Source organism: Solanum dulcamara, chromosome 10 (assembly GCF_947179165.1).
Source record: "Solanum dulcamara chromosome 10, daSolDulc1.2, whole genome shotgun sequence".
NCBI lineage: Eukaryota > Viridiplantae > Streptophyta > Magnoliopsida > Solanales > Solanaceae > Solanum > Solanum dulcamara.
In genome coordinates this window covers 5,423,651-5,495,739 of record NC_077246.1, presented here as the reverse complement: position 1 = coordinate 5,495,739, position 72,089 = coordinate 5,423,651, and the positions used below count along the sequence as shown (strand labels likewise).

Genomic DNA, 72,089 nt, shown 5'->3' with positions numbered 1-72,089 from the left:
TCTCATCACCCCTTTAATGGGTGACACTTTTAGAAATACTTGTTCACCAGCCTCGAATGTCATATCTCTCACCTTTCGGTCAGCATACTCCTTCTAACAACTTTGAGCTGCTAGAAGCTTAGCTTGGAGGCTCCTTTCCTTATCTTGAGCATCCCTCACTAAGTCAACCCCCAATGGCTCCACTTCCCCAGCTTTAAACCACCCTATAGGAGACCTGCATCCTCTCCCATACAGGGCTTCGAATGGTGCCATATCAATACTAGAGTGGTAGCTATTTTTGTAGGAGAACTCACACAAGGGAAAAAACTTGTCCCAATGTCCCCCGAAGTCTGTCACACATGCTCTCAATATATCTTCCAGCACTTGGATAGTTCTTTCTGACTTCCCATCTGTATGTGGGTGGAAAGTTGTGCTGAAAGTGAGTTAAGTACCTAACTCTTCATGCAACTTACCCCAAAACTTAGAAGTGAACTGTGTACCACGGTGTGAAATGGTAGAAAGGGGAACCCCGTGCAGCCTTCTATCTCCTTCACAAAAATCCTGGCCAGCTGTTGTGCATTGTAGTTCACTCTAATCGGAATAAAGTGTGCTGACTTTGTTTACCTATCAACCACCACCCAAATGGAATTATACTTTCCCAAGGTCTTGGGGAGTCCCACCATGAAATCCATGGCTATTCTCTCCCACTTCCATTCAGGAATGGACATCTTTCAAAGCAAATTTGTAGGTCTTTGGTGCTTATATTTCACCTGTTGGCAGTTCTGCCACTTGGATACATAGTTGGCTATGTCTTTCTTCATACCAGGACACCAATACAACCATTTCAAGTCTTGATATATCTTAGTCACTCCTGGGTGAATAGAGTGTCGTGAACCGTGAGATTCAGAAAAAATCTTTTGAATTAGCCCATCTACCCGGGGAACGCAAATCCTTCTCCTGAAGTGAAGCACCCCACCTGCATCAAGTGTTGAGTCTTGAGCCTTGCCCATCAACACTTTTCCTATAATTTCATTTATGTTCACATTCTCAAACTGCTTGGTCTTAATCTCTTCTATAAAAGTGGGCCTTATATTAACTTCGGCCATTATCCCACCTTTTTCTAAGATGCCCTAGTTTCATGAACCTGGCCTCCAAGGACTGAATCTCCTTAGACAGAGGCTGCTTAAGAGCACCAAAGAAGCTAAACTGTCCATGCACACTGGTTTCCGACCTAATGCGTCTTCTACCACATTAGCCTTACCTGGATGGTACTGGATAGTGATGTCATAGTCTTTAATCTACTTCATCCACCTTCGATATCTCAAATTCAAGTCTTTTTGGATGAACACGTGCTATAAGCTGCGGTGATCAGTAAACACCTCACATTTGGTACCGTATAAATAATGTCTCTAGATTTTCAGTGCAAACACTATCGCTGCCAACTCCAAATCATGAGTTGGATAGTTCCTCTATGCACCTTCAATTTTTGCGAGGCATATGCTACAATATTCTTATCCTACATCAATACAATACAACCCTACCCTAAGGCTATTTTCTACCATAGGTTTTCAGTTTAAACCCTCCTCCAATGATTACCAACCATACTTTCTAGGTTCTAGGAATCAAAGTATGAATTTAGGGAGTAAATTCCTTACCTTAAGCCTGGAAATTCGTGGAAACTTGATAAAATTTGCCCTAGGTCGTCTTTCAAAGTCTAAGAAACTGATATTTACAGAAAAAGGACATTTTTGGACTTTGTCACGAATTAAGTTGCGACTGTCTCGCTCTGGCGGGATAGGAGGAGATAGAGAGCTCGTAAAGAGTCTCTAAGTCTCCCCTTTTACAACATACCCTCTTTCCAAGACGTATTAAAATATACCTTTCACACTAACTCCAATTTCGAGTGTTTTACTTGCCCGAATGTGATTTCGCGAAGCCGTAAATGCTCTATATCATCCTGGCTATCAACTTATCCAACCAAATTAGAGGTTTTACCTCCCATCATTCACATGATCATCTTAGACTTCACCTGACTCAGAATTCGTCTAAGTCTGGCCTAGACAATATTTTTTCGAAGTTACTACCCGAAGTTTTCTGGCCCGAAATCCTTCTCCATTGGCCTATACCTAACGACGGGGATCGGTCGTTACATAAATGAAGCACAATAACTTCTAATTCTCTACATGGGGTTGGCCTCTGGAAATACATTAGCAAGTTGTGGAGTGAATTTTCTCTAGAGGTATGGTTCAAAGCAGGGGATGGCTCACATATTAAATTCTGGAGTGACAGTTGGCTAAGTAACACTCCACTCATGGCTATTTACCCAAACCTGTACCAAATTGCTCTCGACGAAAATTCCACAATTGCATAGAATAGATGTGGCAACAGATGAAATGTAATGCTCAGAAGAAATGTGCAGGATTGGGAGATTTGAAGCCTGCTTAAACTACTTGCTAGTGTGGAAAAATATAATATGAATGAGAATTGTGCTGACAGATTGCTTTGGGGAAGGAACAACACCTTCACTGTGAAAGATTGTTATCATCAAATGTGTTGTCAGAACCAGATCACTGAACATTGGCCTTGGAAACTTATTTGGAAGAACAAAATGCCTACCAAGATCATCTGTTTTTGCTGGATTTCTCTCCAGGAAGCATGTTCAACACAAGATAATCTCAACAAAAGAGGCCTCGATTTGGCTAATAAGTGTTATATGTGTCAGAACAACACAAAAACAGTCAATCACCTGCTCCTTCACTGTGCTGTGGCCAAGGTCCTATGGAATATTTTCTGCTGCATTTTTGGCTTACAATGGGTCATGCCATATAATGTGAAAGAAGCCTACGCAAGCTAGAATACATGGAGAGTTGATAAGTCCATCAAGAAATTTTGGGTGATGATCCCTGGAGTTATTTTTTTGGTGTTTATGGATTGAAAGGAACCGTAGATGTTTTGATGGGATCTCAACTCCAAACCACTCTCTTAAAGCTAGATGTTTACTTATGTTGTTCAGTTGGGTCAATTTAACCCTTGTATTTAGCACTGAACAATTTCTAGACTTTGTTAGCTCTCTAGTACTAGTTTTAAGATTGTAAAGGAGCTAACAACTTCTGCTTGCGCTCTCTGTGTCCCTTTGGCCTATTCTGTAATTTTGCATCTACTTGATGCTTCCTAATGGATTATACCTTACTTCATCAAAAAAAACATACTATCCACCTTGCAAAGAAAGAAATAAGGAATACGTACTATGTACACACGATACATCTAACTTTCCTAAGACCTTACAGAAGTATACTTGTTATGTTTTTTTTTTCCAATCTAAAGCTAAACCTAAACTTTTACTCTACTTAAATTGCAAATTATATCATGTAATTTATAGCTTCTTGACAAAATACAGAATTTAAGTTTTGTGCACTGATCAAATAAACTTGACTCACAACACTAGAAAACTTAAATAAAGTGAGAACCTACTATAACCAATAATCTTATATATATATAAGAGGATCTTAATCCCGCCTACATGGCGCCCTTCACCATTCAGTAATTAAATATTAAATTATTTTTTCAAAAAAATTTGCAATATCCAGCTCGTAGACATTGGAAGATTATAAAAGAAAAACCTTTCCATAAACCACCGCTTCAATACCAAACATTTCCTCTCTCATTATGTATTCCTTCTCCATCCCAGAAACCCGGGACATTTAATTAAGGGTGATAATAATGTGTTGAAATTTAATAAGAGTGACAAGAATTTTAAAAATTGAGAGTTGGTGACAATTTTATGATTAATAATTAATGAGCTTTGACCCAAGACCTCAAGTTTATTTTTTACACTTTGACCCATTCTCATAAAATCCTAACCTAAAAAAAAGGGCCCAACCTTTTCTCTTTCTCATTCGTGCATTTTTTTCTCTTCTTCTTCTTCTTCTTCTTTCTCCTAGTATTAGTATTACTGTGCCTGCAAGAAGAGAGAGAGAGAAGAACACCTCTTTTCTTTTTCTTTTTTAAATTTAAAAATTATTTTAAAATTTCTTCAATTTGGGACTAAATTGCGTTGATGTGGCATTGAACATTGCTTGAGAGGTGATTTTCGACCATTTTGGTAAGTAAATATTGTTGGTTTGTGTCTATTGCTCATTTGGTTTTTTTCATTCATGGCTGAATTCGTTTCAGCAACTGTTGGATATGTTTCAGCAATTGCTTCATCATCAGTTGAATCAAATGTAGCAAATGATGAAACAAATGCAACTATTGTATATGTTACAACAATTGTTGCATCTATTTAGCAGTTGTTACACTAATTGTTGCTTATATTTTTTATCAGTTGTTAAAACACATTCAACAATTGTTGCTATAGGTTCTGCAGCAGTTGCTAAATATATTTAAGCAATTGCTGCATCAAATTGAAACAAGTTTGACAAATACTGCAAACTGAAACAAGTTCGATAACTGCTGTTTTAGATGCTTCAGGTGCTATAGCAATTAATGAAGCAATTGCTGAAACTTTTTTAACAATTATTACATCGATTACTAAACAGATATAACAATTGCTGAAATTTTTTAGTAGTTGCTGAATAAACTGCGGACAAAATCAGAAGAAAATTATGATCATTTTTTTCTTAATCATAATACAGGTACCTACATTTAACTCCATCAATGGAGAACAAAATATAAATTAGAATGGATTGCAATGGTAAATGGATTGAGTCCAACAATCGTTATATTTGGCATTGGAAAAAAACAAATGATAAAGATGATGGAGATGATTGTGGATCGAGATGTCACATATGATGATTTTTCAAACAAAATCATTTCCTACTGTGATCTGAATTGCGAATTGAAAGATCTTGTTATCACTTATATGCATTATAGTGGTGAAAAGCAAAATATAGCTTTTTTAGGATAAAAGATCAATTTAGTTTGCGTACTTATTTAGATTATGAAGGTAGACCCGTTTTAAGGGTATATGTGCGTGAAACATTGATTGAGAATCGTCAAGATCAAGAAATGTTAAATGATCTTCGAGAAAAAGAAAGTTTCGATGGGCATACTCTTTATATTCAGATTTCTACTCCTACTCCTGCTCATGCTCCTAAATTTGACCATAATACTCTGGGAACTGCACAACCATCCACGTTCAATTTGATGAAACTGCTTTTTACATCAATTTTTCATTCAAGAATAAGCAAGAGCTAGATACTACCTTGAAAATTTCTTGTGTAAAAAAAGATTTTAGAATGAAAAAGGTGATCAACTCATGTACCGTGTATTGTGTCAAATGTGTACATCCCGAATGCAAGTGGTGGCAGAGAGATATAAAGCTTGAGAGTTCTAATAGATTTTATATCAAAAAGTATGAAAAATGCATACATATGGTTCTCAACATCTCACGAGTCATAACCCATATGCCATAGCAAAAGTCGTTGGTGAATACTTCAAGGATAGGTTTTCCAAAGGTAAAGGCCCTTTTACACAGGATATTCAAAATTCAATCCGTACTGAATTGGGTTGCAAAGTTAGTTATTGGAAGGTTTGGAAGGGAACTGAGATTACAAAGGCTTTGGTAAGGGGGGGATATGAGAACGGTTATGCAGTGCTCGATGCTTATCGTTATATTCTTACAACGTTAATTCTGAAAATTAAGACAGATTTGAAGCTCGATGAAAATGAAAGGTTCGATTATTTTTTTATTGCCTATGGAGCTTCGATTCATGGTTTTTAACATATTTGAAAAGTCATCACTGTGGATGGGACATTCTTGAATAGTAAGTACAGAGGAGTGTTATTTTCTGCCGTAGCACAAGATGTCGAGGATCATATTTTTTCGGTGGCATTTTGTGTAGCGGACCTGAGTGTGATGCCTCCTACTAATACTTTTTCGAGCAAATGAGCAGCTTTGTGGATGATACCCTAGAATTGAGCATAATTTCTGACAGACATCCAAGTATTAAAAAGATGGTAGAAATTATGTTTCATTTGGCTCATTATGGTTGTTGCATGAGGCACCTCGAAGAAAACATTCAAAATAACTTTCACAATGAAAAAGTCGTCTACCACTTTTATAAAGAGGCAAAAGCGTATAGCGTAGATGAATTCAATGATCAGTTTAATCAAATAAGGAATATGGTTATGGGAGGCGCTACACATTTGGAACATGTTGGATTTCAAAGATGGAGTAGAGCATTTTTTTTGGGAAATAGGTAAACTACTGAACTTGATGAAATTGTGTAAACCACTGTGTATTGAATAATAATTGAAGCAACTTCTACATATGCTCTAGCAGCTGCTACATCAGATGCATGAAACAAGTGCAACAATTGTGAAATAAATACAACAACTCCTGAAACTATTTTTTATGTATATATATATATATCAGTAATTTTAATTTATTAACAATTTTGATTGTTAATTTCATAGGTACAAAATTATGACGTCAAACATTGTTGAGTCGATTAACGTAATGTTTCTTAATGAAAGAGAATATTCCATTATTGCTTTTTTTGATGAAATAAATTGGAGATACGGAGAAAAATTATATCAGAGGCGCAACATATTCATCAATGCATCAACCATTTTTGTTCCTAAGATAGAACGAAAAATTGTAAAAAATGCTGATTTGGAGAACAAGCTATTGATTTATCAAACTGCCAACTACAAGTACATTTTCACCGGTCACAATACAGTTGCAATGCAAATCTTGCACTTGTAGAATTTTTGATCTTGACAAAATACCGTATCCACATGCTATGATAGTGCTTCGATGTCAATATGGTGATGATTATGGAAGACGCATTTATATCTCCATATTACAAGGTGGAAACATACCTTTTTGCATACTTGGAGAAAATTAAACCCGTGCCACTAGAAGCTACTTGGAAAATTCCTATTGAATTTTTAGAGAGGGAAATACTTCCTCCGCATGTTGACCCAGGCAAGGTGGGAAGAAGGGCCAAGAAGAGACGAAAAGGAATCAGAGAGTCATTTCCAATTAAAAAAATAATGTTCCATATGCAAAAGGGTTGGGCATAAAAGAACAACATGCTCAGAGCAAAATGCTCTACATGAATAGATTTGATATCGAAACTTCTTTTTTTTGTTAGTGAACTTTTTTAAATTTATATGTAATGTTGGTATTGAACAATCTTCTTAACGAATGCTTCAATTCTCAAAATATTGCATGTGAGATTGTTGAATCCTAAACAAGTAGGTAGTCTGCTTCAGCAACTATAGTACATGCTGTGGATTTTCTCAGCAAGTAGGCAATTTGCTTCAGCAATTGCTGTACTTGCTGAGAAATATCTCAGCAAATAGACAATTTGGCTCAGCATTTACTTCAGTTGCTAAATAAAATCTCAGCAAGTAGGACTTCTTCTTCAGCAACTACTGTACTTGTTGAGATTTTTCTCAGCAAGTTACTGAATTTGCTGTAATAATTAGAATATTTTCTTTTATTTTATGAATAAATTACTATATAATTGTATAAGATCGTCACCAAAATCAAGTCTAAGTATTATAATATATAAAAATCACTCTATTTATCATTTAATATGATTGATATAATCAATTAATAATCAAATTACTCAATTAAGATTGACAACATGTGTAATTACTCGATTTATCGCATGTTATGAATAAATTACTATGTAATTGTATAAGATCTTCAAGATATCTTTTATTTTTTTGTATAATTCACTTTTTGCATGCTTTTAGATATTCACAAGTTGCCGCTCGATTATTCAAACTAGTGATAATGGCAAATTCTTTCATGCCAAAACGAGCTGGCATGCCATAAAAAATTATCCAGACTTCTGTTGATTGCTGGAAATTAATTTGGCGTCGGAGAAGTTGATACACCAACTTCATTTGAAACTGATGAGTCATTTTCTCAGGTAGGTCCAGATAGCTGCCAAATATGGAAGACCTAAAGAATTTTTTCAATTTTTGTTGCTTCAATTTTTTTCTAAAATCACTAAAAGACTTCACTAAACCGGACTTAACAGTAACAGAACAAGACAAATTTGAATATTCATCTATCTTGGTCACAAATTTGCAATCTGAATATCGGACAAGCTTGATATGTGAGGTGTCATCACCTGAAGATTTGATTGGAGAGAATTCGGCAGTATCTGGTGTTCCTCTTTTCTCTGAAACAGGTATATCATGCCAGAACTTTGTTCTCTCTTCATATCTAGCTCTTTCATCCTTCTCACCATCTTCTACATCTTGACAACCTTCAACATCTACATTCTTAGAATAAGCATCCCTTTCACCTTCTTCATCTTATATATATTTTTCCTGATCTTAATGTATCTTCTTGTGACATGAATTTTTCTTTTTCTTGAGATTTTGGAGTTACCCACTCTCAGCAAGGACATGAGCCTGTTCAGCAAGTGCGGAAAATCTATTGGTGCTATTTTTGGAGGCTTCTTCTGCTTTTTTTTACCCTTGTGTCATAAGTCTTCACCTTCTAGTATATCTATTAGGAGTAGTAGAAGCAATAACATCATCTGTCGTCTTTCTTTTTTTGTGGCAACTGTTGAAACAATAATTGAAGTTTCACACAACAATTGCTGAAGTTGCTTCTTCTCAACTTCAGCAACTTCAGCAGTTGCTTCAATAACTCAACAAAAATTTCAACCATCTTTAAATTGTGAAAATGGTGATTTAGGATTAAATAGAAGAATAAGAACCTGAATCTCATATATTTGGTTGTTGAATGCCCTAATAAATAGTGTATTTGTTGTTATATTTGTGGATTTCACATATTTTTGTTATTGCTTGGTGGGTTGCTTGGTTGTTGTCCTTAAAAAATACGTTATTGTTGCAGCAACTTAAGAACTTGTGTGATTAAAACACACAGTTGCTAAGATTGTTGTAACAAGTCTATGAACAGCTGAAGTTTTTTGCAGCAACTACTGAAGCAACAATTGCTACTTTAAAAAATGTGAGATTTAGGCTCTTATTCTTCTATTTAGTCCTAAATCACTATTTTCACAATTTAAAGATGGTTGAAATTTTGGTTGAGTTACTGAAGCAATTGCTGAAGTTGAGAAGCAGCAACTTCAGCAATTGTTGTGTGAAACTTCATTTGTTACTTCAACAGTTGCTGCAATAGTTCAGCAGTTTCTTCAAAAAACTTCAGCTGTTCATAGACTTGTTACAGCAACCTCAACAACTTGTATTTTAATCACACAAGTTCTTAAGTTGCTACAACAACAATATTTTTTAAGCACACAAATTCTTAAGTTGCTGCAACAACAACATTTTTTAAGTACAACAACCAAGCAACCCACCAAACAACAACAAAAATATGTAAAATCACAATAATAACAACAAAAATATTTGAAATTCAAGCTTTTCTTCTTCTATTTAAACCTAAATAACCATTTTTACTTTAAAAATAAAAAGCCCTAACAATGAAGAAAAAAGAAGATACCTTTAAAAATCAAAACCCTAACAGTGACAAGAGAAGACAATGACGGAGACAAGGTTGATAGAGATGAAAGGAGAAGAAAAACTAGAAAGAAACACAGATTAAGAAGAGAAAATAGTTTTGGGAGAGATTTGAGAAAGTGCGGAGATGAAGAAGATCGAAGAAGTTGGAGAAGAGAAGTTGAAAAGTCCATCTAACAAGAGTTTGAATATATTTGAAAAAAGAGTTTGGAACTTTATTATATTTTAAAAAAGATTAACAAGTTTTAAAAATTATATTTTACCCCCATTTAACCTAATCACCTGATTAAAAATATTTTGACTTGGACTTGATCAATTCATCACCTTTTTTTTTAATTAGAGACTTATTTGTCACCTACAACTCAATTTTCTGCACAAACTCCTGTATCCTTCTGTTACTTCCGCCATATTTCCCTTCACCTCCTCTGTTTCCGTTGCGGCTTCGTTATTTCCCCTTCACCCTCTGTTAGTGAAGGCCTCTTTGTGTGACCTTGCAATTTCAAGGTACGTTCTCTCCTCTCTTTTCTCTTATATATTCAACTTTTTACATAATTTAATGTTTTGAGAATGTTCCGTTCCTATTTTGATGCCCAAAACATTCCATAAATATTTTAGACAAATCGATCCGAAAAAGTCTCTTCTCTAAAGTTGGCAATTTTTCCTTGGATTTCACTTCCATAATTTACTGTTATGGTTTTGATGTAGTTAGTTTCTTTTCAGTATTTCATTGCGTCAGAGTTGTAATTAATTGTTGTCAACATTGTAATTACAACACAGAATAATATGCAAATAGACAATTTTTGTGAACATTGTAATTACAACATAGGATAATATCTCTTAACGTGTTGATCCAACTCCTATGCTATACCCAACAATTGTTATTCCAATGTACATCTATTTTATTGTGCCGACGTAAAACTACTTATCCAAATTGTCATTAGAGAGAAGCAAAACTTTAGATAACCTTTTGTCTTATTATTTTGTTTTATTTCTCTTTTGATGTATCGGTTTGTTGCCTGACTTCCTCAACAACACACCAAAGTAGTTGTCATTTGCTTAACCAGTTCTTGATGCTAATTAAGATGTTTATCTATTGGGCTTTTAAACATATGAAATATGCGATGAATTATACAATTTTTGAACTAATATTAGTTGCATATTTATGCAATCTCTCACATATAAGGAATTACAAACATTTCGAATTTTGCTTCTTGCGTCATTGAAATTCTAGCAATGATTGGAATTTTATTTATCAAAAATGTCGATAATAAGGAAGTTAGCACCTGCGCCTCCCCCTTTTTCTAGGTGAAGGGATAATGTTTTTTTTCCTATCTGGTTGATTCAATTTTTTTGAATTTGATTGTTTATTCGATATGCATTTTCATACTCATTTTTTTTTCTATTTTGACATAAACTTTCAAGATTTCATAGTTATATGTTAACCACTATAGGAAGAAGGTTGGCCACTTCTTTGGTGAGTGCGATGTCAATGACCAAGCTTCAATTGATGGGTTTACAGTCATAATTAACAAAGCTAGAAATGAGAAGAAGTCTGGTGGCAAGTCAGACTCGCCACTGAAGAGTATCTACAGCCGTACAACAATTCTTTGGAAGCCTTAATCCGTAAGTTTTGGCCGACTCTATAGCTACCAATTTATGTTATCCATGCCACAACCTGTGATGGTTCGAGGAAATCATTTCATGAACTTGCATCTACATTAAAGGCATTGTGTTCTCAATCTAGGCCCATAACCGACAAAGGAAAATATGTTGGAAAAATCCAGCACCTACATGACGAAAGAAGAGAAGAACGCAGTTGTGAAGGAGAAGAAGAAGAGAAGAAGAAATGAGGAAAGAAGAAGGAAGTGAAAGAGAAGAAGAAGAGGAAAGAAGAAGGCAAACTGAAGAGTTAAACTCTTCAGTTTCTCACTTTACAATACACACGTGGACTAATTCCATCCATACAATACATTTAAACATTGCAGATTTAAATATGACTGCCCATATGATTATGCGCAAATAGAATAAAATTTTGTACAAATTTGAATAGGACAAATGTAATCCATTCCCTCTTGTCTCTGTTACAAGTATTGTATAATTCTATATAAGTAGATGTACACACTATGAATAATACACAACAAAATTCCTTTTCTCAGCTTCTTCTTCTCCAATTTTAACATGGTATCAGAGCTCTTCTAAGCTCGATCCAAATCTGTGTCAAAAATATCAAAATCATCTTCACATATGAAAACAGCCATCCTTATTACTTAAACAATTTAGATTCACCTGGTATGACTCTGGTCAATACTGTTTTTGATGGAAGAGGATACCCAGGTTGGAGGAGATCTATCCTCTTATCTCTATCAGCCAAAAGGAAACTTGGCTTTATAAATGGAACCTGCAAGGCTCCAGATCTGAAATCTGCAGACTTTGAGCAATGGAGTTGTGTCAATGATATGATCATATGTTGGATATCAAATGCTCTATCTAAGGATATTGCAGATAGTGTGATGAGTTCCAAATCTGTAAAAGAACTTTGGGACAGTCTAGAACAGAGATTTGGCAAATCAAATGGTGCCAAACTCTACCACCTGCAAAAGGAATTAACAGGTCTAATGCAAGGGAATAGTGACATTGAAGGTTACTTCACCAAACTTAAGAGATTATGGGATGAATTAGATGAGATAAATGTGATTGTCTGTTGTCATGTGAATGCACTTGTGATGGGAAAGCAAAATTAGCAAAATCACTGGAAGATCAAAGGTTGATTCAATTCCTAATGGAACTAAATGATGTATATGCTCAGGCAAGGGGAAATATACTTATAATGAATCCCTTACCTGGAATAGATGTTGCATATTCCTTACTTTTGCAGGATGAGAACCAAAGGGAAGTGTATGCAAACACAAATTTCACCTCTGATTCTAGATCATTCATGGCAATAGGTCAAGCAAAATAGCCAAACAACAAATTAATTGCCGAGTTTGCACCATTCATGGCTAATGGACAGGAAAGAAATGCACAGAGATTTAAACACCAAGCAATAAGAGGAACAAACACATATTAGAGGTATACTAATCCAAACCAGAACTAGAGATCTGACAAGCCACAGAACAAGTAAAAGGGTAAGAAAAAATATGATCCAAATCTATCATGCACTTATTATGGGAAAACAGGACATGTGCATGATGATTGCTACAGACTGCATGGATTTCCTGTAGATTTTGAGTTCACTAACTCCAGGAACTATCAACCACAGATTAAGGCAAATGCAAGTTTAACTCAGCAGGCAGATGAACACATTGGGAAGACAGATTTTGGAATCAATGATGGAATTTTGAGGAACAGTTTAGCAAGCAACAAATTGCAGAAATGATGCAAATGTACAAGCAAAGCAAATTGACACAAACAGGAAAAGTAGGAATCAATGCAAATATAGTGGCTGGTACCATTCTTAAATACTCAAATTCTGTACTCACTAATCTTAAACAAAATACTTGGATAATTGATTCAGGAGCTTCAGAACACATGTGTTTTGATCCCAATTCCTTATCCTCTCCCTATGCCTTAGCATCTCCATTTTACCAGGACATGTCATAACTGATGTGCTACTTGTGCGATATTTTAAGTATAATTTACTGTCAATTCATAAGTTTTGTGTCCAGTTTCAGTATGATGTCCTATTCACTGCTATTGGATGTTTCTTGCAGGACCTTTCAATGAAGAGTCCTCAAGTTTTTGGTGAAGTTAGAGAGGGACTCTATTTATTGGATTCCAATAGTGACAAGTCTAGAAATGTTTTCAATTCAAATAATGTATCTTCATTTCCAAAAGGAAGAAATCCCATCTCACAATCAGTTTCAGTTTTTAATTCAGTACATGTTAATGTTGCTCTTAATGTAAAGCTTTGGGTATGTCAGGTTGGGACACCTCCCATTTTCAGTAATGAACCATTTAAGTTTTCTTCCTTATGAATCCAATTCTGATTTTATTTGTGACATTTGTCCTAGAGCTAAACAAACTAGACAACCTTTTCCTACTAGCAACATAAAATCCACACACATTTTTGATCTCATTCATAAAGATACTTGGGGACCCTACAAGTGTAGTACTTACAATGGTTTCAGGTTCTTTCTCACCATAGTAGATGATTACAGTAGAGGGACATGTACATTCTTACTAAGTACTAAAAGTAATGCTTTTCCTGTCCTAAAGAGTTCTCTATCTATGGTAGAAAGACAATTCAATGTAAGGGTTAAAATGATCAGGTCTGACAATGATCTGGAATTGGGGAAAGGCACATAAGAATCAACATTTCTTGCTTCTTAGGGGATTTTGCATCAATTGTCTTATGTAGCTACACCTCAACAAAATGGAACTGTTGAGAGAAAACATAGACACCTCTTAGAAATTGCCAGAGGGTTGATGTTTCAATCCAAATTTCCTATGTGCTACTAGGGAGAATCTGTTTTAACTGCTACTCATATCATTAATAGATTTCCATCTAGTGTTCTAAAGGGATAGACACCTTATGAAGTACTTTTTAGACAAAAACCTACCTATGATCATTTGAGGAATTTTGGGTGTTTGTGTTATGCTTCCACCCTAGCACAAGGAAGAAACAAGTTTGATGAAAAGGCTACTACTTGTGTTTTACTAGGATATCCTTTACAACAGAAAGGATATAAACTGTTGTCTCTTGATACAAAGAAAGTGTTTGTATTCAGGGATGTCAGATTCCATGAATCACATTTTCCTTTCAACTCATCTGATACCTCAGACACACCTATTTTTGTCAACTCCCCTTCTTCCTCAGATCATCATTTTGATTTCTCCCTCCACAGTTACTCAGCCCCACCTGTTAATAATCCTTTTTACCCAGCTACACCCTCAGAACCTCCACCTAATACTTTTGATTATCGTCCACAATCTGAATCTACACTTTCTTAACAAATAACCCCTACAACCCAACCTACACTACCACACCTTGACCATGCTTATCCAAGTTCTACTACACTATATACTTCTACCTCTATTCCTATAACAGATCTACCAAGAAGGTATAGCAGGATATCTCATGAACCTGGCTATCTAAGAGACTACATTTGCAATAGTGTGATGTTCACTAATCTATGGAAAACTTGTTTTGGTCACCCTCATAAGGCTAAAAGATATGATTATCCTCCTTATCCCTCAACAATCAGCAACTCTTCATTCCCTTTCTAATATTACTGAGCCTAGCTGCTATAGCTAGGCTTCTCAATATCCAGCATGGAGAGAGGCCATGAACTCAGAGATTCAGGCTTTGAAAACCAATCGAACTTGGGATGTTGTCTTGTTGCCTAAAGGGAAAAGAGCTTTACCTTGCAAATGGGTATACAAAATAAAGCATCTCTCCAATGGTAGCATTGAAAGACTAAAGGCCTGACTAGTCGTGAGGGGGGATATACAAAGAGAAGGTATAGATTATGGAGAGACTTTTTCACCTGTTGTGAAAATGACCACTATCCGGTGCTTACTTACCATTGCAGCTAAGAAGAAGTGGTCTGTTTCACAACTAAATGTCAACAATGCATTCTTGCATGGTGACCTCCAAGAAGAGGTCTTTATGAGATTTCCCGCAGGACTGACACCTCCTAGTCCTAATCATGTCTGTCTCCTGAAAAAGTCTTTATATGGTTTAAAGCAAGCTTTACGGCAGTGGTATGCTTTGCTTGCAGGATCTTTAGCCTTCAAAGGTTATTCCTCTTCTTTAAACGATTATTCTCTCTTTTTTAAACATAATAGGACACTTATTTCCATCTTAGCAGTCTATGTCGACGATATTCTCCTCACAGGAAATGATTTGAATGAACTCGAGAATATCAAATGTTTTCTCAATACAGAGTTCAAAGTTAAGAACCTGGGAGAAATTCACCATTTTCTTGGCATTGAAATTTTGCGATAAGACCATGGATTTATTGTAAATCAACACAAATTTACAATGGATCTTCTTCATGAGTTCAATGTATCTCATCTGCCTGTAGTTAATTCTCCACTGGATCCCTCCTTCAAGCTTCGAGCAGATGATAGTCCTCGCTTGGATAACCCCACTCTTTATCGTAATTTGATAGGCAAGTTGAATTATTTGACCAACACTCGCCCAGATCTGTCATTTGCTGTTCTTGCTCTGAGTCAATACATGCAACGACCCTGTTTGTCACATTTCTCGGCTGCTTTACGAGTTTTACTATATCTGAGCTCAGATCTGGGTCAAGGCATACTACTATCTTCCAATCCATTCTTTTCTTTACTGGGTTTTTGCGATGCGGACTGGGCATCATATAAAGATTCTTGTAAATCGGTTAGTGGAATTTTTTATTACCCTCGGAGGCACTCCGATCTCTTGGAAATTGAAGAAATAAATCTCGATCTCCTTTTCCTCCGCAGAAGCAAAATATCGGTCCATGCATCGTGTTACTGCTGAACTTACTTGGTTAGTTCGCCTTCTTGAGGATCTTTCTGCTCCAATTTCACTCCCAATTCTGCTCCACTTAGATAGTCAAGATACCATCCATTTAGCTTACAATCCGGTCTTCCACGAGCGCACCAAACATGTTGAATTAGACTGTTATTTTGTACGCGAACAATTTTAATCCGGTCGGATTACCCTTTCATTTGTTCTCTCTAAAGACCAACTTGCCGATCTCTTCACTAAGCCTCTTTCTGGGGTTTCTCACTGAGCGATTCTATACACGTTTGGAGTCATGACTCTTCTGTCACGCCCCGAGAGGGTACCCTAGATGTGACCGGCACTCGAAGACCATTTCTGGTCCCCAAGCGAACCACTTAGTCCAATCACACATCCGTTCATATCAATCAATCAGTGGAAAGTTTAAAATAAAGAAATAATTTAGTGGGCAATCCAAATCAACGATTCTAACTCAACAAAGAAAGGCCAGGGGCCAACAAATCAACTCCAATCTTTGTCATTTAAATTAGTTTGATAAGAATAATTCAAGGAAAGAAAATACTCAATCGACCCATCACCGTCTAGTCTATGAAGCCTCTATCACTACTATTTAATTAGTGCCAATGACATTTTTATGGCTACCTCAAATCAAAATGAAAAGGGATAACTCAACGCAAGAATAACATAAGCGATATTCTCTGAATGTAGGGGAGGAATCACCAATACGCTGAGTGTGTATAGATCCTCAATGGTGCTCCTATTGACGATCTCTTATACCTGTCTCTGCATCATGAAATGATGCAGGTCCAAATGGATGTCAGTACGTGGAATGTACGAGTATGTAATATGGCAGAATGAAACATACCTCAAGGAAGAATAACATCGGTTCAAATATCTCAAATCAAAAAGATAAGAGAGACTCAATCAAAGTGTCATATACGATCCGATCCAATCCAATCATACACAATCCAATCACAATTTCATCTAACCCAATCCGATTATATACAATCAACTCAACAATCAACTCAAAGGACTCAATCAACAAATATGCAAATTAAATTATGCAATGTTTTCCAATTCAACTCAATTATCTACAATCACAATCAAACCAATCATATCATGCACAATCCACTCAATTTGGGAGTTTCTCTAATCGACAACTATCACCATATGAGCGAGTGATAGTACAACAAGCCGACATTTTTGCCACATCCGTTCATACTTTGCCAGGGTATGAACGAATCAACCAATCATGGATCCAATCCAACCAAGTCCTATCATGTCAAGACAGTAATTTAGGAAGCATCCGACTTTAACGGTTCAATCCTTTCCTATGGTTGGCGACGTAGTTTATTGGTTTGAGTATGGACTATACTCTTACCCAATTCGGTGCTCGATACTCCTCCCAAGACTCAATATGCTCATATCTATCAAGTGAGTAAAATACTCATTTAGTCTCATTGGACTCTTTTCAAAACTCAAATCAAATCTAGCCTTATTGGACCTTCTTTCAAATCGACTCATCTCAAATCATCAAATTCTTCTCTTTAAAATTTATACAATCTCAACTCAATCTCAAAAATCGACATTTTAAAGTAAAAATGCTCAACTCATTTATACTCAAAATGCTCATGTTCAAAAATAATTAAAAGACTTCTCAAACTCAACTCATGCTTAAACTCTTTTTAAATCATAGATGAAAATAATCATTTTTAAACTCAAAAATAGTTTATAAATAGTTTATGCAAAAATATTCACAAATCATTTATTTAAAACTCCTTCTCAAAAGATTATTTATTTTCAAAATGTTCATAAGACTCCAATCAAATCGAATTATGCAAATCACATATCACATAATCACATTAGACTCCAATCCACTTCATCACACAACCTCCTCATCAACATAATATTTTCACCAATCATTCTACATATGTTAAATAACCACCATTCACATCATCACTCACACCATCATCAAAACATCATCATTCACATCATTATCAAACATCATCATTCACATCATTATCAAACATCATCATCCACATCATTATCAAACATCATCATTCACATCATTATCAACATCATCATTCATATAATTATCAACATCATCATTCACACCATCATCAAACATCTTGCTCCAAAATCCTTATTTAATTCTATATTCCATTTATAGAAACAAAAGTGACATTCTAGCTCTACCAATATTTCATTTCTTTTTATGCCTTTCATATTCATAACTATCCCAATTCTCATCTAACTCATAATCAATTTCATCAAACTCAAGTAAAAGAATACCTCATTTCACTATAAAAATAATATTTTTTTTATTATACATAAAAATCATCAATCTCATTCTCAAGATAAATTATGACCAAAAAGAAATCTCATCTTGGGTTCATGTGAATGAACACATGAATCCATACTCTCAACAAAGTCAACTTAAGAACATCATTAACACATTTTAGTAATATTTTATAGTTTAGGAAATTTCAAGAAAAACTTTCACAGAAGGTTCAAATCTTTCACAACTTCTATCCAACACATCTAAGAGCATATGGAAGAACTCAATCCATATTTTAGGTTAGCCTTACATACCTAGAAATGAAGAACATCCCACAGAAAACCATAGACATGACTTGAAGATCTTGAATCCTTGAGCTTTTGGGAGGATTTCTTGTTGGAGATGTTTGGAAGAGAAGAGGGGATGAAGATTAGGGTTTTTGGGAGGTGAGGGGATTGAAAAATGATCCCAAAACATTCCAAGTGAGGGTATATATAATTAGGGAAAAAGTCCAAGTTGCCCCTCTTCAAAAATCTGGAAAATTGTGCAAAATTCTTGCTGGCGCTATAGTGGCGCGTCGCACCACTACAGTGCCAAGCCAAAATAGGCTTAAAACCCTGCACATCTAATAGTGGTGCATCGCACCAAGGACCAAACTACTGAGGCTATTTTATGGCGCTATAGTGGCACCGGGCGCCACTGGAGCGCCAAGCCTAAATTCCTGCAGTGGTCGCCCAGGCCCGATATTCCTGCAGTACTAGTCTGTAGTAAAATAGTCATAACTTTTGACTTTGAACTCTAAAAATTGCAATCTTAGTGGCATTGGAAAGAAGACTCAAAGGCCTTTAATTTGGTAGTCGTAGGACACCCATTTCATTATATTCAAAGAGATATGGTCATTTGAAGTTGACCTTTATACTAACTCATCCGAAAACTTAATGGATTGGAGTTCTTTGGACTCGACTTGGGGATAGAGATCCCTTATGACCCCTAAACACATCTAACACACTTCAAATACTTAGGAATTAATCCTAACTCATATATAAAATTACAAGTCATACGGTTTGAGTCTACACACACGTGAAGAAATGTTCGAGTCTTTGCGAAAACATTTCTGGGGTGTTACATCTCCCCTCCAACTTGAGGGGGGATGTTGAAAAAGTCCAGTTCCTACATGACGAAAGAAGAGAAGAACGCAGCTGTGAAAGAGAAGAAGAAGAGAAGAAGAAATGAGGAAAGAAGAAGGAAGTGAAAGAGAAGAAGAAGTGGGGAAATAAGAAGGCAACTGAAGAGTTAAACTCTTCAGTTTCTCACTTTGCAATACACACGTGGACTAATCCCATCCATACAATACATTTAAACACTGTAGATTTAAATATGACTATGCCCATATGATTATGGGCAAATAGAATAAGATTTTATACAAATTTGAATAGGACAAATGTAATCCATTCCCTCTTGTCTCTGTTACAAGTATTGTATAATTCTATATAAGTAGATGTACAAACTATGAATAATACACAACAAAATTCCTTTTCTCAGCTTCTTCTTCTCCAATTTTAACAAAATATCAAACCAGTTTTCCTTGAAATTATGTTGGCAATTCGTCATTTAGTGTCATTTTAAAGGGAAAAAAATTTGTCAAGAGGATGTCTCAAAATCCTTACCAACTAATTTAAAAATATTAATTCAAGTTTCTATTTCAGATGTTAATTGAAATTTAATTTCCAGTTAATAACTACTGAAAGTATAATAATTTGTGAGACTAATTGATACGGAGGATAAGTGATTTTACAGGCTTAGTTTTAGGCTTTATGTCACGCCCCGAGAGGGTACCCTAGACGTGACCGACACTCAAGAACCATTTCTGGCTCCCAAGCGAACCACATAGCCTGATCACACATCCGTTCATTCATTCAATCAGCGGAAGACTTATAATAAAGAGAATATTTGGTGGGCAAATCCCAAATCAATAATCTAACTCAAGAAAAAAAGTCCATGGGCCAACAAATCAAACTTAAATCTTTGTCATTAAAATAGTTTGACAAGAATAATTTCAAGGAAATAAAATATTCAATCGACCATCACTATCTAGTCTATGAAGCCTCTATCACTACTATCTAATTAGTGCCAATGACATGTTCATGGCTATCTCAAATCAAAATGAAAAGGGCTAACTCAACGCAAGAATGACATAAGCAGTGTCCTCCGGATGTAGGGAAGGACTCATCAATACGCTGAGTGTGTGTAGATCCTCAATGGTGCTCCTATTGACGATCATCTTAAACTTGTCTCTGCATCATGAAATGATTCATGTCCAATTAGATGCCAGTACATAAAATGTACGAGTATGTAATATGGCAGAATGAAACGTACCTCAAGGAAGAATAATGTCGGTTCAAATATCTCAAATTAGAAAGATAAGAGAGACTCAATCAAAGTATCATAAGTCTAAAGTAAGAATACATTTTAGACAAAGACCAATCATAGACCATCCAATCCAGTCTGATCATGTATGATACAATTCAATTAAATCATTCAATCCAATCCAATTATATATCATTCTATTCAACCCAATCACATATCACCTAATCCAATCCATCACACATCATCTAACCCGATCCAATAGTACACAATCCAATCATATATCATCTAATTCAATCCGATCATATACAATCCACTCAACAATCAACTCAAAGAACTCAAACATCATCATCACATCATCATCAAACATCTACTCCAAAATCCTTATTTAATTCTACATTCTATTTATAGAAACAAAAGTGACATTCTAGCTCTACCAATGTTTCAATTCTTTTTATTCCATTCACATTCATAACTATTCCAATTCATTTTTTTCATTCCAATCAACACATATACACAAACCATCCATTTCAAACTCAAGACAAATTATGACCAAAAAGAAATCTCATCTTAGGTTCATGTGAATGAATACATGAATCCATACTCTCAACAAAACTCAACTCAAGAACACCATCAATACATATGAATTTATATACAAAAATTCATTCATAATCAATAGTATGAAATATAACTATTCTAGAATTTAAGTCATGAAAATCGCCAATCAATTTCTAGTACATAAAAATATTCTAGAGTTTAGGAAAATTTCAAGAAAAATCTTCATAAAAGGTTCAAATTTTTCACAACTTCTACCTAACACATCTATGGGCATATGGAAGAACTCAATCCATATTTTAGGTTAGCCTTACATACCTTGCTTGAAGATCATCTCACCAGAAACCAAGACTTGACTTGAAGATCTTGAATCCTTGAGCTCTTGAGGACAAATCTTGTTGGAGATATTTGGGAGATAAGAGAATGGAGGTTAGGGTTTTTAGAGAGAGGAAAGGGGCTGAAATAATGGTCCAAAACATGACCAAATTTGTGTATATATAATTTGGGAAAATACCCAAATTGCCCTTTCCCCAAAAATCTCGAAAACAGACTAAAACGCTCCTGGCGTGATAGTGGCGCATCGCGCCACTGCGGCACCAAGTCAAATTTAGGCTTAAAACCTGCACATCTGATAGTGGCGCATCGCGCCAAGGACCAAACTACTGAGGCTATTTTATGGTGCGATAGTGGTGCATCGCGCCCTTACAGCGCCAAGCTTATATTTTTTGGGTTCTGGGAAATAGGCTTAAAACCCTGCATATCTCCTAGTGGCGCACCGCACCAGGGACCAAACTATTGAGGCTTATTCCTGGCGCGATAGTGGCGCATCGCGCCACTGCGGCGCCAAGCCCAGGCTTCCTGCAGTCACACTCCAGGCCTGAAATTCTGGCAGTACTAGTCCGTCTTAGGATAGTCATAACTTTTGACTCCGAACTCCAAAATTTACCATCTTGGTGGCGTTAGAAATAAGACTCAAAGAAATTTAATTTAGTAGGTCGTGGGGAACCCAATTCATTATATTCTAGGAGATATGGTTGTTTAAAGTTGACCCTTATACTAATTTATCCGTAAACTTAATCGATTGGGATTCTTTGGACTCGACTTGGTGTTAGAGATCCCTTATGACACCTAAACACATATAACACACTTAACTTACTTAGGAATTAATCCTATCTCATATAAAATTACAAGCCCTCCGGTCTGAGTCTACACACACGTGAAGAAATGTTCGAGTCTTTGCGAAAAAATTTCCGGGGTGTTACACTTTATTAGGAAGATATCAGTTTGAAACTATGAAGGATAGGTCAATAGTGGTTGAAACATAAAGCAAACAATAAGATGAGGTACCAACACCTTTGTTACAATTGGTAGTGACATAATATTAGTCAAGATTGCAGAAACAACAGTGAATGCAACTTATTAAGCCCTAAAGGTTTAATATGATAGTAAACAGTGACGTCATTCTTAAATGCTTTTGCTATGTTATGTGTTACATCTAAGGTATTTTCTGGATTGAAAGTCTTATAGAAGTGCATTTTGTTCTACCGTTAGGTGAGACCTGAAGTGTTTCCACAAAAAGTGGTATTTTTTACATCACCAGCAATTTCACTAAATACAAGCATGGTATCATATTACTAACTCTTGCAATCTAGGAATCAAACTCTTAATACGTTCCCCCTTGTAATAACTCTATTACAAGACTCTAGTGTAATGACTCTATCACACTACATACAAGCAATAACTCTATTGTCCTCTCACTATACCAACTAGCTCTAGCTGATATAGATTTCAATAATACATCACAGCTAACTCTAGTCAACAACTCAAATTTAAAAGATAAGAGAGGAACGATACCTACACAAGCTTCACTAGGAAGAGTAGGTTTACAATGTTTAGCACAAGATCAAAGACCTAACAATAAGGAACAAAGGAACAACTTTGGTTGATAAGAGCAGGTCCCTTGTGGTAGAGGTCTTCACTTTCTGAAATATGAAAGACTTAAACAACTTAATTATACGTTGAGACCAGTGGCGGAACCATAAATTTTATGAAGGGGGTTCAGCATTTTATTACCTAAAATCAAAAGAAAAAAAATGTGCTTATTTGGATTCGAACCCGCGAGCTGAGAGACAAGCTAAGACAAAATATAGAACCCCTTTGCCACTGAGCTAGTCCCTTGGCTTATCTTCAGGGGGTTCAATGCTAAATATATACTCATAAATTAAAAACATTATCTTATATATACAGTGTAATTTTTTAACTAAGGGGGTTCTGATGAACCCCTGGATAACACGTAGGTCCGCCCCTGGTTGAGACGAGTAATATTTTTCTATGTTGCAAAAGCTAAGTTTTGGTCTTTGTCAAGTCTCTTTATCAATGAGAGAGAGACACAGAGAAGAATCTTAAGCTCTTTTCATTGGCCAAGAAGGAAAAGGGCACTGTTGTCCTGCTGCTACACTGCCTTGCCGCCCTGCTACACTGTGTAGAGATGGTACGCTTTATAATTGTATTGTTTGAATTTGCGAAAGAGCATTAGATGTTCCGAGTCCCTTCATCAGGTTTGTCAATCATCAAAATCAGAGTTTACAACATTTACAATGTTAGAGCAAAAGACAAAGATAGACTCAACAACCTAGAACATAAGATGGCATCAGTTGTAAGAATAGGTTCTTCGGTTGTTGAAGCACCTTGGTGGCTTTGCGAGAGAATATGAATATTTTGATTTTTACAAAACGCAAGTTCCCATTTCTTGGTATGTTGAATATGTATAGGGATGAAAGAAGTAAAAACTTTGATCATTTGACAAGAGAAGGGCACCACAACAGCTTTTCTACAGTGCTGCATTTCTACAACAGTGACAACAACTTAATAGTTGTGGATAGCTAGGTGAGTTGACTTGTATAGATTGTCCTAGTGCGTACCTAGTCCCTCATTAGTTACCTTATGAAATAAGATCCCTCTGAGAGACGGTTCCTCTGAATGAGTATTCTCCCTTGAATAAGCATTTCAATCATACAACAGATTGGCCTGATGCGTATCTGGTCCCTAATCAGGTTCTTGGCAAGTTTGTCAAATTATCAAAATAAAGCATAGTACCGCAATAACTATGTATCATAATAAAAATTTGTTAGAACAAGAAGTCGGAGCAACACTGTTGTTATAATCAAGATAAATTATATATTATCTTGTGGTCCAATCATACTGATAGCTTGTCCAATTTTCATCTTAGATTGTGAACAAGAAATTTATACTTATAAGAACCAATGATTTAATTCTCTGTGTATAAGATAGAACTTGATACACTAAATCATCTACTATACAATTAAAAGGACACATAAATGACCATTTGATTTATTTAAATCTTTATTAAAATTAAATAATCAATCAATTGTTCTATAATAAATCCTATATCTAAACACATGATTAATAGTTTATATTCCATGGTTAGTAGTATTTATCCCACTAATCTCCCACTTATACTTTTAATCATGACAATTGTTAGAATATACTATGTCTAAACACATGGTTGCATATACACCTTATTTTCTTCTCAAATCGCTCTAGTACGATGGACCGGTTAATAATATATACCCTTGCAACATGATCCAAAGGTTAATTTCCCACAATAACAAAGAAGCAGAACTCTGAATTCACAGCTTATGAACTTCCGAAAAAGTCCTATCTGAAATCTGCTGTGAAATTACAATCAAGTAGGCAAAATTTGTTGGAGCTTCGTTATGTGTATTCATGCACCCTATTTTTATGAGATAAGTAAGAACAAGTATCTATCCTTAGCTAAGCTCGACACACTAGCAAAATATATTTGCACATTTCCAACTAAACCTACCAACAAAAATCCATGGAAATTGGAATTACTAAATTGCACACACGAGCCTATTCTGGTGCATACAATATGTACATAAGAAAAAGAAGAGGAAAAAACAACACACAATTGACTGCTGAATTGATATTTCCTTCGGAGGTCATCATCATCGTCGTCGTCGTCATCATCATCATCATCTTCATCTGGTGTCACACTTTTGAAAACACTAGCCACAAAAGATGAAAAATGAAATGTTACAATTCCCAAAGTCAAGAATGATCATGCAAGTATAAAAAGTTACACAATATTGGAAGTATTCAAATCATACACAATGACAGCATAAAGATTTTTTGTTGAATTGGTGCAATTTAGCTTATTAAAGCTATTATCCTAATTACTGTATTGAGTTTACTATGATGATGAGTTAAATATTGTTGTAAATCATGGAAGAAAATGTCTTACAAAAGATCACGAGTATGGATCTCGATAGAGCTTCCATAGTTGTCTTGAATGTCCTATTGAATTTTGCTTGGCGGAATTCCCAACAGATTGTTGACAGTTACTTATATCAATAAGAGAAAGTGTGGTTATATCTGCAAAATCTTGAGGGATTGGATCCAAAGCAAAACAATCTCTAAGAAAAAGTCGCTCAAGGTAAGGAGAGTGATTACTACTAGCTCTCCAGTACCGAATGTGTACTTCATCCAGGAACAAGAACTTCAAGCGAGGAAATCCTTCCTCAACTATTTTCCACTCCTCGCCTACGAAGGCACTATTTGATAGTTTAAGGACCTCGTGTTTAGGTAATTTACCAAAAATATTCAAATCCTTCCATGCCATTAAGAACTTTCCGTCAAAAGCTAAATTCTTAAGGTTTTGTGGAAAAGCATCTGGAGGAGGTAAGAGCAAAGTTGAAACATCAGTTGGAGGTCCAGTTCCCCCGAAATGTGTCTCTTTGTGCAATGTTTTCGTCTGAAACCTCAGAGGTTCTTGTGGATTAGAACCTGAAGGTGCAATGCTTTCTAGAAAGCAAGCAGCATATGGATAAAGCATGCCAAATTCTAATTTCTCGAGCTCATATAAGTAGCGAAAATCATACAGGTCCTTGCAATTATGGAAGTCTTCTGGGATGCCAAATACTTTCAACTTCTTTAAATTGGGAAATAGTCTTAAGAAAGATCCAGTACAATACCGAGGATTCAATCTAGAGAGGCATTGCAAATTTTTCAAAACCAAACTTTTCTCTGTAGGCTCATGATTCCGCAAGTAATTCCAGCCCAAATGTAGCTTCCTTCATTGTGGCATCGTCAAAATTTTCGAGGGAATATGAAAGGATATTGAAGAATGGGAAATGGAAGGTAAAGTTTAAGATTTTTCAGATAACATAGGCTTGATATCGTTAGAGGAATGTCTATTATTGACGAGGGAACCGCTTCTTTGGATCCTGGATACTGCTGTAAGCGAGGATAAAAACACAAAGCTAGGTATCTCAAGTGAATTAAAGAAAGTATTCCACTAGGAAAAAAATGGAAATTCAGTCATAGAAAGATCTAGTACTCTTACTAGCTTGAAAGACAATTCCAGTGTGACGCATTTGAATCTACTCAACATGATAATAGAATGAGCCTCATTATTACGACACCAAGCCAATTCTTCCTCATTATGGATACTGATCCGACTTCGACTCTTAAAGGAACACTGCAAGGATTGTGCACATGAATTTTGATCACTCTTTCCTCCGATAACATTCAAAAAATTCATGTTTCGAGCTTCCCTCAAACAGAGTTCACGGATCACATCATGCATTCCACAAATCTCTATTGTTCCACAAAAACTCAAATCTCGGATGAAAATTAAACTTCTATCTATAAGTACATTTATACATGTTTTTGCCACATCTTCTATGCTTTTACCCTCTTCTTCATTCAATAACCCCTCTACAACCCATAACTCCACAAGTTTATTTACATAAATCCATTCATCCTCGGTGAAAATCGCAAAATACAGAAAGCACGGTTTTAGGTGAGAAGGCAAGTGATGGTAACTCAAAGCCAACACTTTTATGCATTGGACTTCAAGATCTGTGCTTACCACTAAATTTACGTTCTCCGCAATACTTTGCCACTCATCCAATGTTTTACAAATTTTGGAGAGAAGTCCAGCAATCACAGTAATTGCTAGAGGTAATCCTCTATATTTTAATGCAATTTGTTTTGCAATTTTTTCAAATTCAGGAGAAGAACTTTCTTTCTCAAAGATCTTTTTGTGTAATAAATTCCAACTTTCGTCAAAATTCATGAGGCGCATATGATAAATAAGGCTTACCTGAACTAGCATATTCAGCCACTTCTACATTCCGAGTAGTCAGGAGCATTCGGCTTCCATTATTACAGTCTGGGAAGCATAGTTGTATATCATTCGAAGTTTTTGTAGTCCATATGTCATCTGTCACTCCCCGGGAGGGTACCCTAGACGTGACCGGCACTTGAAAGCCATTTCTGACCTTCAAGCGAACCACCTGATTCAATCACTTTATCATTCAGTCATAAATGCTCAAAGGAAGGCTCAATCATGACATACTATTCATAATATAAGGGTCAAAGGCCAAATATGTTTAACTCAACAAAGTAAGTATAATAGGACTCCTCAAAATAACAGCCCAACCTCCCCACACTCTAGTCTATGAAGCCTCTATCAAAGTCTAGAAGGTGCCAATGACAAGCCCATGGCTACCAACAATCAAGATAAAGGAAACAACAATAACAAAACTATACAAGGAACTCAACATCCTCCGGAAACTAGGAGGACTCACCAACTAGCTGGGAGTGTAAGTGGATCTTCAACGGAGCGCCGGTTGATGATCTCTGGTACCTGTCGCTGCATCATAAAACGATGCAGGCCAAATGGCGTCAGTACATGGAATGTACGAGTATGTAAAATGGCCGAAGGAAACAATATCAAGAAAGCATCAATATCAACTCAGGATCTTAACTCATATATATATACATAACAACTCACTCCAGTGCCCTAAGTCTAACAAGAATAGTTTAGACCGGACCAAATCTCATGCCACTCAACTCAACTGACTCGGAGTACTATCAAGACCTAAATAGGACTTTCTCTTATCCGACAACCATCACTTATGAGCCAGTGACAGTACAACAAAATGAAGTTGTTGCTGCGCCCGTTCATACTTTGCCAGGGTATGAACGAATCAAACACTCATGGATCCAATCCAACCAAGTCCTATAATGTCAGGACAAAACTCTCGGGGAAGCATCCAACTTTAACGGTTAAATCCCCCTATGTTTGGCAACACAGGTATTGGGTTCGAGTATGGACTACACTCTTACCCAATTCGGTGTTCGATACTCCTCCCAAGACTCAATGCTCTTAAAACTCCATCCAATCGACTCAATCAACTCATATCGACAAGTCTCATTACAACCTTGTCAACTCATTACTCTACCATGATCAAATCTCTCTCAATCATACTATCCGATCAATCTCAATCATACCTATCAAAAGAAATTTAAAAGCACATTTATAGCAACATATAGATATAACCAATCATTTACTCTATCCATTTGAGAAATCTTTGAGACTCATCACAACTCAAGACTTTAAAATCAACACTTTATAATAAGCAACACTTCTTAAGAAAATAACATCTTTTATCATGATCCACATAATTAGAACGATCAATAACACATATTTAACAACTCATACTCACATATAGGCTTATTTTAGAAACTTCTTAGCTCAACAACATCAACACACATAGAATCAAATAAATAGGGGACAAAGTTCATACAAGCACAAACCATACCAAGAAACTCTATTTTCATTAACATCTAACCTCAAGTAAGAGTAGGGCACACGGGTAGACTCAACCCATGTTTTAGATAGACTTACATACCTTAGTGAAGACTTGAAGAAAACCTTGTGGTTGGGTCTTCAATGGAGGACTCAAATCTTGAAGCTCTTGGACTCAACTCAAGAAGAGAGAGAGAGAGAAGCTCCTAGGGCTTTTAGAGAGAGAGTAAGGCTGAGAAATGTGTTCCCAAAAGACCAAAGGCAATACATATATAATTTGGGCAAGTTCCTAAATTGCCCCTCCTCAAAAGTTCTGAAAATAGGCTAAAAATACACCTGGCGCGATAGTGGCGCATCGCGCCATTGCAGCGCCAGGCCAATTACGCCTAAAACCTGCACACCTCGCAGTGGCGTGCTGCGCCAGAGACCAAACTACTAAGGCGTGTTTCTGGCGCGATAGTGGCGCGTCACGCCCTTACAACGCCAAGGCCATATTTTCTGGGTTTTGGAAATTTGGCCTGAAAAACCCTGCACAACTTTTAGCGGCGCTTCGCGCCAGGGGCCAAACTACTGAGGCATGTTCCTGGCATGATAGTGGCGCGTCGCGCCACTACGACGCCAAGTTCAGATTTCCAGTAGTTGAATCCCCAGGCTTGAAAATCTCTGTTGTGCTCGTTCATCTTAGGATCGCCATATCTTTCGACTTCGAACTCCAAAATTAACATTCTTGGTGGCGTTGGAAAGAAGACTCGACGACCTTTAATTTAATAAGTAGTGGTCCACCTATCTTTCCATCTCTTAAAAGATAGGGTCGGTAAAATTTGACTCATCATACAAACGCGTCCTAAAACTTAGCCACGATGAACCTTCTTGGTCTTAGCTTGGTCCTAGGGACCCCACCTCACCTCCAACACTTTTTCAATTACTCGGGGACTCATCTTAATTCAAGCACATACTTCGAAATAATTGAGTTAGACCTTACGTGAATATAACAAGGGTCCGAATCTTAGGAAAATTTTTGAGGGGTGTTACATTATCTCCCCCTTGGGATCATTCATCCTCGAATGACGAGTAACCAAGAATGGACTCAGGGTATAAATCACAATTAACATTCAGTCATTCAATCAATCAAATTTTCAAACAATTATCAATCAAAACTCAAAATGCACTAATGAATTCAAGTCAAGGAAATGGTCATTACCTTCAATATTCTCCTCGGTAGGCACGAATAGATGGGGATATTTAGATTTCATGGCTTCCTCCGCTTCCCATGTGGCTTCCTCAACAAATTGGTTTCTCTATAGGACTTTGACTGAGGTGACTTCTTTGTTCCTCAGTTTGCGAACTTGGCGATCAAGAATTTGGACCGGAACCTCTTCATAAGACAAGATATCCTTAATTCCAATGCTATCAATGGGGACTACCAACGAGGGATCTCCCAAGCATTTTTTCATCATTGAAACGTGGAATACCGGATGAATAGAGGCTAGCTCTAATGTCAACTCCAACTCATAAGCAACACTCCCAATCCGCCTCAAGATCTGGTAAAGACCAATATATCGAGGACTAAGCTTCCCCTTCTTTCCAAACCTCATGACACCCTTCATGGGTGACACTTTCAAATACACCCAATCATCCATCTTAAACTCTAAGTCTCTCCTCTTCACATCGGTGTAAGATTTTTGGCGGCTTTAGGCTGTCTTTAGCCTCTCTCGAATAACTCGCACCTTCTCCATGGCTTGATGAACAAGGTCAGGACCAATCAACTCGGCTTTACCAACTTCAAACCACCCAATGGGAGATCTACACTTCCTCCCATACAAAGCTTCATAAGGATCCATTTGAATGCTTGCATGATAGCTATTGTTGTATGCAAACTCTATGAGAGGTAAGTGATCGTCCCAATTTCCCTTGAAGTCAAGCACACATGCCCTCAACATATCTTCCAATGTCTGGATGGTGCGCTCTGCTTGGCCATCTGTCTGGGGATGGAAGGCTGTACTCAAGTTCACCCTCGAACCTAATCCCTTCTGAAAGGATTTCCAAAATTGGGAAGTGAATTGAGCTCCTCTGTCTGAGATGATAGACAAAGGGACCCCATGCAATCTGACGACCTCTTGTATATACAACTTTGCATAATCTTCTGCGGTATCATTAGTCTTAACCGCCAAGAAGTGAGCTGATTTCGTCATTCTATCCACAATCACCCAGATGGAATCATGTTGCTTTCGGGACTTCGGCAAGCCTGTGATAAAGTCCATGTTGATCATCTCCCACTTTCATTCTGGAATTTCTATGTTTTGGGCTAAACCACATGGCCTTTGATGCTCAACCTTCACCTGTTGACAATTCGGGCACTTGGAAACAAATTCCGCAATATCCCTCTTCATCCCACTCCACCAATAGATTTCCCTCAAGTCATGATACATTTTCGTGGAGCCTGGATGAATGGAGTACTTGGAACTATGTGCTTCGGCCATAATCGTCTCTCGAACATCATCAACATCCGGCACACACAATCTATTTTGGTATCTCAACACACCATCTCCCCCTTGGGTAAAAACCATTACCTCTTGTTTGTGAACAACTCCCTTCAATTGGAGAAGGATGGGATCTTGGTCTTGCTTCTCCTTTACCTCTGCCACAAGTGAAGACGTAGACCCATTCTGAACAGTAACTCCACCTTCATTGTTCTCTTCTAGATGAACTCCCAATCGGGCTAATCTGTGTACCTCCTTCGCCAATTCTCTCCTTCTTTCCTCCATGTGGGCAGTGCTACCCATAGACAACCTGCTAAGAGCATCAACAACAATATTAGCTTTACCTGAATGGTAGAGGATGTTCATATCATAATCCTTGAGTAGCTCGAGCCATCTTCTTTGCCTCAGGTTGAGTTCCTTCTGGCTAAAGACGTATTGCAAGCTCTTGTGATCGGTGAATACATCAATATGCACTCCATACAGGTAGTGGCGCCAGATTTTAAGTACAAACACCACATATGCCAACTCAAGGTCATGTGTTGGGTAATTCCTCTCATGAACCTTAAGCTGTCTTAAAGCATAGGCTATCACCTTCCCCCTTTTCATTAACACACAACCCAAACCAATTCTGGATGCATCACAATAGATCACAAAACCCTTTGTACCATCGGGCAAGGTTAGAATAGGAGCAGTGGTTAGCTTGGTCTTCAATTTCTAAAAACTCTCCTCACAAGCATCGGACCATTGGAACTTAGCCTTCTTTTGAGTCATCTTAGTCAATGGTGATGATATGGATGAGAATCCCTCTACAAACCTTCGATAATAGCCAGCCAAACCCAATAAGCTCCTTATCTCTATTGGGGATGTGGGTCTGGGCCAATTCTTCATAGCTTTGATCTTTTGAGCATCAACCTGAATACCATCTCCAGATACGATGTGGCCTAAGAAAGCCACTAATGCAAGCCAAAATTCACATTTGGAGAACTTTGCATACAATACCTGTTCTCTCAAAGTTTGTAAGATGATTCTAAGATGATGGGCGTGCTCCCCTTTATTCTTAGAGTAGACCAGAATATCATCTATGAACATAATCACAAACATATCAAGATACGGCTTAAACACTCTGTTCATGAGATCCATAAAAGTTGCAGGGGTATTCGTCAACCCAAAGGACATGACCAAGAATTCAAAGTGGCCATAACGAGTCCGGAAAGTGGTCTTTGGAATATCACATTCCCTCACCTTCAACTGATGGTAGTCGTATCTCAGGTCTATCTTTGAGAAACAAGTGGCACCCTGAAGTTGGTCAAATAAGTCATCTATTCTGGGGAGGGGATACTTATTCTTTATGGTGACCTTGTTTAGCTGCCTATAATCAATGCACATCTTAAGGGACCCATCCTTCTTTCGCACAAATAGGATGGGAGTACCCCATGGTAAGACGCTCGGCCTAATGAATCCCTTATCTAGCAAGTCCTTCAACTGCTCCTTCAACTCTTTCAACTCGGCTGGAGCCATTCTATATGGAGGAATTGAGATACGCTGGGTAATAGGAAGAACATCAATCCCGAAGTCGATCTCCCTATCAGGAGGGACTCTAAGCAGATCTTCAGGAAAGACATCCAGAAACTCATTGACAATCGGAACCGACTCAAGGGATGGAGACTCAATATTCTCACCTTTCACTCGGACAATGTGATAAACACACCCTTTTGAGATTAGCTTTCTGGCCCTAAGGTATGAAATAAACTTAACAGGACTGCCCCTCCACTCTATGACGGCTTCGTTCGGGAATTTGAATTTGACAACCTGAGTTCTACAATCAATAGAGGCATAACAGACATAGAGCCAGTCCATGCCAAGGATCACATCAAAATCAACCATGTCTAACTCAACCAAGTCAGCCAAGGTATCTCTGTGATGAATTGACACAGTGCAATCTCTATAGACTTTCTCAGCTACGATAGAATCACCGACAGGGGTAGCTACTTAGAAAGGCTCACTAAGGCATTCAGGGGTTTTATTGAATTTACTAGCCACGTAAGGAGTTACAAAAGATAGGGTGGCACCCGGATCCATCAAAACATAACAGTCAAAACAAGAGACTCGAATCATACCCGTTAAGACGTTTGGAGAGTTCTCCTAATCTTGGCGACTACCCATGGCATATAGGCGGTTTGTACCTCCACTCGTACCTAAAGTAGTGCCCCTCTGATTACCCCTAGCTGGTGGTGTAGTGGTAGAGAACTGGGCTCTGTTCCCCCATGCTGGGCACTCTTTCGAAAAATAGTCTATTTGGCCGCATTTATAACAACCAACCCTTCCCGCTCTGCATTCTCCCAAGTGGAGCCTACCACACTTGCCGCATGGTGGATTCCCCCTCGAACCTTGACTTACACTAGCCTGGGATTGAGAACCCTAGGGTCTGAAAGTTTGGCGACTCTGACCCGGCCTATCATACCAGTTCTGCGGCATAGGTGCACTGGCGGTAGATGAGGCATAGTTGGAAGGCCTCTTCTGGAAGAAGGACCTGTTGCCCTTGTTTTGCCTCTGTTCATTCTCATGGCCTGCTGATTTTGCCTTCTCGCTCAGTCAATGGTGATGATATGGATGAGAACCCCTCCACAAACCTCTGATAATATCCGACCAAACCCAAGAAGCTCCTTATCTCTATTGGGGATGTGGGTCTAGGCCAATTCTTCACCGCTTCAATCTTCTGAGCGTCAACCTGAATACTATCTCCAGATATAATGTGGCCTAGGAAAGCCACTGATCCAAGCTAAAATTCACATTTAGAGAACTTTGCATATAATACCTGGTCCTTCAGAGTTTGCAAGACGACTCTATAATGATGGGCGTGCTCCTCCTCATTCTTGGAGTAAACCAAAATATCATCTATGAATACAATCACAAACATATCAAGATACGGTTTAAATACTCAGTTCATGAGATCCATAAAAGCTGCGGGGGCATTAGTCAACCCGAAGGACATCACCAAGAACTCAAAGTGGCCATAGCGGGTCCAAAAAGCTGTCTTTGGGATATCACACTCCCTCACCTTCAACTGATGGTAGCCCGATCTTAGGTCTATCTTTGAGAAATAGGTGGCACCCTGAAGTTGATCAAATAAATTATCTATTCTGGGGAGAGGGTATTTGTTCTTTATGGTGACCTTATTCAGCTGCCTATAGTCAATACACATTCTAAGGGACCCATCTTTCTTTTGCACAAATAGGACCGGAGCACCCCATGGTGAGACACTCGGCCTAATGAATCCCTTATCTAACAAGTCCTTTAACTGCTCCTTTAACTCCTTCAACTCAGTCGGAGCCATTCTATAGGGAGGGATTGAGATAGGCTGGGTATCAGGAAGAACATCAATCCTAAAGTCGATCTCCCTATCAGGAGGGACTCCAGGCAGATCTTCAGAAAAGACATCCAGAAACTCATTGACAACCGGAACCGACTCAAGAGATGGAGACTCAATATTGTCATTTTTCACTCGGACAAGGTGATAAATGCACCTCTTTGAGATTAGCTTCTTGTCCCTAAGGTAGGAAATAAACATACCCTTAGGCACAATAGGACTACCTTTCCACTCTATGACAACCTCATTCAGAAATTTGAACGTGACAATTTGAGTCCTACAATCAATAGAGGCATAATAGAATAGAGCCAGTCCATGCCAAGGATCACATTAAAATCAACCATGTCCAAATCAACCAAGTCAGCCAAGGTATCGCTGTGATGAATTGACACAGTGTAATCTCTATAGACTCTCTCAGCTAAGACAGACTCACCGACAGGAGTAGCTACACTAAAAGGCTCAAGAAGATATTCAGGAACTTTATTGAATTTACTAGCCATGTAAGAAGTCACAAAAGATAGTGTGGCACCCGGATCTATCAGAACATAACAGTCAAGATAAAGGACTCGAATTATACCCGTCACGACGATTCGAGAGTCCTCTTGATCTTGGCGACTACCTATGGCGTATATGCGGTTTATACCTCAACTCATACTCGAAGTAGTGCCCCTTTGATTACCCCTAGCCGGTGGTGCGGTGGTGGAGAACTGAGCTCTGTCTCCCCATGCTAGACACTCTCTCTGAAAATGGTCTCTTTGGCCACACTTATAGCAACCAGCCTTTCCCGCTCTGCACTCTCCCAAGTGGAACTTACCACACTGATACATGGTGGCTTCCCTTGCGAGCCTTAACTCATGCTAGCTTGGGATTGAGAACCCTAGGGTCTGAAATTCTGGCGACTCTGTACCTGCCGATCATACCTGCTCTGTGGCATAGGTGCACTAGCAGTAGATGAGGCATAGTTGGAAGGCCTCTTCTGGAAGAAGGACCTGTTGCCTTTGTTTTGCCTCTGTTCATTCTCATGCCCAACTGATCTTGCCCTATTTCTCATATGCTCCTCTCTGTCTCTTCTCTTCTCCTCCTCCACCTGTTGAGCATACACCATTAATCTGGAAATATCCATGTCCGAGATCAACAATGTTGCTTTGCATTCTTTCTTTACATGCCTCCCTAACCTAGAGAAGAACTTCCTCATCTTTGACCTCATATCTGGGATCATTTCTAGAGCATACCTAGACAGCTGGATAAACTTTAGGCCATACTCCTTAACAGTCAAGCCTTCTTGCTTCAGATTTACAAACTCCTCCACCTTCGCTCCCCTCAATTCTCAGGGAAAGAAGTGGTCAAAAAAGGCTCCTTCAAATTCATCCCACATAGCAGGTTCAACATCTTCACCTCTACCTTGTTCCCGTTGGTTATACCAAATGTTTGCCACATCCTTGAGTTGATAAGACACCAACTCAACCCCCTCAATTTCCATAGCATGCATAGCTTTCAAAATTTTCCACATCTCATCAATAAAATTTTAGGGATCTTCATTAACCTTAGAACCCGTGAATGCCAGCGGATTCATCCTCAGAAAGTCTCTAATTCTAGTGGAAGTAGATGGCTCTTGGGAACTGGAACTAAGAGTGGGCGAGCTCTGATTACCGTTCCGGGCAGCCACTAGTTAAGTGAGCATAGCAATGGCCCCTCAAAATTCTGCCTCTGAAGTGGGTGCAGGCGGAGTAGCAGGCACTTGGGGTGCCTCCGCATATCTTGCGGGTCGGCCTCTAGCCCTTGCTAGACGTACCTGTGATTGGGGCATCTCGGCGTTATCAATATTCCTTTGGATAGCCGTATGTTTAGGAGGCATTATCTGTAAAGTACAAACGCATGAATTAGAAAGGAGTTTTATAAAGTTTAACTCTATCGCACGAATTCAGAGTATGAAAAAAGTGAAACAATTCCTAATGTCTTATAGACTCCTGATTATAAGTGTGGTGCACAACACACCCATAAGCAAGACTCTACTAGACAGGGCTTCATAGACTCCATAGGACTCTTGAACTCTGTGCTCTGATACCATATTTGTCACGCCCCGGGAGTGTACCCTAGGCGCGACCGACACTCGAAAGCCATTTCTGACCTTCAAGCAAATCACCTGATTCAGTCACACTATCATTTAATCACATTCACTCAAAAGAGAGTTCAATCATAACATATTATTCACAATATGGGGGCCGAAGGCCAAACATTATCAACTCAACAAAATAAGTATAATAGGACTCCTTAAGGTAACAGTCTAACCTCCCCACACTCTAGTCTATGAAACCTCTATTAAAGTCTAGAAGGTGTCAATGACAAGCCCATGGCTACCAACAATCAAAATAAAGGAAATGACAACCAAACTATACAAGAAAGCTCAACATCCTCCGGGACTAGAAGGACTCACCAACGGGGCTGAAAGTGTGAAGATCTTCAATGGTGCGCCGGTTGACGATCTCTGGTACCTGTCTCTGCATCATAAAACTATGTAGGCCAAATGGCGTCAGTACATGGAATGTACGAGTATGTAAAATGGCCGGATGAAACAAATATCAAGAAAACATCAATATCAACTCAGGGTCTCGACTCATATATATACATAACAACTCACTCAAGTGTCCTAAGTCTAACAAGAAATGGTTTAGACGGGACCAATCACAATCCACTCAACTCAACTGACTCGGAGTACTATCAAGACCTATTTGGGAGTTTCTCTTATCCGACAACCATCACTTATGAGCCAGTGAAAGTACAATAAACCGACATTGTTGCCGCGTCTGTTTATACTTTGCCAGGGTATGATCGAATCAACCAATCATGGATCCAATCCAACCAAGTCTTATACTGTCAGGACAATAAATTTGGGGAAGCATCCAACTTTAATAGTTCAATCCCATCCTACGTTTGGCGATGTAGTTATTGGGTTCGAGTACGGACTATACTCTTACCTAATTCGGTGCTAGATACTCCTCCCCAGACTCAATGCTCATAAAACTCCATCCAATCAACTCAATCAAATCATCTCGACAAGTCTCATTACTACCTTGTCAACTCATCAACTCTATCACAATCAAATCTCTCTCAATCATACCATCTGATCAATCTCAATCATATCTTTCAAAAGTAATTTAAATGCATATTTATAGCAACATATAGACATAACCAATCATTTCCTCCATCCATTTGATTAATCTTTGAGACTCATCACAATTTCAAGGCTTTAAAATCGACACTTCAAAATAAGCAACATTTTAAAGGAAATAACATCCTTTATCATAATCTACATAATTAAGAAGATCAATAAAGCATATTTAACAACTCATCTTCATCAACTCATACTCACATAAAGACTCTTTTAGGAACTTCTTAGCTCAACAACATCAACACATATAGAATCAAATAAATAGGGGGCAAAACTCATTCAAACATAAACCATACCAAGAAGCTCCATTTTTCATGGACATCTAACCTCAAAGCAAGAGTAGGGCACATGGGTGGACTCAACCCATGTTTTGAGTAGCCTTACATACCTTAGTGAAGAATTAAAGAAAACCTTATGGTTGAGTCTTCAATGGAGAACTCAAATCTTTGAAGCTCTTGGAACAATTCTTGTTGGAAATAGAGAAGAAGGAGAAGAAGAAGAAGAAGAGAGAGAGATTTTTAGGGATTTTCTAGAAAGAGAGTGGGGCTTCAAATTATGATCCTAAAATTCCCAAGGATGATACATATATAATTTGGGTGAATTTCCAAATTGCCCCTTCTCAAAAGTTTTGAAAATAGGCTAAAACGCTCCTGGCGCGATAGTGGCGCGTTGTGCCATTACAGCGCCAGGTTGATTTTGCCTAAAAACCTGCACATCGGTTAGTAGCGCGCCGCACCAAGGACCAAACTACCGAGGCACATTCTTGGCGTGACAGTGGCGTGTCGTGCCCTTACAGCGCCAAGGCTAAATCTTTCTGGGTTATGGAAATTGGCTTAAAAACCCTGCACACCTCATAGTGGCGCGCCGCGCTAGGGGCCAAACTACTGAGGCTTGTTCCTAGTGTGATAGTGGCGCATCGCACCACTGCAGCGCCAAGCCCAGATTTCCAGTAGTTGAACCCAGGCCTGAAATTCCTGTTGTGCTAGTTCATCTTAGGATTGTCATATCTTTTGACTTTGAACTCCAAAAATTACATTCTTGGTGGCATTGGAAAGAAGACTCGACGACCTTTGATTTGATGGGTCGTGGTCCACCCAGATTTTCATCTTTCAAAAGATAGGGTCATTAGAAGTCGACCCCTTATACGAACTCATCCTAAAACTTAGCCACGACGAATCATTTTGGACTTAGCTTGATCCTAGGGGTCCTCTGTGACCCTACATCACCTCCAACACTCTTCAATTACTCAGGGACTCACCTTAACTCATGCATACGCTCCTCAATACTCGAGTTTGACCCTACCTATATACAAGAAGGGCTCTAATCTTAGGGAAATATTTTGAGGGGTGTTACATGTCAACATCTCAAATCTCTGGCGGATCAACTCAAGAATGTTGGCTCTCCAGTGTCTAATGATTATCTGGTTCTTTAATTGGTCTCTGGTCTTATCGAGCCCTACCAAGGTATGGCGACTCTTATTCGCCAACGAGACCTTTGGCCACAATTTTATCAAGCCCGTTCGATGCTCACTCTTGAAGAGGATGGTCGTGCTAAGAAAGCAACCCATAGTTCCTTCGCTGCATTAGTTGCTCACTCGTCCGAAGGTCCCCTTGATGTTCCTGATAATTCCTCTTCCAACAGCAATAATCATGGTGGGAAGAGGAACCACAACTGCAAAAATAATGACGACAGATATCGTGGCAATAATGGCAGTCGGGGAGGCAGCAGAGGAGTTGCCAGCAGTGACAGTCCTGTTGGCCATGGTGGTCAACAGGATAGCGGCAGCAGTCGAGGCAACACTAGGCAGCATTCAGCGGCACCACACCCTCCACCTTTTTCTCCTTAGTCTGGCGGGCAGCAGTGGCCATGGATGGCCTCTTGGGGTCCTTGGGCTGTCCTACCATGTCCATATCCATCAACCACTTGGTCCCGACCCAATTATGGACAATATCATCTACCACGAGCGGGTGTTCTTGGTCCCCAGCCCCAGCAGGCATACACAATAGCCCCTACGCCTACGGACATTGAGGCTGCGATGTATACTCTTGGGATCACTCCTTCAGATGAAAATTAGTACGTGGACTCTGGTGCACTTCCCACATGACATCCAATCAAGGTAACCTCAAGTCCTATTTTAATAAGAGCATTAATTGTGGTATAATGGTTGGTAATGGTCACTCAAATCACGGCTATGGTCACACAACTTTGTCTTTCCCGTGTGCTCCCTTGCACTTAAAAAATGTCCTCCATGCACCTCACCTAGTTAAAAATTTGGTGTTCGTCCGCAAATTTACCATTTATAACTCTATCTTTTTTAATTTTAATCCTTTTGGGTTTTTTATGAAGGATTTTCAGACGGGGAGGCTGGTAATGAGATGTAACAGTCGGGGAGAGCTTTATCCAATCACTACTCCAGTCACTTCACCATCTACTTTTGTTGGTTTGGCACCTTCTCTTTGGCATGATCATTTGGGTCACCCAGGAGCACCTGTGTTGAATTCCCTTAGGAAAAATAAATTGATTGATTGTAATCAAAGTAGAAATGTTCATATTTGTCATTCGTGTCCTCTTGGAAAACATGTTAAGTTACCATTTTATGCGTCGAATTCTCGCACTCTTATGCCGTTTAATATTATACATAGTGATCTTTGGACGTCACCCATTTTGAGTTCCTTCGATCATTGATATTATGTCTTGTTTATGGATGATTATTTTAAATTCTTGTGGACATTTCCTTTATCGCACAAATCACAAACCTTTTCCACATTTTTAGATTTCAAGACATTTATTCGAACTCACTTTGAGAGAGATATCAAGAATATACAATATGATAATGTCAAGGAATTTGATAATGACCCTTTTTGGGACTTCTGTAAAAACAATGGTCTGTCATTTCGTTTATCCTGTCCTCACACATCCCCTCAAAATAGGAAAGCCAAAAGACAAATCCGTATGATTAATAATATTGTTCGTACCTTATTTGCCCATGCTTTCCTTCCTCCTTCCTTTTGGCATCATGCTTTACAAATGACAACTTACCTTCTCAACATTCTTCCTTATAAACTGTTAAATTATCAATCTCCTCTTAGCATTCTTTATCGGAAGGATCCATTTTATTCCCATCTTCGTATCTTTAGGTGTTTATGTTATCCTTTCATTCCCTCAACACTAATAAACAAACTTCAACCCCGATCTACCCCATGTGCTTTTTTGGGATATCCGTCATATCATCGTGGGTACAAATGCTATGATTTGTCCTCTCAAAACATCATCCTTAGCCGTCACATACTCTTTGATGAGAAGCAGTTTCCTTTTGCCAAGTTACATACCCATCAAAATCACACATACCAATTTCTAGAAAATGGACCCTCTCCATATGTAGTTCATTATCTTACTAAACCTACGACCCTACCGACTCTACCCATTCCTGCCGCACTGCTACCAGTCTCGCCATGCCCAGCTGGCGGGTCTACCTCTTTGCCTGGGCAGCTCACTTTATCGTTGCCTGCTGGGTAGTAGTCCGCCCCTTCTTCCACTCTTCCTCCTCGACCCACTCCTATCTCTCCCTCTAGTCAATCCACCGATCCTGTTACTAGGAGTAAGCATGGGATCTACAAGCCTAAGAGGTCTTTTAACCTTCTTATTTCAGTCTCGAACTCCCCTCTATCCCGTAACCCTGTGTCTGCTCTTCGTGACCTGAATTGGAAATTGGCTATGGATGATGAATATAATGCTCTTATTAAAAATAAGACGTGGATATTCATGCCCCGTCCTCCAAATGTTAATGTTATTCGGTGTATATAGATTTTTTCTCATAAAGAAAATTCTGATGGTTCGTTTGAGCGACATAAAGCTCGTCTTGTAGGTGATGGTAAAACCCAACAGGTTGGTGTGGATTGTGGTGAGACATTTAGTCCAGTTTTCAAACCGAAGACTATTCGTACGGTTCTTAGTCTGGCTCTCTCCAAGGCATGGCCGATTCACCAGCTTGATGTCAAAATGCTTTCTTACACAGCGAGCTTAAGAAGACTGTGTACATTTATTAACCTTTGAGTTATCGGGATCCTGATCGGCCTAATCATGTATGTTTGCTACAGAAATCTCTATATGGACTGAAATAGGCTCCGCGGGCTTGGTATAAGCGGTTTGCTGATTATGTCCATACCTTTGGGTTTTCACACAGTAAGACCGATCATTCCTTATTTGTTTATCATCGAGGTTCTTCTATGGCTTATTTTTTATTATATGTCGATGATATTATTTTAACTGCTTCCTCCGATGAGCTTCGCCAGTCCATTATATCACTTCTTAGCTCAAAATTTACTATGAAGGATTTGGGCTTGTTGAGCTATTTCTTGGGCATTGCTGTCACTCGTCATACTGCCAGACTATTTTTATTTCAAAAGAAGTATGCAACTGAGATTATTAACCGCGCTGACATGTCCTCGTATAAGCCATCTCCTACTCTAGTTGATATAAAGCCGAAGTTTAGGGCTATTATGAGCATGCCATTTGCGGACCCATCACTTTATTGGAGTCTTGCTGGGGCACTGCAATACCTCACGTTCACAAGACCGGATATTACTTATACTGTGCAATAAGTATTCTTATTCATGCATGACCCACAGGATGAGCACATAAATGCTATCAAGCACATCATGCGCTACCTACAAGGTACTTTGGATTATGGTCTTCACCTTTATCCCTCTTCCACAACCACTCTTGTCTCGTATACTAATGCTGATTGGGATGGGTGACCTGATACACGACATTCAACTTCGGGTTATTGTGTCTTTATGGGTGATAATTTGATCTCATAGTCCGCCAAATGTGAAGCTACTTTGTCCCGTTCGAGTGCAGAGGCAGAATAGCGAGGGGTTGCCAATGTGGTTTTTGAGTTGTGTTGGTTGCGAAACTTGCCTTTGGAACTTCATTGTCCTATTCCATGGGCTACTTTGGTTTACTGTGATAATGTTAGTGTCATTTATCTGGCTGGTAATCTTGTTCAGCATCAACGCACTAAGCACATTGAGATGGATTTATATTTTGTACGGGAAAAGGTGGCTCGTGGCCAGGTTCGAGTGTTACATGTCCCCTCTTATTATCAGATTACAGATATCTTCACCAAAGACCTTCTGTTGGTGTTATTTGAGGATTTTTGGGGATAGTCTTAACTTTCGGCGACCTCACGCTTCAACTGCAGTGGTGTGCTAGAATATATGAAAATATATTCTGATAGATTGTAATAAATTATATATATTTAGTTCCTAATATAGAGATATTTAGTTTCCTTAATTATAGCCTAATTATACTCTTGTATTTGTGTATATAGTTGAGGTTAATGAAATAAATCAAGATCTCTTTCAATCATCAGGTTCATCACTTATCAAAGAACGAAGGCCTAAGAGTACATTTCTCGCACAATACTCTTGTGAAACAGTTACTTTTGCACGAATTTCAAATCTAGATATAATGCATCGATCACTGTAGAGTTTTGTAGCCAAAGTCGTCTTCCCAATGCCTCCCATCCCTACGATTGAGACAACTTCCAGTTCTTTTTCTCCTCTAACAAGTTGATCCAACATCATCTCGAATTCAGTTTCATGACCAAACATTATATTCTCGGCGGGCTCTACAGCATGCTCAGGTAAGCTGTCTAGAGAGTAAGTTTGTGGTTTTAGATCTTTCATGCTATCCGATGTTGCCATCTACTGTTCCATGGTGGAATTAATGCATTCTAGTGCTTGTTCCAATTCCCTGACCGAAAATTACCTCGGTCTCACAATCTATACCTCTCATCACAGTGTTTCAGAACCAATGCAACAGCATGCTCACACAAGTAATTAGAAATAATCAATTCAGTTAAACCGCAATCACAATTAGACTATCAAGTATTTCATGAAATACACATAGATATCTAGATTACGGCATGCAAGTTTCAATACTCAATAATATCACACATAGTCTTTAATTAACCCCATCATTTCATTTTAGATTAGTTCATATAACCATTAAACCCGTAACCTTATCCCCATTATGCCCCAACACATATACAATGCGATATTCGGGAATTTTAAGAGATTCACAGGGTTTTAAGAGTCCACTTTCCTTAGACAAGATGTGATCAATCAATCCACGCGTGCCTTACCCTTTCGATTATACTCCGAATCTCCATAATCTATTCAAATATTTATTAACACTCAGAAACTAACTCCAACGATACTAAGAATGTGAAATTCGGTGAAAAAGGGGTCAAATGCTCAAAATTCGACTTTACAAAATAGGGATTTAAATTCAGAAATTTTTTGGATGAAATTGTTACTCTTAGTCTTAGAAACTCAATATCGAAAACTGCTTCAAAAACCCAACCCTAATCAAGTCACAATCAATGATTTAAGAGTTTTCTCATATTCTTGAAAAAGGGCCATTTTCATCCATTCAAATCCCCAAATACATGTTAGAATTATCAATTAATCAGTGGAAAATGATGAAGTAGGGTCAAAATAACTTACCCAATGAAATCCTATGAAAACGTCTTCTCCAAATCGCCACTACCAAGCTCCAAAGTTCAACAATGGAGAAGATAGCTTAAACCTCGGCCAAAACCCCTCTCAGATATCGCTTAAGCGGACCATCACTTTTGCTCGATTTGGGTTGCTTTGCGATCTCCTCCCCTTTGCTAAAGCATCCACTTTGGTCGCTTTTGCGACCCTTCACAAAACTCAGACCTTCTCTTTTGTGTTAGGGGGTTCGCTTAAGAAGAGGTCGCTTTTGCGACACCCCCTTCGCTTAAGCGAAGGCACCAGAACCAACAACTTTCAATAAGTCTCAAAGTCTCCGAATTGAACCTCGTGATTCGTTTGGAATACCGTATAGACAAATCATATATGAAACCCTACTAAAATCGATGTTCCAGACTCAACGAAACCATTAGAATTTGATTTCGAGGCCTTCTTGACTTGAAAATCAAAAAGTCGCAACTAAACCAACTTTATGCCACAAAAGACCAATACGCCCTTGGAGTTTTCAAATATTATACAAGAACTCTCTCTATGCCTAAAATCATCCTCTAAATCCAACAGAGTCATCGAAATTCAATTCCGAGTATCCGATCCTCGAATGTTGACCAAAGTCAAACCTATTGCCAAAATCTCAACTATTTCTAACTCAACCCCTCAAATCCACGATATGATCCCAAATATGATTCTGTCAACTCTGCTAGACCAATTTCAACGTTCCAAAACTGATGGAATCGACGGATTTCCATTTCGAGACTCGAAACTCCAACTGACCTCAAATACTATTTTTGAGTCATTCTAAACCTCTAAAACTCAAAGTTTACTAAAAATCTCAACTTTTTAAGAAAACCATGAAACCGATATCATATATCAATTAAATATGACTCAGGGAAACTATCGGGAGGGGTAAAATAGTCTTTTATGAAAAATTTCAAAAATGACCTTCAGGGTCATTACATGATGTTTGTTACCTCATTTATGATTTTAAAATCAATTTCACTTTAGATTTTCGTGTATCTTGTAATTCTAAGATTTCTCTTTTCCTTGTTGCCTTAACACTATTTGTATGCTTGTTTATGTTGCTTTAGTAGTTCAAAAATGAGTTTTATGTGGTTATACAGAATCAAACTAGATTATGTATATTTAGTTCTTTCTATAAGTATGTCACACACTTGATTAGCTTTCTCCACAAAGATGCATATGGTTTTTATAGGGGGAGATAGTTTTATGTGAATTTTAGTTATTTAATCAACTTACATATGTGCACTTGGTCTTTTTGTAGAAAAAAAAAGGGAAAAAATGTTCTTTGTCAATTGTCCTAGAGTGTCATAGAGTTGAGAACATTATTGAAATTCCTCAAAAATGATTTTGAAGATGTAGATCTTTGATTTTTACAAATCTATCTATCATCTTAGAAACAATAAATTCACTTGGGCGGTAAAGGCATAGATTTAGGGCAATGGGAGGGAAGAGTAAGAGAAAGAGAAGGGCATGATAAGAGCTGATCATCGTTGGTTTTTCCTTAATTGTTTTTGTTTGGTTTCTCAATTACTTTACTAGTATTCATTGATTGTTCCTGGTCTAAGGTGTGTTAAATTATTTTGACTTATACTTCTATGCTAGCTACTTTTGTAGGTACCATGTAGTGCACAAGCATAAAACAAGTAACTTTGTATTGCAAAAAAAGTAACTAATTAACAACAAGAATGATAGAAAAAGAAGCTTTTTTTCCCACTTTTAGAAACATCTGAAACTCTAAGTCAATGCCTAAATAATGGGTACGAGTTTCATTTTGGGATACTATAGATAGAAATACACCGTCATTATAATCCATTTAGTACTATTATAACAAGTAATAACTTTTTCTAAAAAGTGTGTTTTATCGATTTGCAGCTCATTATTCTACAATAACTTATGACTCTTTTGTCGGCTTATTTCTTTTAGCCGTTTGTACTTTTCTTATATGAGAAGTAATGACACATGGATTTCATATATAAAACTTTCTATTAATATCTTCATATTCAATTGAATTAGTTATCTTATTGATGTCATGATATAAAAGATCAGTGCTATGACAATGGATAAGTCAAATGAGAATGTTAGAGCATATTGATATATCCTTTACGATAATATGTTAAATCTTCTAAACATATTAGTTACATATTCGTGAAAGAAGATTACCTCAAAACCTTTATCCTATTATCTCTTGCCTCGATAGTATTTGATCTATTTAGTGTTTATTTGTTTTCGACAAGTCCTAAAATAAATTGGAATAGATTCCTTAGCAATATACTCCTACAGAATCTTTGCTATTCTATATAATCCAATTATTTTATCCTAAAATAATATTGTGTATAAATTTTTTGTGTGAACCTATCTATTAAGATTGCACGCATCAAGTACAAATATAAGTTGATTAATATATGCAATTGCATAAACTAAGGTGTAGCAATATCACATGAAAATTCATAACAGAATTTGAATGAGAAATAAGCAGATCCTTATGATGATAAATGTATGTATAATACCCTTTTCATGTTCTTCACCGACTTCCAAAGTGCATGGATATATCCAGTCATGACGGTTAATATGGCTCCTGCGGCAATGTCAATGCTCTCAAAAGGAAAGGAAAAAATTGATATGATGATAATCAATGTTTATTCACCAGATTCTCTTTGTTTTGAACTCTTGAAACAAGCTGTTGTCTTGGATATTGTCCCTCTATGTAAGTATTTATTCTATCTTCAGCTTATTGTTATAGTGAATAAAGTCAGTCATTTTAATTAATACGCTACAAATAAATAATTAGCTATAAAATTCATCATTAATTTGTTGTTAAATAGTTTGTAGCTAAGCGAATTTTGTAAAATCCATCATTAAATAAGATTAGTGATGATTTTTTGTTGTTTAGCGACATAAATTATTCGTCGCTAAATCGTATTTTTTTAGTATATAATAAATAGTTATTTTATTGCATTACTTTTATAATGAATAAAATTCGGTTAATACGTGAAATTAACTAGCCACATAATTTTTTAATGGTTATGACATGGATATCTTTTATGATTTTATTGTTATAGTGAGTAAAGTTAGTTATTTTAATTAATACGCCAACGAAAAAATTAACTGTGAAGTTCATCGCTAAATAGTCACATACCTACCATAATTTTTGTTAGTCCGTCATTAAATTAATACAATTACTGAAGATTTTCCGTTGTTTAAAAATACCGTTGTTTTGTCACAATCTTACTATTACAATACATAAAATTTAGTGAATATGCATGAAATTGACTATTTACGTAATGTATAATATAACTCAGTTGTCACATCTTACTATTACAATACATAAAATTTAGTGAAAATGCATGAAATTGACTATTTATGTAATGTATAATATAACTCAGTGCTAATTGTTAGCTTTTCAAAATAATTATGCATTTGTATGTGATGAACACAATGAACTCTTCGCAAAGAAGACTTTCGACAATGGAGCTTACCTGTATCTGAAAAAGTCACTTGACAAATACTTGTGGTAATTTATATTGATGAAAAGAGAGAAAGTGAGAGAAGGACTAGATGCAAATGGAGATCACATGAAATATGTTGATGATATTGGCAATGAAAATATTGTTGGAGATAAAGAACAAGTTGGAGAGAAGAATATGCCTATTAATACTGAGGAACAAGGCAATAATATTCATGAGGCTGAAAATAATATGTTATCAAAATGAAAATACAAGTTGATGAGCAAGAGAGATGGAGAAGGAAAAAGAGGGATTAACGAAGGAAAAAGACAAAGCAGTGCTATTTATAAGATCGTTAAGAGAAATGACTGCATAGAATTGACTGTAGATCTTCATGCCAAATTCACAAAAGTTGCGCAAGAACTTCATGAAGGAAGTAACAAGTTGAGGAGCGAGAGAGGCACAAAAGGAAAAAGAGGGATTAATGAAGGAAAAAGACAGAGCAACACTATTTATAAGATCGTTAAGCAAAATGACTGCAGACTGTGGATCTTAATGCTAAATTCACAAAAGTTGCGCAAGAATTTGATGAAGGAAGTAAGTTTAACTTATTAATAAATTTTCTCCATAATTCGTTTCTATATAAGAAGTAATATGAATAGTGACTGTCACGATCCATTCCACCGGACTGTTTGGGCACTCACTATACATCCTAAGTAGGAGAACTCTTAACCCCTTATATAGGAATAGTTGTGAAATTTAAAATAAACTTGAATAAATTAAATAAAATCCCCCAAGGATACTAGTCCAAAATAGGTACAAGAGCTTCTAAAGATACATAGTATAAATAAAAGCAAGACGCAGCTCCCACCAAAAGGAATGAAGAGTAGAAACTATTGGAGACTCATTTTCGTCTTCACCTATGAAATATCATTGATTCTGCAACCAGACTATGCCAAGTGGCATAGCAAGAGTAGTATCGGTACAAACAACATGTACTGGTAGGCATCATTGGTCAACCCGATACCCACCACATAATATAAAGGAATCGACAAGAAGAAAACATGTTCTTAAGAGATGCACCACCGAACCTTATGCAAAACTCTTATCATTCTCATTAACCTCATTAAAGTCGTTCAAGTCTAACTTTCATCCTTTCTAGTTGGTCCGCTGCCAATTCTAATACAGATCAAGGCCTAGCCCTTCTATCACATAGAGAAGAATCCAATTTATGGGCCAGTACCAACCTCGTCTAACCCATCTAATATATTTACTTTCACACCATCATATGGCATTAAGATAATTAACAACTCACTTGAAAGAGAACAACATTAGGGGGACTAAAGCTCACCTCCTAACCGTTACTGTCCCGCCATGGCGGGACCTATCCCGCTCTGTAGGCCTCGCCACAACGGGATTCCTCTTGCTAGGGCTACCTTCCAGGAGACAAAATCTACGAAAACCTTCCAATCCTTTTTTAACTCATGTGCCTACAAAATATCAACAATAACTGACTTTAATTCATAAATCTTCCTTAACAACACACTGACTGCTTTTCACTCATTTATCCACAACCTCATACCTACTATGTAGATGCATCTAGCACCCATAACATAATCCAATCAGGCATATACGTGAACACATTATCAATTTATCATTTTAGGAGAAATGTACAGTTTCACAAGGTAAATCTCAATTACAACAGTCAACATGATAACACTAGGACTTTCGGTCCTTTAATATCAGTTATTACATAGGATGGGTATGCTCAATTATAATCTGATTGGTTTCTCTATCATCACACATATAGTCAAGATCAATTCACAAATGATAGTCACATATTGGTTCTCTCATGAAACCCATACCCAAACCATATATGTGTCGGAACGTGACACCTGATCTTATATATGTGTCGGAATGGGACACTCAATCCTATATACATGTCAAAATATGACATCCGTACGTGACACCCGATCCACCATCACAATTAAGTCCACAATGAATAGTTCACATACTTGCACAATCAAGTAATTGGTTCATTGCATGCAGTTGTTCATAATTAGTCATTTCATAGGTTTTGTTCTATCTTTCCCTTCATCTACAGTACTTCATCAAGCCTTCTTTATTCAAGGCATCACTGTTAGTAGAGCAAATTCAAGATTATAGATTTCACGGTCTTGAACTTGTAGACTGATCACAACCACATATTAATATCTCAACCACAACTATTAAAACCATGATAGACATCACAACATTACTCGAATACTATTAGGAGTCTCTCTATAACATAGACTAAATCATAACCTACAACCAGAGGTAATCAAATAGGTTCATGGCAAGAGACTATCAAATAAGTCATTCATATTCAACCTTTATTCCATGATTCACATTACTCAGATATTTCACACAGAACTATCAATATGAACTCACACATATAAATATATAAATCTCCTATGGATCCTCCCTCAATTATCACAAGCCTTAGGATCTAACTCTAACCCGATAATTTTCTTCACCTTAATCTTTACAAAGACCATCAATCATATCAACAAGCAGTATTATAGTTATCAACTAACAACTAGACTATCATCACTAGTCATAGGATAATCATACCCACCTTGTACTTCCTACCCTAAACAACAAATACAATACGTTCAGCCATCCAAACTCTGTGCCCGAAGTCCTAGGCATGAAGTCTCCTATCAACTATAATATAGAATGCGTAGGAACAGATTTACAACTAATCAATTAGAGAAACCTAGCCTACCTGGGCGCCAAACAATTGTAGAGAGGCATTGGGCCTTTAATCCTAGCTTCCAAACAACAAGACGGTGAAAGTGGGCCTGAATTCCGCCGATTGGAACCTTTCATGTGCTGAAATCTCCTTCTCCCTCCTTTCCCAAGCCTAGAGCAGCCTTCGGAGGGTTTTCGGGGTAATCCTCACCTCTTTTTGGCACTTAGGGACAAGAAGAAAAAATAAGAATTCGCGACATTAAGTTTTTTGCTGACCATCTCGTTCTGGTGGTGTCACGACCCAATTTCTTAGGTCATGATGACACCTACTATAACCCTCTAGTAGGTAAGCTACCCCGTCAACCCAGAACTTCAAGTAATGGGTTTGAGGGCAAAAACTAAATAAGAGCATTGAATTATAAAAGTAAACAGAATAAATAAGCGGAAGTAAATCAAAACATGTTTTAAACAACTAAAGATCCCTCCTAGAACTTGGAAGTCACAAGTACAGAGCTGCTACAAAATAAAATATGAGTACAAGTCTTGAAACTGGACTGAAAATTTATATAACAACTGGCTAGTCTTAGAAGGCAAAAGATAGGCCATCCATGTTGAAGGAGATATGAATGATCCAAAAATGCTAAGTACTCACCCTAGTCTCCGAAGTTGACTGCAACAAGCTTAATTTATCCAAGTCGATAGCTGGTGCTCGGTCCTGCATCACGAAAGTAGATGCAAAGTGTAGTATGAGTACCAAGACAACAGGTATCCAGTAGGCATCATAGACCGACTGAGCAAAAAAGGTAAAAACAATATGAAAAAGAGGAACAACCTAAATAGGAGTCAACATATGCATAAAAGGGGGAAAGAGTACTACCTATGAGAACTACAGCTAACTATACCCAACTGGGCCCCCATAAGCCCAGCCGGGACACTCGTGCGCAAGTTAAATAAAAATCCAAATGGACCCCCATAAGTCCGCCGAGTACACAGAATAGCTACAACTACCAAGGCTAGGAACCAAGAATCTGAGATGTTAGGAGCTGAAGTACTATATTATTTCCGAACCCAGAATCTCCAAGAGTCAATCGATCTAGGGGTAACTTAGGGGTCGAGGCTGGGACTGGGACCCAGATGCTCGCCCGAATGTTCAAATTGGCCAAGGCCGGGACTGGATACCTAGATGCTTGCCATAATACATAAGTACGGTCGAGGCCGGGACTGAGTACCCGGATACTCGTCATACTAGCAAGCCGGTAGAGGCCAGGGCTGAGTACCCAGATGCTCCCCGATAATTCATAACGGAGGCCGAGACTTGATACCCGGATGCTCACAGATAATTTATCCAATAATGCCAAACATTCTACTTCCCAACTTAGAATACAACAGTACCAAAAAAAAGTTTTTTCGCAAATGAGTCAACCGATATGCCACCAAAATTAGAACCGGAGCCAAAGTCAATGATCATGAAATCTAGTGTTGTCGACGCATCACGAAAGTCCCGATTATACCAATTTACGAATGTGGATATTTTTAAGAGCAAGGATAACTCCTAACTAAGGCTATGCTATCATGCACTAGCCCGCTACACCATTCTACAAGGATCTAAGTCCACCGGAGTGACGCCGGGACATCTAAAGCAAGTTTACATTCTATACTAAGGCCAACATACTCTACAATGTCAACAACATGCTCATTTAACTCTCCTTATAATACTAACAAGTAACGACAAGATACACATGCTTCTAAATATCCGAAAAACCCGATAACAAGCCTAAAGCATGATTTCTAACACCTAAAATATACAATCATACTACCCAACCCAAATTACAACTATTTCAACATGCTTTCACACATTCCATCTCAATCTAAAGAAAGATAAAACCGTAGCCTACCTGTAGGCTAAACACGCGAGCTTCAATTCACTGTGCTGGAGCTTTTCCTTTTCGAACGGCCTCGAAACACTTCCAAGCTGTCAAAAAAAGAACCACAACGTCGATACGGTCGTTTAGATACTAATTTCATAATTTTTTGGAGATGGACCAATTTTGGGGTCGAAAACGAGAATTGTGGGATCCACATATGAAATTCTAGATTTGACCTCCAAAATAGGTTCTAAACGTCACCCTAAGCTCACAAATCAGATTTATAACACAATTCGGGGTGAAAAATTACGTAAGACGATCAAACAATCAATTCCCACATTTTCAAACTAAGAAAACAATATAAGACAACCTCTTTACACGTCGATTTATCAAAAAAGAAAATCTTTCAATCAAAAAAAATTACACCATGACGTTCCTTGTGAAAAACCCCACAATCTATCCTCAAGAATCACTCAAAACGGAGTTATATTGACCAAGATATACTCTTCCAAAATTCCATAAAATTTCATTCTGAAAATGACTAAATTAGTAACTTAAAACGCATTTTTACCTCGAACGAAGATTCGACTCATGTTTCTAAGATTACCACGAGATTCCTCACGAAATTCTCTTGAATTTAGACCCTTGAATCACCAAAATCGGTTTTATATAGGTCAAAAAACAATTACTCAAACTTTTTTAAAAACTCAATCCAAAAATGGACACAACTGCAATTAAAATCGCGATTTTTACCTGAATTGAATGCTCCAAATGAGTTTTCAATCTCTCCAATGTGTTCTCCACGAAAAACCTCACCCAATTTGGAGTCCTAATGCTTACGTTATGGGGTTTTAAAGTTGGAGAAAACCCCCCCAAAATAATTTCACCAACTGCTGCAATTTTCTGCAATTTTTCTGATTTTTGGAAAATCCAAAATCTCCGATGTGTGCTCGGGATTCGTTTGGAATCCGATAAAAATAAAACAAATATGCTAACCCACTAAATTCGATGTTCCGGACTCAATGACGCATTCAAAATTACCATACAAGATCATTTTAATAAAAAGTGGATCCCACACTCAATAGCTATTTTAAGCCTCATTCCACAACGGGCCTCGATATTAGTTCGGAAGCCTCAAAAAGCGAACGAAGGGTTGTTCTAGACCAAAATCAACATTATGGAACTAACTGCGCTGTCAGAATATTCATTCAAGCACATTTTCAAAGAATGTTGACCAAAGTCAATCATAGACTAACTTTCAAAGTCAAAAGCGCCAAATGGCCCCAAACTTGTATCGATTGACTCGATAGCAATCCAACAGTGCTACTAGCCTAATTTGGTCATTCTGGAGCTGATGGGACATCAGAATTTGAATCCGAGATCTAGTTGATCCAAAACTCGAAAAGTCGCAACTAAACTAACTTAGGCCTTCAAAATACCAAAATGGACTCGGAACCTCTAAAAATTTAACTAACACTTCTTCTAGACCAAAAACCATCTCCTGAATCCAACGGAGTCATCGGAATTTCATTCCGAGCACCAGAACTCCAAAAGTTGACCAAAGTCAAACCTTGACTTCAAATTCCTCAATTTCTCAACTCAAGGCCTCAAAACTTCGTTACAACTCCAAAACTGATTTCGTAAAGTCTCCTAAGCCAATTTCGACATTTCAGAGCTGCTGGAATCGACGGAATTTCATTCCGAGACCCGTAGCTCCGATTGACCCCAAATACCACTTTTTAATACTTAAAGCTTATGAAACTCAAAATTTCCAAAGACTTAACTTTTTATAATATTTTCTAAAAATCAACACTTGATAACAATCAGAAGCGACTCGAGGCATCTAAAGGGAGGGGTAAAATAGTCATTTTATAGAAATTCCTAAAAAATGACCTTGAGGGTCATTACAGGTGGCTCATATCCCGGCTGGAACGGCGCCGCCGTAGAGGGATTATGTCCGCTCTGGCAGGATGGTGCGGGGTTAGATGGCAAAATTTTACGATTTTCCATGTCCCATAATAACGACAGTTCGGATAGTTACAGTTAAAATTCATTCTTATAGCTAACGTAACTTGTTTTGAGTTAAGGTATAGTGAATATTGTATTTACATGTACATCTGATTGATCTAGGAATACTGTTGTAGTGATTAAATTAAAGTTACATTCTGATGGAATATGTAGGTTGTTTACCCAAAGAGGTTTTTAAGGTAAAGAATGAGCGTCTTACCAGGATGCAAGTTCCAACCCATCTCCAGGTACATCCTTAAGATTAAAGGATCTTCACACGAATATCTGAGTAAATTTATTATTTACTTTAGTCAATATACATAAATTATACATTAATTATACATGATCATATACATATTATATATTCATCTATTATTTTCAGTTTAATCAGTTGGATGGACAACTATTTAGATTGAAGAAGTTATATAAAATGGTAAATTATGTGTCATATATTGTGTCTGTTTGGTAAGGGGAAAGTTATTTGCCAAAAAATATTTTATATAAAGTTTTTTTCTTGTACTAATCGGTTACTAGAAAATATTTTGCTTGGAATGATTTTTCATCAAACACTTGTGAGATCCATTTTTCTGCAATGATCTAAATATTAATTTTATATCAAAACAACATTTATCGGAAAAAAATTAATTGTACATCACTTCTGCCGGTAAGTGTTTGGGAATTATTCTCATCTTTAGTATTCAAAAGTTTTATCAAAACACTCACTAATTAAAGAGGATTAGCGAAAACTTTTATTGCATGCATGTTTAGTGACAGATCTAGTTATTTGATGCTAATTTATATTACTTTTTTTGTAGTGACTATTCAATGAAATAATATTATTATCAATCTTTGATACAAAAGATTTTTATCATTCACTGTTAACTAACAAAAATATTTTCTATTAAAATTGACTTATGTCCCGCATCTCAAACAAACCTAAAAAATGATTTGAGATGATAAATATATCCATGGTCCAATTCTCTTTTGATTTTTTTTTCTTTCAGAAATGTCGTATTGACAATTGGAGACCTTCAGAAATAAAACGACCAGTTAATACCAACAGTATTTTTGCTAGTTCAACTTAACAACAACATCTCTATCACCAACAACTTCAAGTTCAACCCCGCTACCTCAACCAATTTTTGTCGGCCCAAAATAATGATGATAGTGGGGTACAACAACAACATGGCCCATTATTTGGTTCGCAAGGCCCAATTATTGGGAGAAATAATAGTAAGCATGGCATGGTGTTTAAAAGTGGGGATCAAAATGATTACAGCTTGATTCATCATAATCAAAATGATTATAGCTTTGATCTCAATCCGGCCAATGTAACAACATATTCAAGTCGCGCAATGATGTCTGATATGGATGTTGAAGATGCGATAATTAATGAATTGGGAGCAACAAATGCTAATTTCCAGCAATACATTGGTGAACAAAACATGACTGATCCAAGCAATATTCTCGCAACATCAAATGCGAGTGAAATTGAAGGAAGTGATTCAGATGAGTGGGAAAATTTTGATGCGTATTTCAATTTCGATAATATGGATGATCTCAACCAGTATCTTGGAGCTCCAAGTCCTACCCTACCTAAAGAACATGACAGTTAGTTTGATCAAGTTTACTTAGATGATTAGGTTTGTGCTTCTATCTAACTTTGATTACTACTCTTTATTTATTTGAAATGGAAAGTCAATTTCTACATTGCAGGTGGCAGCGATACCGAGTGTCCAGTTTCCAAAGTGAATCATCAACATGATGATCCAATGCTATCAGTGACAACGCTAGCTCATAAGGGCTTTCTGCAGTGAAAAGGTTGTTATCTTTCATTTTAATTTTGTTTTGTATGACTTGAATTGCTTGAACTTTTGGAAAGAGAAAGGAATGTTTTATCCAAAATACGAGAATGTATTTGAAATACTCATTTGAACTTGAGACTGTCTCTCTTCCTTTCAAGGTCTAGCTCTCGAAGTCTCTGACTTGCTGCAATCTTGTCTAACTTAGCTTTCCAATTATCTTTTTCTCTCTTCCGCTTCTTCAGTTCTCTTATAGTTTCTGCAATCTCGAATAATTTGCCTTTGGATGTTAGAATAAAGAAATCTAGGTACGGCTCTTTATTGGAACCTTCTTATATTTTTCAGAGGAGAAATATCAAAAAGGTTATATCTTGGGAGTTGCTTCCGATTTCCCCTGTTGTCGTGCAAACAGGACATTGTGGCTGTTGGATTCAGAAGAAATGCTGTGGCAATGTATCCATTTGTAGATGCAAACCAAGCAATAGAGGTGACCGCATAACGTAATAACAGAACCTCCAGACAGGTTTTACCACTTGTATTTGATTCTTTATTTGCTAATCGGAGAAGGGTATAAAATGCCTCTCAACTATTCGAACTGGTACAAAACTATCCTTCATCCACTTTTTGCCCTGCAAATACCCCTGACGTCAAACTTTTGGCTCAAAAATACCCTCGATATTAACCCTTTGGCTCATATTTGCCCTTATTTTTAACAACTTCCCTAACGTAAAATTATTAAATATTTATTTATTATGTTGCCTAGTCTAATTGATCCAAATTTAAACCATTCTCAAATAAATACCAAAAATCACATATAATTCATATTTTGATCTAATACGTTTGAAACTAATATTCAAAATATTAATTTCATGATATCTTCTTATTGGCCTATTTTAGATTAATACCCAATTCATTATAACCCAATTCATAATTGGGGATCCATCTAAAATCCGCGCATGAATGTCTATTTTAAAAAATATTATTATATTTTATTAACATAAAATTTTCTATTAATTATTCAATTGTCTTGTTCATTTTCCTCCTTTTATTCCTTTTTAATCTCTTATTCTTAATTAGGATATCAGAGACTCAAACTTAAAATGAACCTAGATATTCATATTCTTTTAAATTATATTATTATCATGGTGGGGTGAGGTTTGGGATAGGAGACAAGATTTTTTTTATTTGTTTATTTTGAATTTTGGATACACACAAAAGAAAAGATGCTATTAAATTATCAACTAATTATTTCAATATGAATGTTCTCATTATTTTTTTCCTTTTTTCTCCCTTATTTTATCATAAGTTTTTTAAAAATAAAATATAAAATTGTGGACAAGATTCCAAGAAGAAAAAAAGTGGAAGAGAGATGAAGTGAAGGAGTGGGAAGATGATTTTACTATTCCAGAGCCTAAAATATCCTTGAACTATAGGATTTGGTACAATATTGCCCTTCTATCCACCTAATGAGTGTGAGCCGTTAAAAATAAGGGTATTTTTGAACCAAAGGTTGACGTTAGGAGTATTTGGGGCTAAAAGATGGACAGATGATAATTTTGTATCAATTCAAATAGTTGAAGGGCATTTTAGGCTCTTCTCCATTTGCTAACCTGTTAAACATATGCCAAGATGAACAACGTTAGATTTCAGGATAAGACAGCTCGAAAGAGAATTAAAAAAAGTGGAAATTTATGCAAACAAGAACTAGAATGGAACTTTAAAAACAAGAAACATGTGAACTCTGAAAAGCCATCGATACCTCTGCTCAGACATCACGATCATGTCTGCTACCCCTGCAATCACCAGCTCTTCACGATGCCTTGATTTTGACATGCTCATTTTATTCAATCCGTGCCCCTGGCCGTTGAAATTCCGGTTCTTGTGAAAACTGTTGGTTTAGCATAAGAAGTTGGGCTACACAATTGGGGTAGTAAATGAAAGGAAAAAAAGGAGAGTCCAATGGGATGTCAAAGAAAAGACCAATTAAATTATGGATACAGATAGAAGAGGAACCACTCCGATCCCTAACCGTACTATCATCCTCAGCATAAACGTAACTTCCAACCCTGCTTATTTGACATCATCCCCACCTTCCTCTAGTATATCATTGGCAGTCCTTCTTAAGTGTGGCACACAACTTTTTGTTGGGTTCAGAGTCGTTTCTTTGGGAGGGGTACCTTAGTTCCGTCAAGACCAACTCATTCAGAACCCCTCTATGGTTTTTTTTAATCCCATCATTGCTTCAACCGTTGTTGTGGCTGACTTGTCCAAAACGACTAGGGACGCTCTGCACACCACTTGTGTTTGGTGAATTTATACCACTAGATAGAGTGTCTAGCGTTCGTTTGTTAATAATAACGAAAATACTCAACATGAATAAGTATAAGAAAAGGCGGATAGGTCTTACCTTACCAATCCTAATGAGGTAACGAACTCTGCTAATTAACAAGCATGAAGAAAATAAGAGCTAGAAAAAATTAGAAATTCTATGATCAATCACAAAGTTTATGATGATGATATTACGGCAATGAGGATGCTTAAGTAATACAAAAATATAAACGCCAAGAAGAAGGTTAAGTTATCAACCTCAAACTTTCTTTTATATATGTATGAACTAAAAAGTTAGTTTGCATGTCTAAAGTAACCTAAGTTATTTTCCTCCACTCTTTTTCTTCAAATTTGTCCAATAACACTTGATAGTTCATCACTTCTTCTTAAAATTATTGGATCTTGTTGAGTTTTCTCACACTGTCAGATGATTATTATTATATTGACAGTCATATCAGTAGGTACCTTTGGAACAAATTCCTCAGTTACCTTACCATCCCAACTAAGTTTCCTTCCATGTGTCTTCTTTTTTTTCTTTTGTTGTTTCCACTTCTTTGTTGCCAGCCTACTTGTGTAAACAAGTCTCAAACCTGAGTTTGCAGCCTTTGTGATCAATGCCCGAATCACTAAGGAAACTCGCTCCATTATCTTATACCTCCGCACTATTCGGTCTCTTTCAGATGAGTTAGCCACTGTTGGTCTGAGTATCTGAGATCTCTACTGCAATTTCAGATGAGTTAGCCACTCATCAAGAACTTAATTAAGTGTCCCAAATCTCCCTGCAATAGATTAACAACAAACTCCAATAAATAAAATAAAGACAATATGAGCAACAAATATAAAATGAAAAACACATAAAAAATTGATTCATTATTTGGAGTATCTATTTTGTCTCACAGTTCCAATGAACCATTTTCAGTCTCAGCTTTCTAAAATATGAATGAGACCATAATTTCTTATCATAAGTTCATTGTTTTGAGGATTTCCAAGTTAGAGAGTACAAAAATCTAGGGTCTCTCCTTTCCTGAATGAAAGCCAGGCGATTGTTACATTGATCAAACCTGTATATTAACATCTATTACAGTATTAAGTATTTTTACAAAGGATGAGTATTGGGATTTATGGAGTTATGATTATTGACAAAGAAAGATGAAACACATCAATCAGCATGATCCAAAGGTACACTATCACAAACAGTCGAAAGAGTCCAGAAATCAAGGAATGGATAATGCAAATTTTGTGATAAAACTCAAGAAAACAATTATGTGATCAATTGAAGAGTTGTGTTTGACTACAATATGAAAGAATCAAGGAGTTTGATTTGAAGAAGGAGTCTAAAGAGGTAAAAAATTGAATTGAAGGTGTCTCACTTGAAGTAGAACTCTACGTCAAGAGAGTTTGAGTCAATGTGGAGTTTGAAGTGAAGAATAACTTTATGAAGAGTTGTGCTTAAATAGAGGTGAAGTCGTCCAGAATACTTATGCACTTACAAAGCAAAAAGGGCAATTGTAAGATTAACTTTGCAAGTGCTACCAGAAAAAAGGAACGCATTGAAGAACCAGGTGTTATCACAAAGTTTATGTATTAGGGGTTTTTCATTGAGTTGTAATGTTGATATAATCTTAGTTCAGTGAGTTATAAATTAAATGAGTGTTTTCTTCAAGTTGAGATAACTCAAAGACTTGGAAACACATACCTCAAGAGATTTTTGTGTTGAAGTTTAGGATTAGAGTTAGTTCCTTTGATTGCAAGAGTTGTAATCTGAATTCATAACTTGAAGTTTAATAATTAGAATTAGTTCCTTAGTTTGCAAGAGTTGTAATCTGAACTCATAACTTGAAGTATAGGAATTAGGGTTAATTCCTTAGGTTGCAGAGTTTATAATCTTTAACCTTTGGCGCTCAGTGATTTAGTGAAGTTGGAGTTAAATCCTGTAGAGTTATGGGTTTGATTCCCAAGAACAACATGTTGCATGAGGCAGGTGTTGTGAGGAGGATTGTTGGGTAATGCCAATATCCTGCCTATGGCAAGTCCCACGAGGGGCTAGGGTGGCCCAAATCGGAGTCATTATCGAATATGGCACTTGCATGATGAACTTAGTTAAGAAATAAAGTTGTGGCTTTGCCATCAGCTATAGCTTTTGGCATAATGGTAAGCGCTTGATCGTAACACTTATGCGACAATTTTTGAACAAATATAATTTGGCTAAAACAACAATTTTTTTTAGGTCGAATTATATCAAGAAGGAACTTTGTTTATGAGATTAACCTAAGACCATTAACTGTTACTTAAACAGACAGTTTCCTCATCTGAACTATTGAAACAATATTGTTGGGCATGGTTTAAAGAATCCTTAGTCAACTAAAACCAGAATTAAGTTTTGGGTGAGTCTCAAGAAGTGTAATTAATACTTAAGAAATGTAATCTGATCCTTGTGATTCAAGAATTTTTTTGGTATGACTAGATCTTAGTCGTTAAGATCTTGACCAAAGTCTTAATATCATTAATACATAATTTTTGTGTGAATAATTTTCACCGCCACACTATCCACAATCACCGGTCATCACCACTAATGATCTTTGTTATAACAACCACCACTATTATTACCGTCACAAACCACCTCTGCCATTACAACTACTAGTATTGTCAACTACTACTACCAGTATTTAATACACCTACCACCTTCATCATTAATTTTAATTATATTTGGTGCCATTAGGGTTGTTTATTAAACGGATCAGACAGATAATTATGCTTAACAATTTGTCTTATCAGATATCAACTTTTAAATATACTTATCTGCTAGCCAACCTATAAGTTATCAGTTGGTTTGATACTGGATTAATAATTTGTAACACCCCCCAAAAATTTTCCCTAAGATTCGGAACTCTTTTGTATACGTGTAGGGTCGAACTCATTTATTGTGAAGTATATGCTTGAGTTAAGATGAGTACCTGAGTAATTGAAGAGTGTTGGAGGTGATGTGGGGTCACAAAGGACCCCTAGGACCAAGCTAAGTCCAAAAGGTTCGTCGTGGCTAAGTTTTTGGATGAGTTTATTTAAGGGGTCGACTTCTAACGACCCTATATCTTGAAAGATGACAATTTGGGTGGCCCACGACCTATTAAATTAAAGGTTGTCGAGTCTTCTTTCCAACGCCACCAAGAATGTAATTTTTGGAGTTCGGAGTCAAACGATATGACGATCCTAAGATGAACTAGCACGACAGAAATTTTAGGCCTGGGATGCAACTGCTGGGAATTTGGGTTTGGCGCCACAGTGGCGCGATGCGCCATTATCGCGCCAGGAACACGCCTCAGTAGTTTGGTCCCTGGCGCGGTGCGCCACTATAAGGTGTGCAGGGTTTTCAAGCCTATTTTCCAAAACCCAGAAAATATGGCCTTCGCGCTGTAAGGGCGCGATGGGCCACTATCGCGCCAAGAACATACCTTAGTAGTTTGGTCCTTGGCACGGCGTGCCACTAAAAGATGTGCAGGTTTTAGGCCTAATCGACCTGGCGCTGCAATGGCGCGATGCGCCACTTTCGCGCTACGAGCATTTTAGCCTATTTTTCAGAACTTTTGAGAAGGGGCAATTTGGGAATTTGTCCCAAATTATATATGTATCATCCTTGAGCATTTGGGAACATAATTTTTAGCCTCTCTCTCTCTAGAAAAGCCCTAGAAAAATCCTCTCTTTTTCTTTTTCATCATCTTCTTCTTCTCCTCCATTTCCAACAAGGATTTGTTCCAAGAGCTTCAAGACTTCAAGTAGCCATTGAAGATCCAACAACAAGGTTTCTTCAAGAATCTATTCTAAGGTATGTAAGGCTACCCAAGCATGGGTTGATTCCACCCATGTGCCCTAATTTTTCCTTGAGGTTAGATATCTATGAGAATGGAGTTTCTTGATAGGTTTATGTTTGAATGAGTCTTGTCACCTATTAAATTGTTTCTTATTGTGTTAAAGTTATTGAGCTAAGAATTTCTAAAATCTTCTTGTTAGCATGAGTCGATGGAGATGGGTTGTTAAACATGCTTTACTTATTTTCTTGATTATGGGGATTATAACAAAAATGCTAATTTCCTTAAATGTGTTGTTTATTTTGAATTGGTTGAATAAACAAAACTTGGAGTTGTGGTGAGTCCCAAAAGATTTGTTAAATGAATGGAGGAACGATTGGATAGATTTGTATGTTGTTATAAATGCATATTTAATCTACTCTTGAAAAATATGATTGGGATTGATCGGATTGTATGATTGGGAGAGGTTTGATTGTGATAGAGTTGATGAGGTGACAAGGTTGTAATGAGACTTGTCGATATGATTTGATTGAGTTGATTGGATGGAGTTTTATGAGCATTGAGTCTTGGGAGGAGTATCGAGCACCAAATTAGGCAAGAGTATTGTCCATACTCGAACCCAATAACTACGTCGCCAAACGTAAGAGGGGATTGAACCGTTAAAGTCGGATGCTTCCCCAAAATTATTGTCCTGACATTATAGGACTTGGTTGGATTGGATCCATGATTGGTTGATTCGTTCATACCCTGGAAAAGTATGAACGGACGCGGCAACAACGTCAGTTTGTTGTACTTTCACTGGCTTATAAATGATAGTTGTCGGATAAGAGAAACTCCCACATAGGTCTTGATAGTACTCCGAGTCAATTGAGTTGGATTGTATGTGATTTGGTCCCGTCTAAATTATATTCTTGCTTAGACTCAGGACGCTTGTTGAGTTATATTTCCTTCTGAGTTGAGATTCCCGAGTTGATTTGGTTCCTTCTGATGTTGTTTTCTTTGGCTATTTTACATACTCGTATATTTCATGTACTGACGCCATTTGGCCTGCATCATTTCATGATGCAGAGACAGGTACTAGAGATCATCAACTGGCGCACCGTTGAAGATCCACACACTCCCAGCTAGTTGGTGAGTCCTCCTAGTTTCCGAAGGATGTTGAGTTTCCTGTATAGTTTTGTTGTCGTTTTCTTTATTTTGATTGTGGGTAGCCATGGGCTTGTCATTGGCACCTCCTAGACTTTGATAGAGGCTTCATAGACTAGAATGTGGGGAGGTTGGACTGCTATTTTTGAGAAGTCTTATTATATTTGTTTTGATGAGTTGATAGTGATTGGCCCTCGGCCCTTATATTATGAATAGTGTGTCTATGATTGAGTCTTCCTCTGAGTGAATGTGAATGAATGATAGTGTGACTGAATCAGATGGTTCGCTTGAAGGCCAGAAATGGCTTTCGAGTGCCGGTCGCGCCTAGGGTACCCTCCCGGGGCGTGACATAATTGATGGACGGTTATTCATTGGTGTACTGGTTCAATCATTTCATACTTTATTGTTTCACTTTCACTCACCGATATATTGGTCTCCTATCAAATAAAATAATATTTCTAGCCCTACTTAAATTGGTAATTCTGAAATTATAAATCACAGTTAAAAATATATGAAAGTCTAAATTTTAAGGTGCATACATATAAGCATTTATTTAACAAGTATACTTATGATAAAAATGAAACTACGATAATTCTTAACGAGTTAACAGTTTGTCCAATAAAATAATTGAGTAACCCACCTCCACACCAATAAATTATTAGTTATATAATTTTAACTCGTTCAACAATCGTTTATCTGATAATCCAATACCAATAAGTCAATAATCTAATTTTGCAATTGGCTTATGGATTATGGTTCAGTTTTAAATAGCCCTAAGTGTCACCACCTCCACCGCCACTACCAGTCACTACTACCATTGTGATAAATCACTACTACGTACCAACCACATCCACCATCACAACTAGCACCACCAACAACTACCAACACATTGTCAAGCACCACACATTCTTCAATCACCACCACCAATACTGCCAACTACTAACATCAGCCAATTAAACCATCATTACCACCACTTCTACCAACCATCACAAACACTTCAGTTACTATAACACCAACCACCTCCACTATCACAACTATCAATATCACCATTACTAGCCACTAACATCAACTATGACTACCACAACCACTATAAAACATCTCCACCATCACTAGTGAATATAAATATTTTATTTTTAATCAAATAATAATTTTATTTATAATCAAATAATAATTTTATTTATTAATGTCACAACCTGAATCTGGGTGTGATGGCACCTGTCCTTTCCAACTGGACAAGTCAGCCTAAAACCTAACATTTTGGTAAATAAAGCGGAAACGGTCTAAATAAGTAAATAATAAACAAAAGCGAAAGTCTATCAACTTAAATATCCGCAAAGATTGGTTGTCACATGTACAAGCCGCTAAAAAATACACAATTGAAATGAAATACAAGTTTCAATATGTCTTCAACTCTTAATTAGAGTCGAGCATAAAAATACAGAAAATTTGAGAGTACGCTAGATATCAATAACTACCTCTCCAAACTCCTGGCAGCCTTGAATGATCAAAAAGAAATGTTGATCAAAATCCAGGCTCGGAATCTACACAAATGTAGAATCAAGGGTGAGTACCAAACAATTCGGTACCTAGAAAGCTAACTAGAAAAACTAAGTAAATCTGATAGAATTCATGAACTCCTTTCTGACCCAACCAAACCTCCAAAACTACAACCTGCACAGAAATCAGCCCAACCTAACAGTTCATACTAAATAGTTCAAAAAGGTTCAGATCACAACTTAATATCATAAGATATATCATACAAATAGCCACAAGTCACAATTAGGCATCAAAATGGTCATACACAGATATGCAAAATATGTATATGCACACTTAATGGTCATGCATGCGTGTAGTTGTCGACAAAGACTTTGACATAATAACTTTGATCGAAAATGACCTCAGTCTTATAATTTCCGACCAGAAATGATATCAGTCCTACAACCTAACCGGAAATGACCTCGGCAATATAATTCTGCCAGAAATAACCTCAGAAATATAATCCTAGTAGAAAAGGTCTCGGTAATATAATCCTTTTGAAAATAACCTCAGTAATATATCCCACTGGAAATGACCTCGATAATATGATTCTGTCGGAAATGACCTCGGCCTATCAATCTCTTGCCAGAAATGACCTCGGCAATATTATATCTCTAACCTGAAATAACCTCGGTCTCATAATCATATGCCTCTCATCATAGTTTTTCACAACCAATGCAAACAACATGCTCACACAAGTAATGAGGAATAACAAATTCAAACCAACTTCAATCATAATGTAACACCCTAAATTTTTTCACTAAGATTCAGACCATTCTTCATGTACGTATAGGATCGTACTCGATGATTTTAAAGTGCATCCATGACTTAGGAGAAATTCCCAAGTAATTTAAGGGTATTATATGTGATTTAGGGTCACAAGGGATCCCTAAAACCAAGCCAAGTCTAAAGAATTCATCTCGGCTAAGTTTCCGAATGAGTCTGTATAATGGTCAACTCCCAACGACCATATCTCTTTGAATATAATGAACTGGATGGCCCATAACCTATCAAATTAAAGGTATTTTAGTCTTCTTTCCAACTCCTCAAAGATATCAATTTTTGGAGTTCGAAGTCAAAGGTTATGACTATTTTATGACAGACTATCACTACAGGAATTTTAGTCCTGGCGCTCCAGTGGCGCCCGATGCCACTATAGCGCCAGAAACTAGCCTCAGTAGTTTGGCCCTTGGCGTGACGCGCAAATAAAGCACTTGTAGAGTTTTTAAGCCCATTTTCCAGATTTTAGAAATTTTAGGCTTGGCGCCGTAGTGGCACGGCGCGCCACTATAGCGCTAGAAGGGTTTTAGCCTATTTTTCCAGATTTTTAATGAAGGGCAACTTGGACATTTTCTCTAAACATCTATACACTAACTTGGAACATTTTGGACCATATTTTTCAGTCTTTTGCCTCTCTAAAGAACCCTAATCTTTATCCTTTTCTCTCTCAATCCATCTCTAACAAGATGTGACCTCAAAATTTAAGGATTCAAGCTTCCCATTGAAGACCTAACAATAAGGTTTTTTCAAAATCTACTCTAAGGTATGTAAGGATACTCAAAGCATGGGTTGAATTCACTCATGTGCCCTACATCTTCTTTGAGATTAAATGTTCATAAGAATGGAGATTCTTGATAGATTTATGTCCAAATGAGTCCTTTTCATCTATTAACTTAATTTTTGTTATGTTGATGTTGTTGAGTCAAAAAATTGATAAATGCTTATGTTTATATGAGTTGATTGATATGAATTGTTATACATAATTTTTATATCTAAGAGTCGGTTGATATGAGTTGTTGAATATATTTTTGTTAAAAACTTAAATATTTTGAGTATCTTAAATTGTTGATTTAGAGTCTTGGAGTCTTAATGAGTTCCCAAAAGATTTGTAAAGTTCCCAAAAGATTTCACCATAAATACATATTTAAACTACTCTCGAAAGATGTGATTTGGATTGATTGGATGGTATGATTGGTTGAGATGTTGATTGTGATAAAATTGATGAATTAACAAGGGTCCAAATGAGACTCGTCAATATGATTAAATTGATTTGATTGTATAAAGTCTTATAAGCATTGAGTCTTGAGAGGAGTATCGAGCACCGAATTGGGTGAGAGTAAGTAATAACTCGAATCCAATAACTACATCGCCAAACATAGGAGGGGATTGGACTGTTAAAGTTGGATATTTCCCAAATTTTTGTCCTGACATGGTAGGACTTGATTGGTTTTGGATCCATGATTGATTGATTCGTTCTTACCCTGGCAAGGTATGAACGAATGTGGCAATAACATCGGCTTATTGTATTATCACTGGCTCATAAGTGATGGTTGTCGGATAAGAGAAACTCCCATATAGGTCTTGATAGTACTCTGAGTCGAATTGGGTTGAATTGTATGTGATTGGTCTTGTCTAAACCATATTCTTATTTAGACTTAGGACACTTGGTTGAGTTGTTCCTTCCTCTAAGTTGAGATTCCGAGTTGATTTGATTCTTCCTTGATGTTTGTTTCATTCGGTCATTTTACATACTCATACATTCCACGTACTGACTCCATTTGGCCTACATCATTTCATGATGTAGAGACAGGTAGTAGAGATCATCAGTCGGTGCACCGTTGAAGATCTATTCACTTCCATCTAGTTGGTGAGTCCTCCTTTTTTTCGGATGATACCGAAATTATCTTTTTAGCTTTGATTAGTTTTCTTTTATTTTGATTTTTGGTAGCCATGGACCTGTCATTGGCACATCCTAGATTATTGGTAGAGGCTTCATAGACTAGAGTGTGGATGATGTTGAATTTTTCATTTTGACTAGTTTTATTCTTGCTAGTTGTTGATTGGATATGTGGTTGTCCTTTGGCCTTAATTATGAATAGTATCCTTGTGATTTGAGTCTTTCGCTAATAGAATGTGACTGAATGGAAGTGTGATTGGACCAAGTGGTTCACTTGAAGGCCACAATAGTCACGACCCAAGCCTAGGGCCTAGACGTGACATGGCGAATGAGAAACCCGAAAGTACCTCAAACAAGCCTCTTAGCATTCTTTTAGCCTTTCATAGGTAATGATGATAAATAAACAAGCGGAAATCATAATAAATCTTCAACTTACATATGTCCAACAATACTTCTAACTATTTGATTTAACGGGGCTAAGACAAGTCCCTAGCTCACCCTTAATCATAATAGAAGAAATTTCATAGTAAAACGTCTTAACATATCATAAGTTAGAAATATAAAGGAGTATTGTTCCCGGAACATGGGAACTCACCAAAAGTAGTCTTCAAACGAAGTCTCAACTAGCCACGTGGAGGAGAACGAGGAGGAGCGATGATCCCTACATGGTGATATCATGTAGGCAAAAGAGTATGCGTTAGTACTTTGAATGTACTAAGTATGTAAGGATGCATGAACATTGAGGAAACATTAAAAGTTTATGTACTATGGAACATAATTTAATGTATGCATAATAAATCATATATATATTCTTTAAAACATTCATTTTGTGGGAAATTAATCATAACCGACATTTAAGACCATGCGAGCTATTACATGGAATCCAACATAACCCCCTACGTTGGCCGGGGAGACTACTTGCCGGGTAGAACTCCGTCAACTTTATTCATTTCTTTAACTTTAACTTTAAGGGCTATTTATGGATCCATTAGCCTAAGCCTACAAGGGCTCCTATGTTGGCACATAGTTAATGAGACAAGGGGTTGCTACTAGGATTCCCTTACCGAATCCCACCTCAATGCCTCATTCGGTGCTAAGTCAATCCCACGGAATAGTTTATACTTCAAAATATTTATAGCATATAACTTGAGAATTCAAACATCATATTCGGTAGAATAGCTCATTAAAACATTTGATAATTCAAATATGCAAGAATTGTCCTTATTGCATAAAGAATCCATGATTCATATCATTTCATCATTCTTTCATTTCATAAGACTCCCTTTTTGATCATAGATATTACTTTCATAAATATTTATTTGGAGTCAAAGCTTTCAAGTCAAACTTTATTAAAAACATAGTAAAACTTGGTGGGTTCAAATCACTTCAACTTGAAATATGTATGTAAATAAATATACATAAATACTTTGAAATCCATTAATTAAAAATCATGCTTTAAACAACCCACCATGAATTTCAAGAACCTTTAAATAGATAATTAGAGGGTTTACTTGTAAATCATCAATTCATACATATGAAATTATGTTGCATCAAAATAGAGCAATAATCATTAGTTTAACCATGATTCATACTATTAAGTAAAAATAAAAATTAACATAAGAAAATATTACTTGAAATCAAGATATTTAATTGAAAGAGTTTTTGGACTACATGGGTGGAAGAACCCATGGATAAATACACACATAACTTAGAGTAGACCTTAAAGAAAATAAATATAATTTATCATATAATCAAAATAATTTAGGCATGAGAGTGGAAGGAATACTCTCATTGAAGCCTTACATACCTGGAAACCGAAGCTTTAGTTGGTACCGGAAGACTTAATGACCACTCTTGAGTCCTAGCTTCTCTCCTTGCCGGAACGTTTTGTGTACTACCCGGAATATATGAATTACCGGAATAGTATTTCTTCACTACTAAGAACTAAAACTATATTTGAGAATGTGTAAAGAAGTGTATAGAGAGAAGATTTGCTTGAGAAAGCTTGATGAATAAAATGAGGAAATAAGGTGGGTATTTATAGGTGGGAAAGAGGACCTAACAATAAATAAAATAATTATAAATAAAAATCTGAAAATTTAGTGGAATATATTGATGTCATGGATGATGTTAAATGGAGGACAATTTATGTCATGAGTGATGTCAAATGTATCTAGATCTTTCTATGGTAGGTGAAATGAGTTATCTTTGACAGAATACTCTTTTTGGGAGCTACGTTTGAATAAGATAAATTCCTTATTAGGATTTGGTGTCTTCATAAGAATTGTAGATATGGAAGTCTAGTTTCATATCGTTCAAGAATCAACCAATTTGGATAAAGCTACAGTGAGATATGATTTTTCTTCTATAAACACTCATTTCCGTCACAGCATCCTACCTTACAAAGATTAATTTATTTGACCTACTTAACCTCCGAATATTAAAATATGGTCTTCATAAAAGTTGTAGGTAATGATTGTTTGGTTACTCAGAAATTTGAATCACTCAATTTGGATATTCCTATGAAAAGTTATGACCAAAATACAGAGACTATATCATGTTTAGGCAAAAATTGAAACATCGTATACAACATTTTTAGGGGATGTTACAGCAATAGTTTTCGAGTGCCGGCCACGTCTAGGGTACCCTCCCGGGGTGTGACACATAATTAGACTATCATGTATTTCAGCAAATACACATAGATATCTAGATCATGACATGTAATATTCAATTCTCAATAATGACACACATCATCTTTTATTAACCCCATTGATTAATTTTAGATTATTTCATATCATAATTAAACCCGTAACCTCATCCCTATTACGCCTAACATATATACAATGTGATATTTGAGATTCTAAGAGATTCACAGAGTTTTAAAAGTCCACTTGCCTTAACCAAGATATGATCAATCAATCCACGTGAGCCTTGCCCTCCTGATTATATTTTGAATTGCCACAATCTATCCAAGTATTGTTTCATAATTAGAAACCACATCCAACGATACTAAGAACACAAAATTTGGCGAAAAAAAAGGTTAAAGGCTCAAAATTCGACTTCAAAAATAGGGGTTAAATTCGAGAATTTTTGAATGAAATTGTTCCTCTTAGTCTTAGGAACTCAGTAGTGTAAACCATTTCAAAAACCCATCCCAAATCAAGTCACAATCAACATTTTAAGAAATTCTCAATGTTCTTGAAAAAGGGCCATTTTCACTCATTGAAATCCCCAAATTCATGTTAAAATTAATAATTAATCATTGGGAAATGACAAAGTAGAGTCAAAATAACTTACCAATGAAATCCCACTAGAAATCCCTCTCCAAATTTGTCACGCCCTGGGAGGGTACCCTAGACGTGGCCGGCGCTCAGAAACCATTACTGCCTCCTAAGCGAACTACTTGACCTGATCACATATCCATTCAAACAATCTAGCTCAAGAAAGAAAGGTCATTGGCCAACAAATCAAGCTCCAATCTATGTCATTAAATAGTCTGACAAGAACAATTCAAGAAAATAAAATACTCATTCGACCCATCAATATCTAGTCTATGAAGCCTCTATCACTACTATCTAATTGGTGCCAATGACAGGTTCATGTCTACCTCAAATCAAAATAAAAAGACTAAACTCGACGCAAGAATAACAATAGTGGTATCCTCCGAATGTAGGAAAGGACTCACCAATAAGTTGAGTGTGAATAGATCCTCAACGATGCGCCTATTGATGATCTCTTAAACTTTTCTCTGCATCATGAAATGATGCAGGTTCAAATGGACGTCAGTACATGGAATGTACGAGTATGTAATATGATAGAATGAAACATGTATCAAGATAGAATAATATCGGTTCAAATATCTCAAGTCAGAAAGATATGGGACACTCAATCAAGGTGTCACAAGTCTAAAGTAAGAACACAGTTTAGACAAAGACCAATCATATACAATCCAATTCAATCCAGTCATTTACAATTCGATCCAATCCCATCATATACAATCCGATCCAATCCAATCCATTCGTATACACTCCAATTCAATCATATACAATCCAATTCAATCCAACCATTTATAATTCCATCCAATCCAATCATATACAATCCGATCTAATCCAATCCAATCCAATCGTATACAATCCAATCACATACCATCCAATCCAATCTAATCATATATAATCAACTCAACAATAAAGTCAAATGACTCAACTCAATAGACATGCAAATTAGAATTTAGCAATGTTTTACAATTGGACTCAATCATCTACAATCTCAATCGAACTAATCATATAATGCACAATCCACTCAATTTGTAGTTTCTCTAACCTACAAACATCACCTATGATCTAGTGATGTACAACAAGCCGATGTTGTTGCCACATCCGTTCAATATTTTGCCAGGGTATGAATGAATCAACGAATCATGGATCCATCAATCAATCAAGTCCTATCATTTCAGGACAATGAAATAGGGAAACATC

At 37.1% G+C, this 72,089-nt stretch overlaps 1 pseudogene; it reads right to left on the bottom strand.

Moving 5' to 3' along the window:
- Positions 1-25,361: 25,361 nt before the first annotated feature.
- Positions 25,362-50,588, bottom strand: LOC129871020 (putative late blight resistance protein homolog R1A-10; annotated as a pseudogene).
- Positions 50,589-72,089: the final 21,501 nt, after the last annotated feature.